This window comes from Amphiura filiformis, chromosome 11, assembly GCF_039555335.1.
Source record: "Amphiura filiformis chromosome 11, Afil_fr2py, whole genome shotgun sequence".
Classification (NCBI taxonomy): domain Eukaryota; kingdom Metazoa; phylum Echinodermata; class Ophiuroidea; order Amphilepidida; family Amphiuridae; genus Amphiura; species Amphiura filiformis.
Genome location: NC_092638.1, coordinates 19,251,157 through 19,323,245, shown reverse-complemented (window position 1 = coordinate 19,323,245; position 72,089 = coordinate 19,251,157). Strand labels below are relative to the sequence as shown.

Below are 72,089 nucleotides of genomic sequence, written 5' to 3'. Positions count from 1 at the left end.
AATGTGTTCCTAACGTTTTCCTATACCTTTTTAGGGCATATTATAGAAACGTTGCCTAAAATCTCTGTGCCAAAAATCGCTTGACCTTTTCGCTTGACCCCCCCTTTGGCCTGCTAAAAATCTTTGCCCACCCCCCTCTATAATTCACCACCCCGGGGTACACTTAATTATTGCACCACGCATTAGAATGGCAAAAAACCGGAACAGCCCTTTGAGAGATTTTGGTGGGCTTTTTGACATGTTCTAAAAGGTAAAATGATTTCATCAATTTGGCTAAGTGCTCCGAGTAAATGGATTTAAATTTGCCTTTGTAGCTTCTAATATATCTCTGTTCATGCATTAACATAACACGGAAGGCATAAAAGTAGCAAAATATGGATTTTCTATAATATTTTCATACATAAATCTCAAGAACTGGATGAACTGTGAGCTGAAAGAGCATTCGTAAGAAATTCATATTGTTAAGGCGAAGGTTGAAACCGTTGATTAGGTTACTAGTAAATCCTATGGAATTTACAGTTAAATCTCCAGAGGTGTATAGTCAAAGAAATGCCAGAAATTTTTATCAAAACTAAACCCCCAGCTAAAAATACCCATAGAATGGAATGTGAGTGATTGATAGTGCAGAATTTCTGTCAAGACAGGAATACAAAAGTTACCAGGCTAATGATTGTCCGTGAATATATAATTACACTACTTACACGGCTTCTCAGTGTAAAAAATCACGACCCAGGCCAACACACAACTCCGGGACACAACTGAACTGAGAGGATGAACCAGTTTAATATTTTAACGAAGTATTGTTGGTCGAGGTAGCCACAAAGATTTTTTCATTGTCTAAATTATTGAAAAATAGCACCTTGATAATTTGCAGAAGTTCAACCTACAAATCATATTAAAAACCTTCTTGATTTATTGTTGTTAATGCGTTATGTACGTTATGCACTTTACAACATGACTACGTACAAGACCTACAAAGAACTACAATACCTACAAAAGTATATCTGTGATATTTGAATCCTTCTATACGCTCGCTATGAAATGGTCAATGCAATTTTTGCCAAAACTCACTACCATTCGCAGAATGCTATGAACGACCAAATCGTAACAGTTGAAAATGGTTGCTAACCTTAACCGTCACCCTACTATGAGGGAGAACCAATCACACAAGGTCGTGTCCGACATGCTAAACCCTTGTTTTTACACCCAACTGACTTAAGGTCAACTAAACTGGCCTCAAAAAGAAACTTATAATTTTTCACAAAGTCATATCTTAAAATCCTCTCCATAAAAATGAACAAAAATTACACACAGGATTACTTCAATACTCTACTCTAAACACTGGTCAGTAACCAAACAGTTGTCCAACTCACACAACAGCAAAATGCACTGACATGGAACACCTTCCTGGACCACATTCACAGCCCAACAGATTTCTTTTCCTGGGTTTCAATTATTCGCCTGTACATGAACAAAATTACACAGGATTACTTCAATACTCTACTCTAAACACATGTCAGTAACCAAGCAGTTGTCCAATTGACACAACAGTAAACATGGTAAAATACACTGACACGGAACAGCTTCCGGGACCACATTCACAGGCGAATAATTGGAACCCAGCAAAAGAAATCTGTTGGGCTGTGAATGTGGTTCAGAAAGGTGTTCCATGTCAGTGCATTTTGCTGTTGTGTCAGTTGGAGACTGCTTGGTTACTGACATGTGTTTAAAGTCGAGTATTGAAGTAATCCTGTGTGTAATTTTTGTTCATTTTTATTGACAGGATTTTAAGATATGACCTTGTGAAAAATTATAAGTTTCTTTTTGAGGCCAGTTTATTTTAAACTGTTTTGATTTGGTAGTTCACGGCATCAAGCGAATGATAGTGCGCTTTGGTAAAAATTGCATTGATCATTTCGTAGCGAGCGTGTAGAAGAATTCGTCACAAGTTCATCACAAAATGTGACCGTTCACGGCGAATGAGCCGTAAATTCCTCCCCCGGTCAATTTTGTTTTATTTCGTGTTTAAAAAATAAACATCATAAACTTTAAAATGGTATATCATTTGACTTCAAACGATATCCAGAAGCGGGGTTATGGTTTGTTAAACTTTGCTCCTTCAACAAAATTATAGCTTTTTTCGTTTCTACATGTGTCTCTTTTTCCACATTACTGGCAATAAATATCAAACAGTCATAATTGGCGGTCATTTCAAATCATCCCCAAATCAACGAGGTTTAAGAAGGTTCTCTCATTGTTAATTGTTGGTTATGCATACCCATACAAAATACAATGCCTTGTAACCTACCACTTGAAAAGGTTTTAGCAAAAGCAAACAAAGACCAGAGCTATTAAAAGTTCTATAGCCATCTAAGGTAGAAGCTTATTATCCACTTCAATAATATGATTATTGATTGGTGTTGTGACTATCAAAATGAGACAGATGTCGCGCCAGCTTAAGTTACCGATGAATACGACCTTCGTACACATTTTACACCGTAACTCAGAATACAATTTAGGGAATTTACGGCTCATTTGTGCTGCCGGGTCACAAATACGATCGTAAACAATGGTTTATCAAGTTTTTAAGCTCGTTTTTCTAATACAAAGGCCTAGTTATCATGGTTATTTGGTAACAATTACAAACAGGCAAAACATTATTCAAATTGTGTGCCAAATAGAGGCATATGTCGAATAGGGCAGGCCTGATCACTAGGGCGTTCAAAGAAGAGGAGTATGAATGGCCAAGTGGTCCAAAAAACGTGTAAGTTTACACGGTCCGTCATGGTCACATCCCGATTTATCTCACTTTTTGGATACTTTTTTCAGTTATCTGGAATCAATTAATACTCATATCAATTTAATTTCAAGATGTGATCTTAAAATAATCACATTTGCGAAAACTACCGCGGTTCAGATCGATATCGAGGCTGAGATTATTCGACACGAGTCGTACCAGACACATCGGAATACCATCCATCCCTAACATCTTACGCGTATAATAAATTCTTTGGTATGAATAGCCAAGTGGTCCAAAAAACGCGTAAGATAAACGTGTAAGGTTACACGTGTAAGATTGCATCTTACACGTGTAAGGTTGCATCTTATACGCGTAAGATTGCATCTTATACGTGTAAGAATGAAGCGGGATTTTTGAATTGACGAATCACAGAGTAAGAAATCACAAACAACCGATCATCTCACGCGTAACAAACTTCAACCAATAATATGTAAAGACGTTTTGTAATTTGTAACACCCACGACTTCTTATACGTGTAAGATTTGGATTTTAGTGATGGACGATACGTGATATTATTGGCGGCGTACCGAGGATAAGGAGAGCTCATCACCAAAATCGTAAACGAGACATTTTCTTAATTTGTATGAGTGCTACAATTTCGTGTATTTTATGACGAATCTCTGTCAGGAATTGTTCTGACTCTTGGTCCGTCATGGTCACATCCTGATTTATCTCACTGTTTGGCTACTTTTTCAGTTATCTGGAGTTAATTAATACTCATATCAATTAAATTTCAAGAGGTGATGGAAAATAATCACGTTTGAGAAAACTACCGCGGTGCAGATCGATATCGAGGCTGAGACTATTCGACACTCGTCGTACCAGTCAAATCGGACGGAATACCGTCCATCCCTAATAGGCAATTCTTACGCGTATAAGAAATGCTATGGTGAGATTTCATTGGTCGAAGATTAATACGCGTAAGATGATAGGTTGTTTGGGGTTTAAATATGGGTTCTTTATATAAGATTCGTCAATTTAAGCATCCCGCTAGATTCTAAGACGTATAAGATGCGATCTTACACGCATAAGATGCAATCTTACACGTGTAAGATGCCATCTTACACGTGTAAGGTTACACGTATAATCTTACACGTTTTTTGGCCCACTTGGCCATTCATACTATGGCGAGATTTCATTGGTCGAAGATGAATACGGGTAAGATGATAGGTTGTTTGGGGTTTACATATGGGTTCTTTATTATATGATTCGTCAATTTAACCATCCCGCTAGATTCTAAGACGTATAAGATGCGATCTTACACGCATAAGATGCAATCTTACACGTGTAATCTTACACGTTTTTTTGATCCACTTGGCTATTCATATTGGAGAGAGGAAATCGGATTATTAAGATTACATAATAATAATATTTATTTCAATTGCCATAAATTACAAACATGAAAAAACATTAAAAGCAATTTAAATGACAATCCAGGAAAGAAGAAGTAGACTAAACAGTCCAAGCACAATGTGTTCTTCTTTCCTGATTATATTAAAGTACATAAAATAACAATAATAATATAAATACAAGATACACATTAATTAAAGCAAAAACATTTGAATGAAAAAAAAAATATATATGAGTGACTCACTCTATTACATAACTTTTGCACACAGGATGCGTCACAGTGTACAAGATAGGCAGACAGCAAAAAAAAATACATGTGAACAAAGTTATTGCCTTAGAGTGGGCCTATGAATATGAAAAACATAATTTACATCATAAAATGTTCTTTACACCTGGCCTTAAACAAGGTAAGGGAGGGCGCAGAGCGGACATCATTGGGAAGTTCATTCCACAAACGTGGAAAGGAAACAAAAACAGAGTTGAAAAAGGCATTGGTATGAGAACTACAGTGGAGATACCTAAACTCCTTAACCTTAGAAGGTTTAAAAAATTGGCAAAAAGAAGAAGAAGGACCAATTCCATTAGCCAATTTAAAGCAGAAGATCAGACTCAACTAATCAAATAAGTCACATGTTTTAAGTAATCTAAATTCATCTAATCTGGACTCGTATGAAAGATCAGAAGGACACCTCTTTCTATACATCAAAACTTTAGACATCTTTCTCTGACTCTTATCTAACCTATCAAGCAGACCAGTCTGACAAGGATTCCAAATAACAGCACAGTATGTAAGATGAGGGAGTACCAATGCTTTAAATAGATGCAGAAGAGCACTGAAGTGCATATGGCGAGAAGTTCTTATGACAAAACCACTTAGGCGAGAAACCTTTTTACAGATGTTATCAACATGTGAAGAGAACGATAGGGAAGAATTGAAAACAACACCAAGCAGTTTATATTCATCAACAACCTTAATTACATAACATTTTTGTTAAGACTCTATTTTATTTAGTACATGTACCTTCATAAATAAACTTTGTCCTTGAAATCTGCCTCGGATAAAGGAAAGTACAAACAGGACACAAAAACTTTCTTGGGTCTGGTGGATGGTACATGGTTTTTATGGTTAGCTACTCAGGGGCCTTGCTTGCGCTTCGTTACCGTTGCAACCAATGGGTAGAAACTAGGGGCCATGTACTACGATATAGTCCCGGGATATAGTATACCGTAAAAACTCGATAGTTAGCATAATGTGCTTACTATCGAGTGCTTTTAAATCATGGAAACATGAAGAGCCTCATCCACAAAAATTACATACGAACAAGTGAACCTGCAAATGTGTGTCTCAGTCCCATTAACTCAGATGGTAAAGCGCCGGACTTTGGTACAATTTCATGTTTTCAAAAGCGCTCGGTAGCACATAATGCTGACTATCGAGTGTTTACGGTATAGGACACATCGGCTTATATTTGGTGGAGTTGTGAAAAATGCTACTCAAAATGATCCAAAACATTTTATTCACCCACTCCCTTTCCCATGTGGTGAGCAATTGGAAACTACTGATTCAATAGCTTAAAGGCCGTTTCTAGAAGTATATGCGCTTACATTCCACTCTATACTGTATGACATAATGGATTGGTCTCCGATGTTTACTATGTTTTACAACTGTATACAACACTTAATTAAGTTCTGTTCATCTCCGAGTTTTCTCCGGATACATGCAAACATGTCTTACAAAGATTATAATATAATATGTATTTACATGGTGGATGGCGAAATAACGAACGAAATTGAATAACATTCATTGAAATGTGAAACTGGGCCATTTTAGTTTACATTCAATTGCCATTTGTCCACTTTTTACGTGTATGAAACAATATATGTGACGTGTCATGTCAAAAGGAGACACTTTTGGGCAGGTTATCAATTTTGAGGTTTTTATGGTTTGTTATGGTATTATAAAATTGGAAATTGAGATATCGGCATATAAAAATATTATTGACAATGTTGAGAGTAGGAATTACCAAGAAAAATGTCTCAAAAAATACACGATGCCAGTTATATTCCGGTCTGAAAATATCAGACAATATTCTAAACATTAATAACATCACAAATTCGAAACAAACTCAAATTGTGAAAAAATCTCCCCCGGGCAGATTTTTGGCTATTTCGCCATTTGCGATCCTGCCCAAAAGTGTCTCCTTTTGACGTGACACGTCACATATGGTATAGATTGTAGTTTGCATTATCGCGTCGCTTATAATTTAATATTTAATTGCCTAAAAACAAACAAACAATACTATATATGCCATGTCAATAGTAAAGCGGTTATTTGTTAGAAGAAATTAATATGAAATTTGACCAGTCTGTTGAACTAGTTTTGTCGCATGATTATGATTATGAAAGCTGATAAAAATGTTTTTAGAATATGAGAAAAATCAATAATATGTTTTCAAAATGTTTAAGGGGTGGGGTATGAGCGTTTGGACAGAATTTATTTTGGGACATTAGAGCACATCAGACATATCGAATTGCATTCTGAATACGAACGAAGAATGTCCTTCTGATATCAAATAATTTTGATTTTTTTGAAATTCGCAATGTAATACACATTTTATGGCAAATGATTAAAATTGAAATTTTTGATATTCAACAGTACTCGAAGTAAACTTTATAAATCGGATGATTTATACTTATAGTGTATGTAGGTGGGATGAAAAGCCGACGATCAATTGAAAATTATTACCTTTCATATTGAAGATATGGATTTTTTTTCCCCACCCCCCCCCCCCCAAAGGGGGGAAAAAGGTCTTTTGGGGAAAAAATCCATATCTTCAATATGAAAGGTCAACATGGTCAACATTTTCAATTGATCGTCGGCTTTTCCTCCCAGCTACATACACTTTAAGAATATATCATTAGATTTATAAAAATTTATTATATCGTGAATTTCAAAAAATGATAATTATTTGACTTCCGTAAACAGATGCATCAGTAGGGTTGTAGATCAAATTATTTCTTATTTTGCATGACAAACCCAGAAATAAGCCGTGAGTATTATTTCTGGGTTTGTCATGCAAAATAAGAAATAATAAAGAAAATTATTTGATATCAGAAAGACATTCTGCGTATTCACAATTCAATTCGATATGTCTGATGTGCTTTCATGTCCCACAAAAAATACTGTCGAAACGCTCAAAACGCTCATTCCAGATCCCTTAAACATATTAATACAATATTTTATTCTAAAATACTAAAATATTAAAACATTAAAATATCAACATATTAAAATATTTAATAATTAATATATTTAAATATTTATATATTTAAACATTTTAATTATATAAATATAAATATTAATAGTAACTATCGTAGTAAAATCGTATTGCAAGCAGCAGAAATAGTCGATAATTTCACTGTTGTAATCCAGGTCCTTTTTTGCATTGAAACCAAGGATTACTCGACCAGCAATTTTGTAGCCCAATCGTAGAAAACTGCTTCATTCATTCATTCATTCATTCATTCATTCATTTATTTTATTTCCACAATTCACAAGAAATACAAAATACGCATTAAAATACCATCAAAGAATCATGGAGGAGATGGCCGAAAGGCCAGTAAGGCCAGAGGTAGCCATCCCCTTTAACAGAAAAGTTACCAAACAGAAAATTCAACAGCAAATAATAAAAATTAAAAACAACAAACAAACAAACAAGAAACAAAAAAAAACTACAAAACTTCAAAAAGAATGACAAAGAGTAGAGAGATCGTAGATATACTGCACAATGATGGTCTAGGCATCAGTTATAACGACGTACTTATTCTGGGTGGTAAATGATCTTAAGCATTCCACTATCTGTCCCTTTAAGTTAGCTGAATAGAAGCCTAGCATATGTATAGTAGACAATGATGACTTCAAAAGTGACACCTTAACTGGTGCCGGTCAATCGCACCGCACAAATGTAATGTTTGTCCAGCCAAAGACATACGAGCATGATCTATCTGACCAGAAAGAAGACCGTCACAGTACAGTACAGTCAGATTCGTCACAAATGTAGCACGCTTACCAGTGATGTAAGTAGTTAAGATTGACGCAATTGATTGGACCTTTGGGTTGTCATCAGCTGAACCTGTGTTAGGTTTTTTCAACCAGGTAATGAGATTTAGTAGGAGCTCACCCAAGTTTTAATCTTGCTTCATCTCATGCGTGTACGGGGGCCAAGGAACAGTGGTTGTTTTGATGACCTGTTCTCTGAGTCGTATTGCAACATTCTTGACCAACTGGTCATCCGTTACTCCCAGTGATAACAGCGCGGCCTCGATGTATGTACCGGCAGCTCTGGTATCATACACAAGCTCACTACAGTCTTCTGAATACGTTCGTGAAATCCCATGTCTTTTCCAAATTCTTTGATCAGAAGTTCCTTGAGGTATATAGCTGTTAGCTGGACATTACTTGGGAAAAGTGCCCGTAGTTTAAAAGTGCCCGTAGTTTGAAGTAATGCGAGTGTAATCTTTGTCCTTGAACCTTGAAGGGTGCGTATTTCATGATCTTTAAATATGACTTGTTGGATATGTTGAAAGAACAAAACTTGAGCCTCCCGAAGGTTAACATGCTGTAGATGCTCTGCATTTTCACTGAGATTATCGCTCGCTTGATTGCTGACGTATTGACGCCAGCAATGACGGTGGTATCTGATTTCCAAGCCAAAGGCTGTTTGGCTGTCTGGGATAACGTATCTAACCGTTCTCTTGTATCCTCATCTGCAATGTAGATAGCGTGTGCCTTGAACCTTTTGCATGCATCTTGTGTCGAAAGCAACAAAAGTGTTTTTTTTGTCCCGGTTACCAGACTTTTGTGGACCTTTCATGCACCACACGCACAATGCATTATCATGCAGAACACCTATACTTGAACAAAATGGTTTTGCATGCCAAAAATAGTTGAAAACGACACATTGTTTGTTATTATAGCCAATCCACTTCAAGATATATCGATTTTCATATTTTTCAATATGGCGCTGGCGGCCATTTTGACAAATGAGCTATAAATAGATTTTCCGGCCATTTTTTTTCAATATATTATTGAAAAATAACACTCTGAATTTTGCAAAAGTTAAATTAATCATATGTACGTTTTACAAAAGTGTTGATGTTTCAGCCCTCTTTGCAACATAATTCAAGAACCACAGGACCTACAAAAGTATATATTGGTGATATTTAAAATTCTTCTACACACTCGCTATGAAATGATCAATGCAATTTTTGCGAAAGCCCACTACCATTAGCAAGATGCTGTGAACTACCAAATCGCAACAGTTTAAAATACACTATGCCAAAAAAGTATCCATACACTTGGAAAATAATCACAATTTCAAAACTGAACCATATGGGGGTAAATTTGTTTTTGTAATAGAGGCACTTTTAAATAGATGTAATAGATTCAATGGGGTGTCATAATGTGCCGGATTAAAAACAACTTTACCCCAGTGTGGTTCAGTTTTGAAATTGTGATTATTTTTCCAAGTGTAAGGATACCTTTTTGGAGCAGTATAGTTGCTAACCTTAAGGATATTCCTTGCTTTCAAAGCTATTTGTCTTTCAATATCGATGCGCAGTTTATGCTTAGCATTCAAATTCTTACATTTTAACCGTCGAATAAAATTCAGAACTGAAATTCTTACCCGTATCCTTTCGTAAGTATTAAAATGAAGTCTTGCAGGCCTGAATAATAATCTTGCAGTCTGTGTAAGATTGACTCCAGGCATTATTTTGCAGTCTGTAAGAATGCTTCCAGGCCTGAAATCTTGCAGTCTGCGTTTTTAGGACTGAAACCTTGTAGTCTGCGTAAGATTGATTTTAGGCCTGAAATCTTGCAGTCTGCGTAAGATTGATTTTAGGCCTGAAACGAGACCTGAATTGACGCATTGTTATTTAATTATAATTTCTAGTTTTAATAGTCACATTAAAACACAATTTAAATAGTGGCTCAAACTGTTATAATGAAATGTAATATAGGGCAAACAAAATAGCCTAAAGAATGAATGTGTTAGGGCAACTATGATACAATCACTTATAGAGTGAAAGAACGTCGCCTAAGGATATTGAATTGGAATATTATTATTAGCAACGTGGGGCTATTCTGAACAGCGTTTTTCGACAATTTCACCAATTTATAGATTATGTGTGTAATAGTCCCAAACATTTTGGAGACCATAACCATTAGTTTTGCAAAACGTGTATTTGCGTATTTGTACCCGTTGGTTGCCATGATGACGGAGCAAGGCCTCTGATTGGCTAAACACGGTAACAAAGGTAACACGAAAACAGAATGACCTAAAGTCCTTTCATAGGGGATACATGGTAATAAAATTCCTTTAAAAAGGAATAGGGCGAGCAAATGAATTGTCAAGATAAAGGTATAGTTCCATATTGATAATGCAGTATTACTTCGATTTTCACTTGTCATCATTAGCAGAGGAGTGAAATTGTGATTGAAAGAACTAAACTAGGAAGGTTGGTGTAGGAAGTTGTCTAAATGACGAAGAGACCAAGGAGAGCAATCAAATTTGCAAACTGATATTGTAATATATTCAAAGGTGTTTTATTTTTTCCGTATGATAAAAACTTACATTTATTGTAGGTCATAAGCAAGATCAGACCTACCAAATGTGTAACAACCAGAAGTAACAAAAAATAGCACACACTGCTTGTGTGTAGGTAAGCACAAAAGAACTGGCCAAATTCTTTTGTATATGCCTATTGTGATTGTGCAAGCGTGACCTTGTGTGCAGATACACTAAGATGTACACTGCAATTTCAGCTTTTCCATCTATATCTATATGAAGAAATCTATGTCTTTGCTAACATTGAACCCTAGAATTTATATTGAAACTTAAATGTCATTTAAAAAAATTCATAATGACAACATTTAACATAATAAATCTGATGAAATATATTGTAGGCCTATAATACTATACATGTTAACCATGTTAACTATAGAAATCAAAGGGCATTACATGCTTTCTCTATGGTCCATTGATAAATATCTATGAACAAGCATCTTGAAAAATGGACTGATCTGGTAAAAATGGTCTCAAAAATTATTGGAAAGAGCTACCCGCTTTGTTTTTTCAGTACTTACTGCCAATCACATGTTCATTAGTATGTAAAAGTGTTAAGAATAACAGTGCAAAAATACTGTTACTACAGGGGCAATTTAAGCAGAAACTTAGCTTGTAATCACTGTTGAAGCCAATCTTGAATAGTGGACTGATCATGGGAATCATCTCACTCTGAACTCCTGGTGCATTTTTTTGTCATCCTAAAGATGTTTATTTTGAACTTTATCATTTGTTCATTTCATATGATAGCGTTTTGGCCGATGTTTTCACACATTTCACATCCAGGTGTGAGTTTAACAAACTTTCACTCACTTTCATAGGGAACCATTACATAACATTACTCAACAACAAAAACTTCATTCACAAAAAATAGATCCTTACACAACTTAATCTTTGCCTCAGCGACATTGCTTAGAGTCTTAGCTTTTCTGTGATACCCTATTTGTTGGGAATTATCTTCAAATTCTCTTAGAAAATTGAAAATAGGTGAGGCTGCATGAGCTCGGTTGTTACGCATTACAGGCCCATATGAGCACTTCGTTAAGAAATTAAGTGCTAATTAAGCAGCTAATTAAGAATTTTGTTTTTGTTTTTTTGGCTGAAATATATATACCGTGTGTCGAAAGTCCGTTCCGCCCATATTCCGACTTCCCATGGAGCGTAGCATCAATATGGAAGTACCCCCTCTGTTTATTTGCCTTTGGGCTAGTAGCTGCAATGAATCCAAAGGCGCAAAAAAAAAAAAAAAATATGTCGGCCGTTGTTCTAGATTTTTAGAGCTAATTTTGTATGTTTTGACAGATTCAAAGGTCTGCAAACCTCGAATTTCAATGGAAAAACAACAATAACCGAGGTTTGCATACCTTCAGAGGTTATCGACCATAAAGAGACAACAACTTCAAATAAATTGCTAAGTGACATTTTAATTAATCTAAAACAATAACCAGTAACAAATTAATATCAAATTAATTGTGTAAGTTTAATTTAAAGCATGTTAAAGTGGTTTTCTTATGGGGGGAGGAACAGACTTATGACACACGGTATACTTTAATATCTTATTAATAAATACAAACAATTATATTGATATTAATAATAGTTTAGACTGAATTCTAACAATTAAAAGATCAGTGGTGGGTACATAATGCAATTGGTAGGTCTAATGTTGCTTATGATCTGTACTGAGTTAGGTTTTGAAGCATGAAATACAGTCTTGCAAAGTATAAAAGGTAAAAAATTGCTGCATAGTAAGACTGAATTGCGTGCTAGAATTCCACTGTAGGACTATACTGACTGTAGAACAACTTTTGACCCACCCCCTCTTAGGATTACACAGTAATAGAATCCCACTGTAGGACTATAATGACTGTATGACTACTTTATGTCACCCCCACCTTTTTAGGACAACAAAATAAAAAATAAAAACCCCACACCATAGGACTGTACAGTAAAACATGTCTACCAGAGAACCCACTTTGTAGGACTACACAACAAAAAAAGCCCTCCACCATAGGACTTTACGGTAAAATATTTAGAGGAGTAGGCCAATTAAACATTGAATCACCACTCATGAATTGAGGTCAAAACCATTATGTAAATAAGATAAAGGCCACTAAAATGGGCTCACAGACATGCGTTCATTATTATGTAAATGAGATGTTCAATGTTTGCATGTGATCTCAAAAAAGGACATGTTGACATAAATTAATTGACTGCGAGGTTGACAAATAAATCCGTGTGTGAATAGTTGATTCAGTGACCGACTATCAGTGGGCACGGTAAATTAATCTGTTTACGCCCTCGTGGTACCTTGCGCCCAACGTTACGTAGAAACTGGCAATCATGCTAAACAAACAAAGAAATGAAAATAATTTGTTGCAACTTTCGGATTTGCATACAAGTAATTCTAGTTCTACAACAATAAGCAGGGCTGTCAACTCTCACGCATTGGGTCACTTTCTCACGGTCCCACGCCAAGGTAGTATAATCTCACGCCTAGGTATAAATCTCACGCAAAAAGCGGGAAAATGAGTAAAATCTCACGCATCGTCATGAATAATTTGTTGTTCCTACCACCCCCCACCCCCGCTTTTCACATTCTCCAGCGCCGGTGCTCAAATAATCATGGTTCCAAATTAACATTGGAGTCGGCAAGCAATTCCAAAAGGTTGACAGCCCTGCAATAAGTCTAATTATTTCTTTTAATACAACCACGTTGCTGCCTAAGTTGACTTTATAGCACTGATTAGATATCAAAATGAAGTAATAATTACAAATTTTTATGAACACTATCGCCTCTGTAGTTTCCCGAGTATATAGACAGCACGAATATTTTCTGCAACACTGTGAGTAATATGTAGGTCAAGACTCATCGCAACAGGGCGAGAAACGCCTTGCGTTTCTCGCCCAAAAAGATGAACAAAACTGTACATCTGTATTGCTTGGCATGGTAAAAGTAGAGTAGCGCTACTTTCGGGCTCTGATGCTTTGCATTGGGTCCAGCCGTTCGGGCTGCCATCGCGCTCAGCGCTCGATATGTCTGTGATAACATTAAAATGCTAGGAATCATTTTAGTGTCAACATAGGCAGATAATCTTATTGATAAGCGTTTTAACCAACGAAAAATGTTTTAACGCTTTGAAAAGTTACTTAATGGTATATTTAAGGAAGGTCTAAATCGTTTGCAGAAGTTGCAAAATAAGTGTACACGTTTAATATGTCACAAACCAAAATTTGAGTATGTTACCCCTCTCTGGAGCCAGCTTCATTGGCTCCCTGTCAGGGAGGGGATTGTGCACAAGGCATTGCTTTATGTGTTTAAATCTCTGAATGGGCTCTCTCCCAGTATATAAATAACTGCATCAATGTGAAAAGATTATCCAAGAGGGCAATGAAGACCCGTTCGGCGGATAGTATTTCTTTCTTTGTGCCTCTTTCCAGAAGGGTGCTGGGTATAGAGCTTTTTCGGTGGCAGCTCCACGTTTGTGGAACACCTTACCAGTTCGTATCAGAGATGCTGCTACTTTTGAATCATTCAAAACTATTCAAAGACATATCTTGCCATTGTTTTCTGTATTTGATAATTTATGCTGTTTTGTTGTTGTTGTTGTTGTTGTTGTTGTTGTTGTTTGTAGCAAGAGGAAAGAGCGCATTTTAAATAAAGTGGGTTACGTTAAGCTAAGTAGGCTGTAAACATATGAATGGAAGTTTCTCTACTAATACGTATTGTATTTTTTAGTAAAAATAGTCAAGACAATACGATACCTGCATAATATATATATTGCAAATGTGCCCTGAGTAATTTAATTTGATTATTTAGCTTTGTTTACAATCTAACACTACATATTTTATGAGAGATATGAAAGATAGAAAAAAAAAACCATAATTGAAGCCTACCTTTCCTCAAGTTGAGTTTCTTGGTGTTACTTTACTGCCATCATAGAAAAAATATAGAAATATGAGATAAATAGAGGGAGACATATTGAATACACAATCTGTAAAAGTGAACGGTGTCAGTCATGATAGCATGGAAAGGTAGTCGTGTTGAAGAACAATACCTGGGAACCAGGAATTGGAATATAGTTGCCATTGTTTTTGTTTTTCTTGATTACCTGACATGATCTGACAATGGATTCAGCTGATGACACTTTGTCATCATTGATCAATTTAAAAATATGGCATAAAATGACACTGTTAAAAATTGAGCAATGGTAATTGATATAAACTCCTCAAAAAAGTTTGGAAACTTTCAAAAACGGCTACATATCAGACATTTTTGAAATCTATCTCCACATTGTTTTATATTCAGTGAAACCATTGTTCTTTCATATCAACAATGACACCTCATTTGTGACGATAATTTATACCTTTCTATGAAAGACAGAGAGGTCTCTAAGAAAATGTGCCAAACTGACCATTGTCTGCCCTCACCTTATTGCTTTGAATGAATGAACAAGTGGTTTAATGCATGAATAAAAGAATGAACGAAGAGTAGTTTTGCCGTACATCATGTTGAATAAAAAGTGCTATGATGGTTCTACATGTGGATTCAAATGGATCAACGCAAGTCAATCTCTCTTGCTGGTCACTTTTTCATAATGGTCATTTGCAAGAAAATTCTAATTAACCATGGTTTGATTATCAGATCTGGATAAGGCTCGAGCTATTGGTCAGCTTGAGGCTGGCATACCTCAGAATCAAAGTGCGGCAACTTTTGGAGTTTCCCGCAGTATGATCTCCAAGCTAAAAGCCAAGTTTCGTCAGACCGGAGATGTCAAAGACAGACCCAGAAAAACAACGACTGCAGAAGACCGGTACATCAGACTGGCAGCACTTTGTTTGAGACCTCCTTGTCTTTCAAAGACAATTACTCAACCATGGAAAGTAAAGGTAACAAATTTGGTGTCATTTTTGACAGGACAGAACAATGTTTGTATTGATATGAAAAAATATGGATATAGATTTCAAATATTTCTTATATAAAGCCGTCTTGGAAAGTGTCCAAACTTTTTTTGAAGAGTTTATATTAAGTGCCTGAATTTTCGGAGTTTAATGCACACATCTACTCCAAGTATAATATCGACCATTAAATAACAATGTTTAGGAACCATTTTAGTGTCAAAATAGGCAGCTAACAGACAGATAATCTTATTGAAGCGTTTTAACCAATCAAGTAGGCTGTCAACATGCCAAGGGAAGCTTGTGGCTCAAAACTTAACAGACGGTAACTTCTTCCTCGATAATACACATTTTAGTTTTTAGCCAAAATAGTCGTCAATACAATACATGCATAATATTGTTATTATATGTGTACATTGTGATGTGCCCTAAGTAATTAAGTTTGATTATTTATCTTTATTTACAATTTAAAGCAAATTCACGAGAGATACGAGTCATGGGAAAACCCCTTGCAAGAGTTGGTGAGTAATGACATTTTGGGATTCCAAAACGTGTGCATTTCATATTTTCCTTTTTCCTTCTGCCATGTCCTGCACATGAAGCCTACCTCTTTTCTCAAGTTGAGTTTCTTGGTGTTATTTTACTGCCATCGTAAAAAATATAAAAATATGAAATAAATAGAGGGAGACATATTGAATACACAATTTGTAAAAGTCAAAGCCTCCTATGACGGTGTCAGTTATGAATGATACCATGGAAAGGTAGGTGGGTTGAGGAGGAATAGAAGCTTTGGTTGGGTGGACCCTGGAATTGGAGTATAGCCATTATTTTTGGTTTTTGGTTACCTTATATGTCCCGACAATGTATTCAGCTGATGACACTTTGTCATCATTGATCAATTTAAAAATATGGCATAAAATGACACTGATAAAAATTGAGAAAATGGTAATTGATATATGTTAAGGTGGTACTACACCCTTTGATAAATTTGGGAAAAATGCATGTGAACAATTCATTTACCATAATTGAACTTTGTGGTAAAGTGAAATGTTGAAGCCAAAAATTGGCACTTTCCTTAATTGCCAGTGCTTTGAAATACAGGGGGATAAAATATGGCCAATTTTGAACATATTAGTTCTTGCACCCCCCAAAAAAAAAAAACCCCACCCACCATACTATTTTCAATTTTTGCTCATTGACGAGGCCCTATGTCACCTGATCGATAACGCAAAATAACAAAACATCCTAAAACCCTAAGAAAACACAAGAATATTATAAAATAACACAAACATTCACAACATTCTCTAAAATAACTGAAAATATCAGTAGATATTCTAGATAACGCTGAATTTTAGGAAATAACTTGTTTATAAGGATACTTTGCGTTATCGACCAAGTGGCATGGGGCTTGGTTTTGTGGGAACCTGGAATTGGGAGTATATAGTTGCCATCTTTAATTAATTTCTTGCTTTTCTTGATTACCTGACATATCATGTCAATGGATTCAGCTGATGATACTTTGTAAGCACTGGTCAATAATAAATATAGTAATATAATACATTAAGGAGCCCTTTTTCTAAGAACCTCCTGAATTTTGCTGAGGCGGGAAGATGGAGGTTCTTCAAATCTCTTCATACTTTTATTATGGACATATAGTGATGAAACATTTCACATGGTGAAATAATTTTGCTGTATCATGTACCAGTGTTTCTAGAACAAAAACCCTTGATTGAGCCCATTTACCCAATTTTGTCAGACTTTTAAAATCGACTATATTTCATGTTTTCAATGTATTTCTAGATCTGAGTGTACTAGAAAGTTAATATTTGGGGTAAACATTTCAAATGGTTGGGTTCACAAATATATTTAAAGATAAAGTCATATTTTCGGTGCCGTGTGTGTTTTTATATTATGTAAATACCTTAAAAAGAAGATGTTTTTAAGCCAAAATAGGTCATTTTTTAAATCTGTATTTCTCTCATGGGCAGTAACTTTTCAACACAAAACGTACATATTTACAAAGCCGAGGAACAGTTCTAAAAAATATAAATTTTCACCGTTGTGTTTGTATTTACTTACTTAGATACACACAATTTAAGTTGCATGGTTTTAGTGAACTACTAATTTGCGCAACACCAAAGGCGCACATACTTTATCCATGCCTGCGCCCATTGTGCCACGACGTACACTTTTTTCATTAACATAATTCATAAGATGCATTTTATCTGTTGTATTATATCAGCTTCATTTCTCACTAAAATTTTAATTTTCTTCATGTCCTATTTTCTTCATGTCCTAGCCCCTCTCTCCATATTAATAGACATGGAAATCTGACCTTAATTGGAAATAATAAAAAAATCATGATAAAATGTATTTATTTAGGTTTTAAATCTTTATTACTTTTATATAATGCAGATTACTTACTCTCTAAATGTAAAAGAGTGAAAAACTCACTCCCCAAAAGAGTGATTCACTTATAAGACCACTCAAAACAAGAGTGAAATGTGTTTTTTTACTTTAAAACCACTCAAAATAGAGTGAAAACCACTCTAAAAGAGTGAATTTCAACTCGTTCAAGGAGTTAAATGAAGGACAACACATTTTTCGAGTTGTCCTTCATTTAACTCCTTGAATTCGTTTTAATGCATAAATTCTCAGCGATTATTGCAATCAATTTGAATTTTAATAAAGAATGAACTTCTTCCTTATATTGTTTCAGAGAATTGAAATAATGATTTCAATGTATTATTCATGACCAATGAGTAGAGTATGCTGCACAATGGTGGTGGCTGGTATTAGTCCGGTATCTACGGGAAGTTAATGCCCCCCCCAGGACACTACCAAACCAACTTTTTTAGCTTCCTTTTATGGTCCTATAACACATTCAAGATGTTAACAAAAAATAACTCCTGGCATTCCAGCCATTTTCAAGGTTAAAGGTTGCTCAAATCTGGTTAACAAGCACACCAAATTATTCCTCTCATTGTAAGGATTTAGATAAAGTACATGTGACATACCGTTCTTAAGTTATAAAGCAAAAAGGTCCATGGGGGGGTGGTCAGTTGTTGTTTTTTGGCCACTCAGGGGGTGAAAATTAAAACTGCTCAGATTTCAACGAAAATGGTCTCAAATTGATCGTCATGTAAAACCAAGTAATCCTTTGCACTGTCTAAAGTGCTTTGTTATTGACCAAATTTGCCAATAAAGGTCAGTCTCCATTACAGCCTATTTGACTTGACCTTTGTTGTGATGTTTCCCAGGTAACGAAACATCCTACATGGTTACAACCATTCCTTATTTGACTCGTTTTTACATGACAAGCAATTTGAGACCAATTTCGTTGAAATTGGAGCATGTTTAATTTTTGGCCCCTGTGTGGCCAAAAAACTGACCACTCCCCAAAGGTTTAAACCACTAAATTATCTTGAATGTGTTATAGGACCATAAAAGGAAGCTAAAAAATTTGGCTCGGTAGTGTCCTGTGGGGGGGTCATCATTAACTTCTGGTAGATACCGGTCAATATTGCCAGCTGCCAGCTCCATTGAAACACTGCAAAGGAGGGGTGACTTACATGTCGCATAAGTACACTAAGGAGTAAAAACACAATGGTGATTTTATTTATTTTTGAAAACAATATTCAAGGTCCCAATTGACATGTAATTTTTTTTTTTTCAAGTGACTGCCTGTAAAAAAAATCTCTGTTTGAAATTAAGCTTATTTTTAACAAAAATTGTTGCAAAACTATGGTCTATATTAAGGTATCCTGCAAATAGTAAATAACACAGGGACAAAATGGTGCATGATGGGTATGCCCTATAATGCTGTTGAAACTATGTAGGAGTATCAGTATCAAAGTCAATATCGTTTGAAAGTTATGGGATACAATATAGAAATCCATGTTTTCGTTATTTGTCAATATTTTGCATTTAGGGCAAAATTAGTGATTTTTTGTCTAGAAACACTGATACGAGATAGGCAAAAAAATTCATTGCCATGAGCAAGGAATCATCAACCAAGATGCATATACCAAATATGAAAGGATTTGTCCAACCTTCATATTCCCATGACCTGGTGGTTTTTACACGGAGGCCTCCTTAAGGGGTACTACACCCTGGCCAATTTTGTGCCTATTTTTGCATTTTCTCAAAAATTATAGCGCATTGGTGACAAGTAAGATATGTATATTATAGGGCAAGGACTACAACTACTGCACTGAAATTTCAGGAAAACTCAGGGCAAGTAGTTATTGATTTATTTATCAAATATTGGTTTTCCCTCATTTTTGACTAATTCCACAACTTTTGTCTGTGCTGAAATAAAATTTCCAGAGCAGTAGTTGTAGTCCTTGCCCCTATAATATACATATCTTACTTGTCACGTATTTTTGAGAAAAATGCAAAAATAGACACAAAATTGGGCAGGGGTGTAGTACCCCTTAAATGACACTGTTAAAAATTGAGAAATTGTATTGATTTCATTTTCGGAGTTTGTTTTCGTAGTCACAAGTCTACTCCAAGTATAATAATATCGATAGGCAAAAAAGACTCAAAATGTGTAATTATTAAACTGCTAATCAAAATAATCTCGCAGCTTACTATTGTAGTTCAATTGTTTCGGACTGCCGAGTCTAATGAAGAGTTCGGATATGGCTAGTTTGACATCTTCAATCTTCAATGGTGACTCCTTATGCAGCTATAAAAGCTATACTAGGATGGTGCATATTTGACGTCAACAAGCAGTAAGATTGATTTTAGGCCTGAAATCTTGTAGTCTGTGTAAGATTGATTCCAGGTCTTATTTTGCAGTCTTTAAGATTGCTTCCAGGCCTGAAATCTTGCAGTCTGTAAGTTTGATTTCAGGCCTGAAATATTGCTGTCGGTGTAAGATTGATACCAGGTCTGAAATCATGTAGTCTGTGTAAAATTGGCAATAGGACTGAAATCTTGATTTCAGACCTCAAATTTTGCAGTCTGCGTAAGATTGATATTAGGTCTGAAACCTTGTAGTCTGTGTAAGATTGATTTCAGACCTGAAATCTTCCAGTCCGTGTAAGATTGATTTCAGGCCTGAAATCTTGCTGTCTGCGTAAGATTGATTTCAGGCCTGAAATCTTGCAGTCTGCTTAAGAATGATATTAGGCCTGAAACCTTGTAGTCTGCGCATGATTGATTTTAGGCCTGAAATCTTGCAGTCTGCTTAAGATTGATTTTAGGTCTGAAATCTTGCAGTCTGTGTGAGATTGATTTTAGGCCTGAAATCTTGCAGTCTGCGTAAGATTGATTTTAGGCCTGAAATCTTGCAGTCTGCGTGATATTGATTTTAGGCCTGCAGTCTTGCAGTCTGCGTAAGATTGATTCCAGGCCTGAAACGAGACTCAGCTTGACACATTGTTATTTAATTTTAAATTCAAGTTTTAATAGTCACATTAAAACACACTTTAAATAGTGGTTCAAACTGTTATAATAAAATATAATATAGGGCAAACAAAATAGCCTAAAGAATGGATGTATTACGGCAACTACGATGCAATCGCTTATACAGTGAAAGAACCTCGCCTAAGGATATTGAATTGGAATATTATTAGCAACGTTTATCATGTTTATCCAACTAAAGTGTTTCTTCGAAAAAATAGTCCCAAACATTTTGAAGACCATAACCATTAGTTTTGCAAAACGTGTATTTGCGTATCTGTACCCGCTGGTTGCCATGATGATGGAGCAAGGCCTCTGATTGGCTAAACATGGTAACAAACGTAACACAAAAAGAGAATGACATGTGGGCCTTACATTAGGGTACATGGTAAAAGATGAACAAACCTTTACATCTGGATTATTTTGCACGGTAACAGTAGAGTAGCGCTACTGTCGCTACTGTTGGTTTGCGTTGCTTTGCGTTTGGTTTAGTCCTTCGAGCTGCTCGAAACTTGATCGAGCAGGCAATCAAGTTTAGTCACTGAGTAATTTTTAAATGGTAACATTTCTCAAAGAAAAGCTCTTCATGGTTTTGTAGGTATCATATAGGTGCCTAGTTGCATCTGGACCTCATGTTGTTGAGTTATGTTTGTTCCCACGTTGAGCCGTTTTTTAACCAGGCGGCATATTGGCTGATATTTGGTGAAGTTGTAAAAATACTTTCCATAAAATTGTTGCCTTTGTTTTCTGTATTTGATCATTTATGCTGTTTTGTTGTTGTTGTTGTTGTTGTTGTTGTTGTTGTTGTCGCGCTTTGTAGCCAGAAAGAAAGGGCGCATTATAAATAAAGTAGGTTAAGTTAAGTTAAGTTAAGTTAAAGGAGTATTTCGTGATCCTAACATCCTCTATTTATGTCATTTTTCATTAGATATCCACGAAAAAACCTATTCCCAAAATTTCAGTTGATTCCGATTTTGCGTTCGCGAGTTATGCATGATTATGTGTATTACACTGCTCCACAGACAATGCATTGTAATTTCGTTCTGATGCACCAGAACGAAATTCAAATTTCATTGCTAAACCAATTAATCTGCAAGAAATATTTTGTACATAAACATTATGTAGCCAGAGGTTTCCAGTGATATAAAAATCTCAAGAGAAAAGTGGGGGGATGAGGCTGTGGATCACGAAATGCCTTTTTAAGTAGGCTGTAAACATATGAAGGGAAGTTTCTCTACTAATACATATCATATTTTTTAGCAAAAATAGTCAATACAATACGATACATGCATAATATATATTGCAAATGTGCCCTGTGTAATTAAATTGTTTTAGCTTTGTTTACAATTTAAAACTATATATTTTATGAGAGATATGAAAGATAGAAAAAAAACCTAATTGAAGCCTACCTTTCCTCAAGCTGGGTTTCTTGGTGTTAGTTTACTGCCATCATAAAAAATATAGAAATATGTGATAAATAGAGGGAGACATATTGAATACACAATCTGTCAAAGTGAAAGCCTTCTATGACGGTGTCAGTCATGATAGCATGGAAAGATATATACTTGGGTTGAGGAACAGTAGCTTCTTTGACATTTGTCATCATTGATCAATTTAAACATATGGCATAACTGACACTGATAAAAATTGAGAAAATGGTAATCATTGATATATATGTTAAGGTGGTACTACACCTCTTGATAAATTTGGGAAAAATGTATTTGAACTATTCATTATCCATTGAACTTTGTGAAATGTTGAAGCCAAAAATTGGTACTTTCCTTAATTGCCAGTTCTTTGAAATACAGAGGGAATAAAAATATGGCCAATTTCGAACATATTAATCTTTACGCCTCCCCCTCCCGGAAAAACCCCACCCACCATGCTATTTTCAATTTTTGCTCATTGACGAGGCCCTATGTTACCTGATCGATAACGCAAATAACAAAACATCCTAAAAAACCTAAGAAAATTAACAAGAATATTGTAAAATAACACAAACATTCACAACATTCTCTAAAATAACTGAAAATACAGGGTGAGTCAAAAAAAGTGCAATAGAGAAAAGAATCAATTTTTATTTAAGAACCGAGTTGAACCTTTTACGTTTTTAAACATTTTATAAATAACATATCCATTTGGGATCTTGTGTGAAAAATGAAGGAATTAGCATTTACCGTTTTGTTTTTATGACGCATTTTATAGCGATACCCAATTGTAATGTTTGTCCAAGATCGAGACACCTAAAATTTGAATGTCAGCCCACTCTGTGTAAGGTAGATTTGGAACAACCGCCAGTTTCTTAACCTCATTGGCATTGAATAAAATGGAGCACCCAAAGTGTTATTGCCCTTGGTCTTGTTTAAGGAGAAGAAACATTATTTGTTGTTATTTTAATTTTCCATTTATTTTAAAGATGATTATTCTCTATCAAAACCATATAAATTTGTAGGCGGGGTTTTCAAATGCCGAAAGAAAATGCGCGCAAATTGGAGTGGAGTGAATTACAAAACATCCAGTAAGTTGGACATATTGGGATTTAAAAAAAACTGGAGTTGGATTCGAGTGAGGTATGAAGGACTTAAAGTAATGTTAGAAAGAAAGTTTGTTTGAACAGAAAAAAAAAATAATAAAAATAACGCAAAAATCAACCTTATTTAAGTTAAAGTCAGTTTCAGAGCTGGTGCATTTATCGTGCATTGTGTGCTCCCATTCAAAATACATGGTACCTCGTGGACAAATAATGAAATTGGGTATCGCAGCAAAAGGACTAATAAAAATGAAACGGTAGAAGCGAGTCACTTCATTTTCGCACAGAAGGTGACTATTGAGTGTGGCATTTATAGAAACTTTCAATAATGGGAAAGTTGAACTTGGTTCTTACATAAATGTCGATTCTTTGCTCTATTGCACTTTTTTTGACTCACCCTGTATCAGTAGATATTCTAAGATAATGCTGAATGTTAGGAAATATTCTAAAATAACTTGTTTTTAAGAATACTTTGCGTTATCGATCAGGTGGCATGGGGTTCTGTTCTGTGGGAACCTGGAATTGGAGTATACAGTTGCCATTTTTTGTTGCTTTTCTTGATTACCTGACATATCCTGTCAATGGATTCAGCTGATGAAACTTTGTAAGGATTTATCAATTACAAATATAGTGACATAAAATGACACTGTTAAAAATGGAGAAATTGGGAGTTTGTTTTCGTAGTCACACGTCTACTCCAAGTATAATAATATCGATTAGGCCTATGAAATAACATTCAATGCTCAGGATTCATTTTAGTGTTAAAATAGGCAAAAAAGCCTCAAAATGTGTAATTATTAAACTGCTAATCAAATAATGTCGCAGCTGACTAATGTAGTTCAATGGTTTCGGACTGCCTAGTCTGAAGAAGAGTTCGGATATGGCTAGTTTGTCATCATCAATCTTCAATAGTGAATCCTTATGCAGCTAGAAAAGCTATACTAGGATGGTGCAGATTTGACGTCAACAAGCAAAGTGCAGAAAGGTGAAGAGTAACGACCATACTAAACGATGAACTTATGGTGCGGGATAAAAACATACTTGCAATGGTGAGTTAGAGGAGCCTCAAGCCAACAGGTAGCTTCATCCCCTTCACACCTGGTAGGGCGGCTTCCTTCAAAGTGGCTAGAGATGGTGCTGATATTGTTGCTCGTGGTAGTTGGTTCCACAATCTGACAGATCTTGGATAGTATGCGTATTATGGTGGCTTCTGGTATAGTGTATTTCAACTGGTGATCGCGTCTATATGATGCTGGTTAGATCATTTGTGGCAGCTGTAAGTTGACCAGGCCATGTTGCATGATATAAAACATGGTCAGCTGTGATGCCAGGCGCGTAGTATGGAGTTGGTTCCAGCCCAAGGAGTTTACACTTTTTGATTGATTTTGAATGAATACACAGATTACCAAGTTTGAGTTGAACATCCAGAAGCGCAGGTAAAACTCGGTTATTTGATTAAGTTGGAGCACACTTTCCACCATCCATTCCCCTCCTCCAGCAACACAAGATGTTAATTTAGCAAGAAGCGGTATTCAGAGCTTGTTTCCATTGGTACACAGCCCAGGGTGTAGGATTGTTGAAAAAGAAAAGTGAGTGCAGGTGCTAATTCATGTGTTCAGGAGCTTGGCGGGCAACTCATCTTGTCAGCAAGCCTTGGTTGGATTCTGTGATTTCAGTCATAATTGATAAGCAACATATAATATAAGAAAAAGATGCTAAAATTGACCCAAACTTGAGAAAAATGATAATAGAATAATTATAAATCCCTGCAATTAGTTTCTCGTTTTGGAGTCATGTATTTACTCTTTAGAATGTTACCAAATTCTCTTTCTATAGACCTAAAATTACTAAATATGTCAATAACTGTTGGATTCTGTGATTTTAGTCATAATTGATAAGCAATAAGAAAAAGATGCTAAAATTGACCCAAACTTGAGAAAAATGATAACTGGATAATTATAAATCCCTGCAATTAGTTTCTCGTTTTGGAGTCATGTATTTATCTGCATGGCCTGTATGAATCTGGTCGAAGCTACTATGCCATCATTGAGCAACTTGAAATATGACCAGAAATGACAGAAAACAACTAAACTCAAGTCACTAAACTCGAGTCTCGAGTCGAGTCAAGTCATTATAGTCTCGGGGGAAAATATCTGCCTATACTGTTTAGCAGGCGAGGGCGGCAACCACTAAGCCAGCTGTCCGATGCTACAAGTACGTGAGTTTTCTATATCATAAAATATCCACTCATGGCTCAATATCAAGATCAGTACTGGGCCAATGTCTAACCAATATTGTTTTCTGTTGGTAATTCATTGGCATCAATTTGTATGCCAATATTGTACCAAGATTATTTGCTCATGGGCCCTGGATTGGCCCAATATCTTCGCGGTAAGAGAGGAACACTACGACTCATCACCGTGTGGTTGATTAGCCATCAAGAGTATTTGATAGCATGGTGACACGTACTTAAGAAATTATCTTTAAAAGTATGGTCTTAGAAGTTAAAGTGCCGAAAATTCGTGTGTATTTTCTTTACAATATATAATCCGTGGTGTTAAATAGCGTTTAACCTATATTGGCTGCCAACATGATGCCAATATAAAAATTGCCAATAGAAAACCAATATTAACCCAATATTTCTCGCCAAGATTACACCAATGCCAAGTTGCCAATGGAAAACCAATATTGATCCAATATATTTTGCCAATGCAAGGCCAATGCTAATAATGCCAATGGAAAACCAATATTAGTCCAATATTTCTTGCCAAGATTTTACCAATGCCAAGTTCCCAATGGAAAACCAATATTGATCCAATATATTTTCCCAATGCAAGGCCAATGCTAATAATGCCAATGGAAAACCAATATTAGTCCAATATTTCTTGACAAGATTTTACCAATGCCAAGTTCCCAATGGAAAACCAACATTGATCCAATATATTTTGCCAATGCAAGGCCAATGCTAATAATGCCAATGGAAAACCAATATTAGTCCAATATTTCTTGACAAGATTTTACCAATGCCAAGTTCCCAATGGAAAACCAATATTGATCCAATATATTTTGCCAATGCAAGGCCAATGCTAATAATGCCAATGGAAAACCAATATTAGTCCAATATTTCTTGCCAAGATTTTACCAATGCCAAGTTGCCAATGGAAAACCAATATTGATCCAATATATTTTGCCAATGCAAGGCCAATGCTAATAATGCCAATGGAAAACCAATATTAGTACAATATTTCTTGCCAAGATTTTACCAATGCCAAGTTGCCAATGGAAAACCAATATTGATCCAATATATTTTGCCAATGCAAGGCCAATGCTAATAATGCCAATGGAAAACCAATATTAGTACAATATTTCTTGCCAAGATTTTACCAATGCCAAGTTGTCAATGGAAAACCAATATTGATCCAATATCGTTGCCAATGTAACGCCAATGCCAATAATTGCCAATGAGAAACCAATATTGACCCAATATTGCTTCCTAAGAAAATACCAATGCCAAGATTGCCAATGGCTTTCCAATATTGGGCCAATGTGTGTATGTTGTCTGGGTAAGATCTCGCATGAGTTTAGATCCAACACCATTATTGTGGTATTTGGCTGTCATTTTGAAATTATAAAAAGGACCCAAAATAATTCCCGGTAGTAAAAGGTGCGCCTGTCCGCCGTGTTAATCATGCACTACGATGTAAATGGTTTCGTTAGTCTGAAAGTAATAATCTTAAGTTATGAGGTTTGTTAGTCAATAAAATTATCATAATGTGTTTTTTATGTAAAAAACTTGGCCACAAAAAAGAAAACGGCAGTTTTTATAAGTATGTTATGGACATACGAGGTATTGTTATTGTTGGTCGAAGCCGCCAAAACAAAAATCGATTTTCATTATCTGAATCAATATATTGTTGAAAAATAACACTTTGGTGTGTTGCAAAAGTTCATTCTACAAATCATATACTTTGAAAACTTGCTTAATTTATTGTTGTTAATGAGATATATACGTTTTACAAAAGTGTTGTTGTTTCAGCCCTCTTTACAACATAACTCAAGAACCACAGGACCCACACAAGTATATGATATTTGAATTCTTCTACACGCTCGCTATGAATTAAGCAATGCAATTTTCGCTAAAGCTCACTACCATTCGCAAGATGCTGTGAACTACTTTTTTCTGCTGCTTCGACCAACAATACATCGTATAACCTTAAATCTAAGCTCTTTAACCCTTTTCCCGCTTGTTGGAATCTTTTTACAAAGTTATTGAGTATTTTGTAGATATAGATGTAGATTGCAAAGCAGTTACAAGGAGGTGTCACAATGTGCATAATGAGCTAGTGAAAACACGCATTTAGACAATTAATAAAAATTGCATTTTAATTACAGAATGTCGTTCAATATTATTTTCGCGTTGAATTCATATCAACACAAATAAGTGCAACTTTTATAGTCTGGTATATTTCTGTAAAATACAGTATTGTATCTTTAATATAAAAATATATTAAACATCCTTCTTTCTATTGTAAAATATTGTGAATACGTTCAATATTTCTGAATTTATACTAAGGCGTATTCATAAACGAATGCGTTACTCTTTGAGAAGTCTTTATTTGCAAAACCTTTTTAATGATGCCATGCCAGACCCCGTACCTATAAACCTTACTCTTTCGGATTCTGCATTTAGTATGTCTCCCTCTATTTATTCTATATTTCTATGATAGCAGCATACTGCAGTTACTGTCCGTTTTCCTATACACAATACACAGTGCTCTTTCCCATTGACGCGTGACCTTTACAAATAGCCCTACGTTAACAGTATGGGGATATGACTAGTTAACGTCGCTGTGTGAAAAATAACCGGCCAATATTAAAAGTACTCTTCTAAAGTTCTAGAAAATATAGTTTTTAACATGTCCTAAATTTTTAGCTAATTTAGATGTTTGGAAATATTCGTACTTTGGTGTTTTAGTTAATGTTATAGGTAATAGTACATTGCCTAGTTAACGTCGCTGTGTGAAAAATAACCGGCCAATATTAAAAGTACTCTTCTAAAATTCTAGACAATATAGTTTTGTAACATGTCCTAAATTTTTAGCTAATTTAGGTGTTTGGAGAGGGTCGTACTTTTGTGTTTTAGGAAGGACATGTAAACGACAGATAACACCAAAAATATGAAGAAATTATTTCCAAACCGTGTTAAGTCAAAAATCATTATGTTGCTCATTTTCAAGAATGCTGGTTTACAAAAAGCACGACATTGTCTGATTTCGTGAACAAAGCCACACATAACATTGTTTCCTTTCGTTTCCTTTATAATCGGTTACCCAACTGAAGCTATGAATACCAGCTTTATTGCGATATCGCACATGAAAACAGTCACTTGTGCACAACCAGAGAAGATCCGATTTAATCAGTTGAGCTGTTTCAATGAGTGTTATCTTGGTTTAATAGCTTTTAATGGGGTTAAGTCCTGCAAAGGTCGAGATGAATTCTACTGTAGACATGACTGCATCATGGTTAACTGACTGAGAAACTGAGTGAGGAAAGATCTCGTCTTTGAGGCAAAAATAACACATCCATTTCCACGATAATAACGTCTATTTCCACAAAAATAAGGTGTATATTTGCCCCGGGGGGTCACTCTCACACAAAAGTCCGAACACCTCTGAAATGCACCCTTAATGGCGAATTTTCACATAACCAAATTGCACCCCTTAATGGCGAAACACATGCAAAATCCTACCCTAAATGGCGTAGCACATGCAAAAAACCCCAACCATACCCTAAATGGCGTCAACTTGGAAATATCTATATTGATACCCTAAGTGGCGTAAACATGGAAATGAGCTAATTTGATACCCAAGGTGTCTTTTTGATGTTGCAGACATAGATACTAAAGAAAACATACACAAAAGTAACAAGAATCAATTAAAAGTGGTGATTTTTACCAAATTAGTGCAAACTCACTCAAACAATAATATTACTAACCCTAAACGTCTAAGGATTTGGATGAAAAAGGACCCTAAATGGCGATGCCTTCTGAAAAGTACCACTTTTTCAAAAGACGTCGACGCCGCTGCATGTGCGGTGTCTTGGACACGGGTGTGTAGCAAGTCAAGTAGTGAGTGACCCCTCCCCCCGGGTTATTTGCATGATAATAACGTTCATTTGCACAATCCATTTAATTGGACTCAACAGATCCAAGGTCAATTTAGATGTTGTACGTACAGGAATTCAGGAAAAGAATTAGGGGTCGTTCATAATTTTCGCCATTTGCACTAACGTACAAAGCGCACGTAAGAGGGGGAGGGGGTAAAAGTTCTGGGCATGTGTACGAAAGAAAAATTTATCTGAGTAATAAAAAAATGAAAGTGAAAAATCAAGGTATATTTTCTAATATTTTATTCTGAACTATTTTGACCAATTGAGCTGAGAAAAGAATTATGATTCATTATCATACCCTTTGTTTAATTTAATTCACACCAAAATACATAAACAAAACATTTTTGTGCAGCAAATTGCAGCAAAGGCGTCTGTACTGAAACTGTAGTGTTGCGACTTGACAACAGACATGAAACCCATAGTTTAATTACAACATATTATACGAGGTTCATTCAGAAAGTTCTCAGTCTACCTGTTGGATCATAACTCTTGTTTTGTCAAAGGTAGCTGCTTCTAAATTTTCATATCAAAGTATATCAAAGTGAAGTCCCCTGGTCCCCTTTTTATATGATTGTGATCCCAGGGGTTCTTAGTGGATATGAGAGTACTGGGATGTGCAGCAAATTTGGGGTGCATTTTAGTCATTTATTTTAGTTTCGGGCTGCATTTTTAGCCATTTTATTTTATTGATGGCTCTCGTTTTCATGAAACATGGTTTAAAAAGGAAGTTTATCTGAGTAATAAAAAAAATGAAAGTGAAATTTAATCCAGAATAAAATGGGAGTATATAAAACGGGGACCCCGAAAACGGGGACCCCAAAAACGGGGACCCCCTAAAATCACCCCATAAAGCTACTGACAAATTTCTAGGGGGTCCCCGTTTTTCAACTTTGGGGTCCCCGTTTTACAGATTGACCCAGGGTAATCTGTAAAACGGGGACCCCAAAAACGGGGACCCCTATTTTTTCACTCTATTTTAGGACTGATGAGTCTCCAAATCTCGACAAAATATTCACCATGGATATACTAATATTACAAATGTAATTTATGAAAGTAGTAAGCACTTCTTATATAATTGTCCAATATACACAATTTTGGGGTCCCCGTTTTTAGGGTCCCCGTTTTACAGATTGACCTAGGGTAATCTGTAAAACGGGGACCCCAAAACGGGGACCCTTAAAATCACCCCATAAAGCTTCTGACAAATTTCTAGTCCCCGTTTTTGGGGTCCCCGTTTTACAGATTGACTCAGGGTAATCTGTAAAACGGGGACCCCAAAAACGGGGACCCCTATTTTTTTCACTCTATTTTAGGACTGATGAGTCTCCAAATCTCGACAAAATATTCACCATGGATATACTAATATTACAAATGTAATTTATGAAAGTAGTAAGCACTTCTTATATAATTGTCCAATATACACAATTTTGGGGTCCCCGTTTTTAGGGTCCCCGTTTTACAGATTGACCTAGGGTAATCTGTAAAACGGGGACCCCAAAAACGGGGACCCCTTAAATCACCCCATAAAGCTTCTGACAAATTTTAGTCCCCGTTTTTGGGGTCCCTGTTTTACAGATTGACCCAGGGTAATCTGTAAAACGGGGACCCCAAAACGGGGACCCCTATTTTTTCACTCTATTTTAGGACTGATGAGTCTCCAAATCTCGACAAAATATTCACCATGGATATACTAATATTACAAATGTAATTTATGAAAGTAGTAAGCACTTCTTATATAATTGTCCAATATACACAATTTTGGGGTCCCCGTTTTAGGGTCCCCGTTTTACAGATTGACCTAGGGTAATCTGTAAAACGGGGACCCAAAACGGGGACCCCTTAAAATCACCCCATAAAGCTTCTGACAAATTTTAGGGGTCCCCGTTTTGGGGTCCCCGTTTTACAGATTGACCCAGGGTAATCTGTAAAACGGGGACCCCAAAACGGGGACCCCTATTTTTTCACTCTATTTTAGGACTGATGAGTCTCCAAATCTCGACAAAATATTCACCATGGATATACTAATATTACAAATGTAATTTATGAAAGTAGTAAGCACTTCTTATATAATTGTCCAATATACACAATTTTGGGGTCCCCGTTTTTAGGGTCCCCGTTTTACAGATTGACCTAGGGTAATCTGTAAAACGGGGACCCCAAAAACGGGGACCCCTTAAAATCACCCCATAAAGCTTCTGACAAATTTCTAGGGGGTCCCCGTTTTTGGGGTCCCTGTTTTACAGATTGACCCAGGGTAATCTGTAAAACGGGGACCCCAAAAACGGGGACCCTATTTTTTCACTCTATTTTAGGACTGATGAGTCTCCAAATCTCGACAAAATATTAACTATGGATATTCTAATATTACAAATGTAATTTATGAAAGTAGTAAGCACTTCTTATATAATTTGCCAATATACACAATTTTTGGGTCCCCAGTTTTTAGGGTCCCCGTTTTACATATTGACCTAGGGTAATCTGTAAAACGGGGACCCCAAAAACGGGGACCCCTTAAAATCACCCCATAAAGCTTCTGACAAATTTCTAGGGGTCCCCGTTTTTGGGGTCCCCGTTTTACAGATTGACTCAGGGTAATCTGTAAAACGGGGACCCCAAAAACGGGGACCCCTATTTTTTCACTCTATTTTAGGACTGATGAGTCTCCAAATCTCGACAAAATATTCACCATGGATATACTAATATTACAAATGTAATTTATGAAAGTAGTAAGCACTTCTTATATAATTGTCCAACATACAAAACTTTGGGGTCCCCGTTTTTGGGGTCCCCGTTTTACAGATCGACCTAGGGTATTCTGTAAAACGGGGACCCCAAAAACGGGGACCCCTTAAAATCACCCCATAAAGCTTCGGACACATTTCTAGGGGGTCTCCGTTTTTGGGGTCCCCGTTTTACAGATTGACCCAGGGTAATCTGTAAAACGGGGACCCCAAAAACGGGGACCCTATTTTTTCACTCTATTTTAGGACTGATGAGTCTCCAAATCTCGACAAAATATTCACCATGGATATACTAATATTACAAATGTAATTTATGAAAGTAGTAAGCACTTCTTATATGGTCGAATCCAACCAAAAGTGTCCACGGGCCAAAAATAAAAGTCCGAAATAAAAATGTCTCCACAATTTTTTCCTTTTGCCCATTGATTGATGACATATTGGCCTTATAGGAACCAAAAGTGCCATTACTAATCTTGAAAAATAAATCCAGGACGTGTGATAGTAAATGTGCTATCAAAACCCAATGTTACCTACGAATACCACTAGGATGCTTTCACTATCGCAATACTAATCAACGTAAAACAAATGGAATATTCCCATTAACGCTTTTTTCGTATAATGTAGACCACAGGGTGTCAGGAAAATGCTAGCTCAACCAGAAAATATTTGTTTTTATTTTTATAACGCGATCAATATGATCTTAGTCAATTTATGCTAGTTTATTTTGAAAATGAAGTTTAGGTCAGTTTCTGTATTTTATTTATCAAATGAGTATGAATCAATTTACACATTGTATAAGAACGAGTAAGATACATGTTTTCAAGAATATTAGGAATTATACGCATACACCTAACGCTTTATACAATGAAAAGGTGAAGAAACCCGGGTATTCGTAGGTAACATGAGCGATTTAACAATATCTATATTGAATTTAGAGGTTTAAATTTTGCTATTATGGTAATGAATTAATAAAATGGTAGTTTTTAGATCTCTTTCAGATGGTACGTCCAAATGAATAAATGCTATTACCTTGGACCAAATTTTTTGATGCTTTTAGCAAGATTTTGACCACTTCATTTTGATATACAAGTAGTTAATCAGCAATTTTACATAATAAATAATTGTTGAATGAATCCGTATATGGGTAATAATAGTGTCCTGGGGTACCGCTTAAAGTTTTTGACAATTAATTTTCATTGGTAGGGACACTTCATTACACATGTCATGTATTATGCTGTATTCGTAAGTAACATTTCAGTATTTGTAGGTAAGAATTAGACTTTTGGTGGATATCGCAATCAAAACTTCATTTTATAAAGCACTTTGAATGTATTATTTTCTTTATGAGCGTTTATTGATACTTTAGACCCTACCGTGTATTAATAATGTCGGTTCACAGCGGTTGAAAGAGGATTGAAGTAAGAAACAAAGGCACTAAAGTGACTTTAATTTGCTTAATTGCACAGAAATCGCTTAAAACCGTTATTGCAGACTTGTGAAGTCCATCTTGGAGTCAGTTACGTCTTGTGGCCTTTCATTTGAGGGCAACTACAATTAGCTTTATACCAGGGTCCATCACTATGTTGTCTAGATCATGAGACAATGAGAACAGTCGTTTTTCCAAGGTATTCGTAGGTAACCTTAGCGAAAACGTCAAAAGTTACCTTCGAATAAATCAATTTGGACACAAATTACTCAGAAACCAGAAGGTCGGTAAACATTTAAAATGAAGCACATATGACAGTTGACAAATCCAAGTATTTATCCCCTACTAATCTTCTTTGAATCTGATTTTTCTTTCAAGTGAGCAGACCGTCGTCTATTTCAGTACATATTTTTCAACAATTAAGCCGTATTCACTTTTGCATGGTGGGCATGTATGTGAATTCGCAACTTTCATTGACATATGATTTGATAGCAAACATACAGGCCTTCGTTATGTACCAATATGGGCATTGGCATGAATGGCGGTGTTTCACAATACTGTCATGATGTCAAATTGTATTCGTAGGTAACATTCGGTTACCGAAATTTACCTACGAATACTTGCTTTTATTGTTGACATCTCAGAAATATTTAAACGCAGGCTATTGAAACTTGGTAGAAATAAAGAGTGTATTACCCTGCACCTATTGCTTAACTATTGTTTACTATTCTCTCACTTTGTGGAAATGACACAGCTTTTAACATGTATTCGGAGGTAATGCATATTTTTTACCAAACCTACCTTTGTGCCATTTAGAATTTCTGGCAGCTAAACACAATAATAAAGATGTCCGAATGCAATGCATTTCAGTATTGGACATATCAAAGCTTGTATCAATTGCGCATTTATTAGTGATTTCCATTTTTAAAGATATATCTAGTGCTATGAAAAATTGTATTCGTAGGTAATGTAAAAAATACCACTCAAAAAATAGTCACAAAAAATTCATAATTATGTACAAATATGTGAAAAATTGAACAGGCAATCTTTGAATACACACCTTTCAGGAAATCAATTTAGATTCAATCCAATGACTTCTTTTCATAACTGATTTAGATGTTTTTAAAAATACATTAAGAAATATTTTGAAAAAATGGGTAAAAATAGCATGTTTTGGGGTCTCTGTGTCTAAGTTTTTCACAGAAGGGGGTCTTATTATATATGGCGCGAAGCGTATGATCAAGGCGAATAAACACAATACAAAAACGAATGCCAATTGATTAATACTTTTAAGTTATGGCCCTGAACATGCCGTGTACACTTTTCGACCATATAATTGTCCAATATACAAAATTTTGGGGTCCCCGTTTTTAGGGTCCCCGTTTTACAGATTGACCTAGGGTAATCTGTAAACAGGGACCCCAAAAAGGGGACCCCTAAAATCACCCCATAAAGCTTCTGACAAATTTCTAGGGGTCCCCGTTTTGGGGTCCCCGTTTTACAGATTGACCCAGGGTAATCTGTAAAACGGGGACCCCTGTTTTTCTCTCTATTTTAGGACTGATGAGTCTCCAAATGTCTCCAATATATTCACCATGGATATACTAATACTACAAATGTGAGTTGGGGTTCGGAAGACCCTGGTGCTCCACACATCCACGTGGCCACACTCACAATTAATTCACACAAGGCCCGTGACCTCACCACGTACATATTGCACCACTTTGAATTAGATCTACGTCATGATTAGATCCAATTTTGATTTATGAAAGTAGTAAGGACTTCATATATTTTTGTCCAACATACAAAACTTTGGGGTCCCCGTTTTTAGGGTCCCCGTTTTACAGATCGACCTAGGGTAATCTGTAAAACGGGACCCCAAAAACGGGGACCCCCTAAAATCACCCCATAAAGCTTTTGACAAATTTCTAGGGGTCCCCGTTTTTGGGGGTCCCCGTTTTACAGATTACCCTGGGTCAATCTGTAAAACGGGGACCCCAAAAACGGGGACCCCTGTTTTTTCTCTCTATTTTAGGACTGATGAGTCTCCAAATGTCGCCAATATATTTCACCATGGATATACTAATATTACAAATGTGAGTTGGGGATCGGAAGACCTTGGCGCACCACACATCTATGTGGCCACACCCATAATTATTTCACACAAGGCCCGTGACCTCACCACATATTACACCACTTTGAATTAGATCTACGTTATGATTAGATCAATTTTGATTTTAGAAAGTAGTAAGGACTTCATATATTTTTGTCCAACATACACAACTTTGGGGTCCCCGTTTTTGGGGTCCCCGTTTTACAGATCGACCTAGGGTAATCTGTAAAACGGGGACCCCGAAAACGGGGACCCCCTAAAATCACCCCATAAAGCTTCTGACAAATTTCTAGGGGTCCCCGTTTTTGGGGTCCCCGTTTTACAGATTGACCCAGGGTAATCTGTAAAACGGGGACCCCAAAAACGGGGACCCCTATTTTTCTCTCTATTTTAGGACTGATGAGTCTCCAAATGTCGCCAATATATTCACCATAGATATACTAATATTACAAATGTGAGTTGGGGATCGGAAGACCCTGACGCACCACACACACATCTACGTGGCCACACCCACAATTAATTCACACAAGGCCCGTGACCTCAACACATATTACACCACTTTGAATTAGATCTATATACGTCATGATTAGATCAATTTTGATTTATGAAAGTAGTAAGGACTTCATATATTTTTGTCCAACGTACAAAACTTTGGGGTCCCCGTTTTTAGGCGCACCCTCCCCAAACCGTTACGGTCTTTTAGTATGCTCTATTTAAGAAATATTTATTCCATGGTGTCATTTCAGCACTTTATAGGAGTCAAAGGACCATGCATGTAGGGCATACCTTCGACAAGGGTGTGTACAGTGACGGGGTCTTCTAATGAGTATGTTGTACTCCTCAGAAAAAGGTGATGAAGAGGTGATCTAGCGAGTATCAAAGCCGTGAGAACACATCATCACTTTAAAATTAATTAATGAATTCCCGAATGAATTACATTCACAATACGCGGACATTGCTTACAGTCTAGGTTAGTAGAAGGAATGCCCGCCTTACGAAAGGTGCACCACTGAAGAACATGGCCAGTATACGAAAGAGTTTAAAACAAACAAAGTTAGTTCACAGTTCTAGGAGCTTGTAAGAAATGATTCCACAAATCAACAACACAATCAATTCTTATGCATTGTACATTCTCGATGTAGGCCTAAATGTATCTAATTGTAGACTAGAAATTTTCGATAAAACCAGCAACGCCAACCGGGCAACGCCTATACGCCTATGAATGTTTCTTTCTTAGGGAGTGTTCATAAATACTTTTGTAGGGGGGCTGGAAAATATGTAGTGGGTCATAAAATTTTAGGAGTTCTGAATAGGGGGAGGGGGGTAAACAAGTTTTGGGTGTATGAACAGGTGTGGGGGGGGGGTAGTTTTTGGGCACGTAGAGGGCCAGGGGGGGTGTAAAATTTTAAGCAACATTAGTCCTGAAGCAAAAAAAATATCAAATAGCCTGAAATTTTTTCGAACGCTACGCGCGCAAATGTTCCGATAAAACCATAACAAAAGTACATTCCAGATAAGGGTATTTGATCAGGCATGTCAGGTGCTTTATTTTGATAAGTCATATAAAGTATGAAGTGTTAAAAATTGTCTTGTTGTCTATAACTTAATTTTGAGGTTTGTGTCAGTTCCTTCTGGTCTGCTCTTTAAATCTCTAAAAAGCTGCAATATCTTTGCTCTAATACTTTAGTGTTGACAATTTTTACAATAATGTTTCATGCAGTACCGATTATTAATTTATTATCACTATTCTATTTCTCTTTCTTAAATTTTATATTCATAGATGTAAATTTCAACAGGTGGATCCTTCTCTTCAGAATTCCCGCAATTTTGTTAAACTTAACAACATTGAGTACAAAATTGCTGAGAAAAATGGCAATCTTGGCAAGCACTTTTCTTTTCTTTCGACAGTAATTTGATTGCCTCTTATATTATGTATAGCCTATATCATGGCTAGATTGTGTAAGTGTGTGAGTATAATATGAATCGTTTTTCTTGTTTGTCTTCTGTCTTTTTGTATGTTTTGTATGAGTGAGAGTGATCGTTGTCTTCGTCAATAGTCTTTGTCTCGTCTCTCTTTGTACCTGTTGCTCAAAAAGATTTTTTGATTATATGTAATTGTTCATGATTGTTGGGAACTGATGCCTCATTATGTATGTCTTTTCTCCTTCCATCAGTTCCAAGCACAGGGAATTAAAAAAAAAATTATCACTAATATATACATGTACAACTAAATCATGTTGCATTACAATTATAGACTGAGGAAGCTTGGAGAACAGGGGTAGGCCTACACGTTTCCACCCCCTACTTTTTCCAATGGGGACATCCCCCTAAAAATCCTATTAGGATTTAAAAAAAAGCGATAATTGCCCTATGCAACTTTTTAGCACATCGAAAAGCATTGTGTTCTGGGCCCAAATAGGTCAAAATTGCACAAATTTGCGCTTCGCGATCATGCGAACTTGAAATAAAAAATAAAAAAACACCATTTCGGCAGTAGTATAGCCACTGGGCATGGGGGAAAGCACGGTGGCGTAACTAGGGTCGGTAGCGCCCGGGGCAAAAACAAAATTGGCGCCCCTACCCCCCTTGAGAATTTCAGTTAATTCTTGAAAGAATTGCGCGCGGAGCGCGCAAAATTTTGGACAAATAAGGCCTACCACTAATTAATTTGGGTTACTAGAAGTTGAATATCGGTCTTAAAGTGTTCTTTCAATTGGTTTTGTGTTGAAAATTTTGACTTTCATCACTTGGAGGGGCGCAGAATCGATGCTGGCCCTGGCTGAATTGGTCAATTTGGCGCCCCTAGCGGTAGCGCCTGGGCATGTTGCTCCAGCCCTCCCCCACCAAAGTATTTATGTACACTCCTTATTAAGCACCAGCTAGCATTCACTACAACAGCATACGCCATAGGCCAAGTGTTTTTAAAATGCGTAAAAAACAACTTGATTTTAATGCTAATTTATTGCCCATGATGAGAATTGGAAATAACCCAATGGGCGGGTTTTCAATGAAATATTTTTGGTGTAAAATCTGAAGCTTCCTATGTATAAAAGAATATATGAATATTAACTGCACATCATATATAACGATTCGTGATACCCAATTGTGGTACAGTTGATGTCGTTCAGATTCAGATTATTTTTTATTATTTTATATACGCCAAAATTTTTTGTTGAATTTTAGTGAAAATAAAGATTGAAAAGATGACGAAAATTCTATTAAAAATTACATTAGACCCCGCCAAAGATTACTGTTTCATATCTAATCTAATCTAATCTAATCTTTTCCTGAAATAAACTTTGGGGTTTTATAGTGTGGATTTTTAATATAAATTATGGTCATAAGCAAGATCAGACCTACCAAATGTGTAACAACCAGAAGTAATTAAGAAATAATTAAGAAATAGCACACACTGCTGTGTGTAGGTAAGCACAAAAGTGGTCAAATTCTTATGTATATGCCTATTGTGATTGTGCAAGCGTGACCTTGTGTGCAGATACACTAAGGGCGAATTTCTCGACGGGTGGCTTAGCAATTGGCTTGTCTAGCCTCAAGGCTTAAGAGGTCGTAAGACCAGGCTTAACTGAAAACCTATTTCCCGAAGCACGGCTACCATAGCCTCGAGGCTTCGTTAGCAATGGTTAGCCCGTGGGCCAGGCTTGTAGGATTAGCCCCAGGCTTCAGTAAAATTTGCATTTCTCGAAATCAGTCTTCTGTAGCCGTAGTCTACGCAAGCCTGTTAGACCAGGCTTACAGCGGCTTTTCTTGGCCCTGCCCCAGAGCAGGTCTTAGGCCTTGGTCTATTTCAATTTACAAATTATTTAAATTGTAACGAAAAGTTTATCTTTCATATTTTTGACGGTCTTTCAATTACCATGAGTAAGCAGTCGCGTAACTGGGGGGAAGGGAGGAGCTCTTGCACCCCCAATGAAAAGGTAAATTAGGCCTACTTCTGAGAGTTATTAATTAAGCTCATATTTGGTCATTTTAACCTTAAAAACTCAATTTATAAGTTTAAATAAATTGCATTTATCCCACTTTTGTACCATTGGTCCATATGTCACCAGCTTTAATAGCTAAAATATGGCATTTGTACCATTTATTTTTCATTATTATTTCCCCCCCCCTCCATGTCAAAAAGAAATCTACGCCAATGTTCCGGGGACACATTCCAAGCAGATCCCATAACTCCTCAGACCCACTCCACCCCTTACAAACCCAAACAGCATGAACGATGCCTGCCCCTCATTTATTATGTTTGCCCCCGCTTCCCCCCCCCCACTCCAAATGAAAATGTCTAGTTACGCCACTGTGGGTAAGTAAGGGAGCGATCGTTATTTATGGCAGGGGGAATGGGTAAATTTGTGGTCTTGAGGGGGGGGAACCTGAAATTTTAGTTGAACCAGGAGGGGGATTGTTAAATTTTAAATGGAGAAAATTGGGAAAACAAGGGGAACGCGAAAAATTTTTAACAACGAATATAATTAAAAAAATTCTTTCATCATCATCATGATCATCATGATCATCATGATAATCATCATCATCATCATCATCATCATCATCATCATCATCATCATCATCATCATCATCATTATCATCATCATCATCATCATCATCATCATCATCATCATCATCATCATCATCATCATCATCATCATCATCATCATCATCATGAAGACCTATATGATACCACCTGTCCCTATCCAAGCCTTAATAGTTTGATACTCGTACTTTTCATAAGTAGGCCTATTACAATATTATTTTGGAGTGCCTATATTATACCAGGTTGGACATCAATTTAATACAATAGAAGATGAAGGACAAAATTGGTAAAGATATAGTAAATATTTGACACGAAACAATAATGCATGCAGTATTAAAACTGAATTTACGGATAAGATGCATATAATATTGCTATATCTTCTACTTAAATAATTATAAATATTGTACCAACAGATAACTTCATGTGAGATCTGAGAAGACTACTGATATCAGCAGTAGATATCACGTTGGTTGCTTTCCTTTTTAGGGGAATCACAGATTCCTTTCCATAGGCTTACAGTTTTACCCTTTTTGGGATGCAAAGAAAAAAATCACGAGTATAAAGCATAGACGTATCATTCATACAAGTTGGACTCATAAAAAGTCAAGTGGAAATAAAATAATACATAAAAGACACAAAACAGACACAATATTCTTGCATCAAGTTGTGTATACGGTATAAGCCCAAGCACAAGACCGCGGGTCCAGGCTAGTCTTTGCGCCGGGAACATTGCGATAATGAGACGGCAACCTTGTTAGTACGGTAAACCGTGAGGACCACAAGCTTATGTACATCTACCTCCAACAGCCTATACAATTAAGTCGCTGGTTGAAAGGGACGAGGTTATCAAGCGTTAAGCCTAAGACAAGGTTGAATTTGCGTTGAAGAAATCCGGCTAGAGTTAAGACACTGCAATTTCAGCTTTTCCATCTATATCTATTATGAAGAAATCTATATTTTTGCTATCATGAAACCCTAGAATCGACATTGAAACTTAAATGTCATTTAAAAGATTCATAATGACAACATTTAACATAATAAATCCCCGGAATAAATCTGATGAAATATAATGTAGGCCTATAATACTATACATGTTAACTATAGAATTCAAAGTGTATTACATGCTTTGTCTATTGGTCCATTGTTAAATATCTCTGAACAAGCATCTTGGAAAATGGACTGATCTGGTAAAAATGGTCTCAAAAATGTTTGGAAAGAGCTATCCACTTTGTTTTTTCAGCACTTACTGCCAATCCCATGTTCATTAATATGTAAAAGTGTTTAAAAAACAACAGTGCCAAAATACTGTTACTACAGGGGCAATTTAAGCAGAAACTTGGCTTGTAATCACTGTTGAAGTCAACCTTGAGTAGTGGACTGATCATGGAAATCATCTCACTCTGAACTCCTGGTGCATTTTTGTCATCCTAGAGATGTTTATTTTGAACTTTATCATTTGTTCATTTCATATGATAGCGTTTTGGCCGATTTTTTCACACTTTTCACATCCAGGCGTGCGTTTAACAAACTTTCACTCACTCTCATAGGAAACCATTATACATAACATTACTCAACAACAAAACTTGATTCACAAAAATAGATCCTTACACAACTTAATCGATGCCTCAGCGACATTGCTTAGAGTCTTGGCTTTTCTGTGATACCCTATTTGTTGGAATTATCTTCAAATTCTCTTAGAAAATTTAAAATAGGTGAGGCTGCATGAGCTCCCGGAGGGGCCACTTACATTATGTGATGGACACCATGCTCATGACAGTATGGACTCTCGAAACGCACCCTAAACGAGTATTACTCAGCGCGTGCAAAACATACCCTAAACAAGTATTTTGCCATTTTTTTTAACACTATAAAGTAAAATTCATGTTCATACTTTTGTTTAATATAAGTAGTTTGATGTTCCTTAATGTTTTACCCTACGATTTGTTCTGATAGAAGCCAAACATAGCCTATTTCACCCTTTTTTATTTTGCCATTAAACTTTGGTACCCTAAAAAAGCCAAGTATTTTGCATGGAAAAGTATACCCTTTTTCCCGATTTTGGCAATTCTGGCACCCTTTGCACTGTACGCGCGTACATCGCCCGTTCGTGAAAAACTACCCTTTTACGCGTTTTTGTACACGAGCATGGTGTCCACCTTGTAATGGCAGTGCCCCCCCCCCCCGGGCATGAGCTCGGTTGTTACGCATTACAGGCCCATATGAGCGCTTCGTTAAGAAATTAAGTGCTAATTAAACAGCTAATTAAGAATTTTGTTTTTGTTTTTTTTGTTGAAATATATACCTTAATATCTTATTAATAAATAGAAACAATTACATCGATGTTAATAATAGTTTAGACTGAATTCTACCAATTAAAAGATCAGTGGTGGGTACATAATGCAATTGGTAGGTCTAATGTTGCTTATGACCTTATAAAAACATCGAACCTGAGACCATAATACCTAAATATGACCTAGTGATGATAATGAGGAGGAGGAGTGACAGACAGGCCTACAGGAAAAGGAGGGGGATGATGATCATCATCATGATGATGGCGACGATGATGACATGGATATATTGGCCTATAAATATAAATGTTAGTTCTTCCGCTTGTTTTTGAGATTTTTTTATTTAGCCCAGCCAATCATGGTTACAAGGGGGGGTGATGATGATGATGATGATGATGATGATGATGATGATGATGATGATGATGATGATGATGATGATGATGATGAAGATGATGATAGGGCGATTTCACGAAAGGTCATTAGTTCAATCTGCAAACATTTTGCTCAAAATTAATTTGATTACGCGATTGCCTGTTGCAACATGGTTTGATTACACCACACAGTGATTACACCATAAGATTACACACGTCTTGGTGAATATTTCTACATATCTCTCCCTTTCAAGTTTGCCGCGTGTGTCATGTCTGCATGTTTGTTTACATTTTTGAGCAACTTTATGAATGAAACAAATTTCCAGCCGCAGACCGCGACCGTGCAGCTCAACATGAGCAAGATTGCATGTTACTGTGGTGAGGTCACGGGCCTTGTGTGAATTAAAAATAGGGGTCCCCGTTTTCCAGGGTCCCCGTTTTACAGATTACCCTGGGTCAATCTGTAAAACGGGGACCCCAAAACGGGACCCCTAAAATTTGTCAGAAGCTTTATGGTGTGATTTTAGGGGTCCCCGTTTTGGGGTCCCCGTTTTACAGATTACCCTAGGTCGATCTGTAAAACGGGGACCCTAAAAACGGGACCCCAAAGTTTTATATGTTGGACAAAAATATATGAAGTCCTTACTACTTTCATAAATCAAAATTGATCTGTCATGACGTAGATCTAATTCAAAGTGGTGTAATATGTGGTGAGGTCACGGGCCTTGTGTGAATTAATTGTGGGTGTGGCCACATAGATGTGTGGTGCGCCAATGTCTTCCGATCCCCAACTCACATTTGTAATATTAGTATATCCATGGTGAATATATTGGCGACATTTGGAGACTCATCAGTCCTAAAATAGAGAGAAAAAACAGGGGTCCCCGTTTTCGGGGTCCCCGTTTTACAGATTACCCTAGGTCAATCTATAAAACGGGGCCCCAAAAACGGGGACCCCTAAAATTTGTCAAAAGCTTTATGGGGTGATTTTAAGGGGTCCCCGTTTTGGGGTCCCCGTTTTACAGATTACCCTAGGTCGATCTGTAAAACGGGGACCCTAAAAAAGGGGACCCCAAAGTTTTGTATGTTGGACAAAAATATATGAAGTCCTTACTACTTTAATAAATCAAAATTGATCTAATCATGACGTAGATCTAATTCAAAGTGGTGCAATATGTACGTGGTGAGGTCACGGGCCTTGTGTGAATTAATTGTGGGTGTGGCCACGTGGATGTGTGGGGCGCCAGGGTCTTCCGATCCCCAACTCACATTTGTAGTATTAGTATATCCATGGTGAATATATTGGCGACATTTGGAGACTCATCAGTCCTAAAATAGAGAGAAAAACAGGGGTCCCCGTTTTCCAGGGGTCCCCGTTTACAGATTACCCTGGGTCAATCTGTAAAACAGGGACCCCAAAAACAAGACCCCTAAAAATTTGTCAAAAGCTTTATGGCGTGATTTTAAGGGGTCCCCGTTTTTGGGGTCCCCGTTTTACAGATTACCCTAGGTCGATCTGTAAAACGGGGACCCTAAAAACAAGGACCCCAAAGTTTTGTATGTTGGACAAAAATATATGAAGTCCTTACTACTTTAATAAATCAAAATTGATCTAATCATGACGTAGATCTAATTCAAAGTGGTGCAATATGTACGTGGTGAGGTCACGGGCATTGTGTGAATTAATTGTGGGTGTGGCCACGTGGATGTGTGGGGCGCCAGGGTCTTCCGATCCCCAACTCACATTTGTAATATTAGTATATCCATGGTGAATATAATGGCGACATTTGGAGACTCATCAGTCCTAAAATAGAGAGAAAAAATAGGGGTCCCCGTTTTCCAGGGTCCCCGTTTTACAGATTACCCTGGGTCAATCTGTAAAACGGGGACCCCAAAAACAAGGACCCCTAGAAATTTGTCAGAAGCTTTATAGGGTGATTTTAAGGGGTCCCCGTTTTCGAGGTCACATTTTTACAGATTACTCTAGGTCGATATGTAAAACGGGGACCCTAGAAGCGGGGACCCCAAAGTTTTGTATGTTGGACAAAAATATATGAAGTCCTTACTACTTTCATAAATCAAAATTGATTTAATCATGACGTAGATCTAATTCAAAGTGGTGAAATATGTGGTGAGGTCACGGGCCTTGTGTGAATTAATTGTGGGTGTGGCCACGGGGATGTGTGGGGCGCCGGGGTCTTCCGATCCCCAACTCACATTTGTAATATTAGAATATCCATGGTGAATATATTGGCGACATTTGGAGACTCATCAGTCCTAAAATAGAGAGAAAAAGGGGTCCCCGTTTTCGGGGTCCCTGTTTGACAGATTACCCTGGGTCAATCTGTAAAACAGGGACCCCAAAACAGGGACCCCTAAAATTTGTCAGAAGCTTTATGGGGTGATTTTAAGGGGTCCCCGTTTTTGGGGTCCCCGTTTTACAGATTATCCTAGGTCGATCTGTAAAACGGGGACCCTAAAAACGGGGACCCCAAAGTTTTGTATGTTGGACAGAAATATAATTATGAAGACCTTACTACTTTAATAAATCAAAATTGATCTAATCATGACGTAGATCTAATTCAAAGTGGTGCAATATGTACGTGGTGAGGTCACGGGCCTTGTGTGAATTAATTGTGGGTGTGGCCACGTGGATGTGTGGGGCGCCAGGGTCTTCCGATCCCCAACTCACATTTGTAGTATTAGTATATCCATGGTGAATATATTGGCGACATTTGGAGACTCATCAGTCCTAAAATAGAGAGAAAAACAGGGTCCCCGTTTTCCAGGGTCCCCGTTTTACAGATTACCCTGGGTCAATCTGTAAAACGGGGACCCTAAAACAAGGGACCCCTAGAAATTTGTCAGAAGCTTTATGGGGTGATTTTAAGGGGTCCCCGTTTTTGGGGTCCCCGTTTTACAGATTACCCTAGGTCAATCTGTAAAACGGGGCCCCTAAAAACGGGGACCCCAAAATTGTGTATATTGGACAATTATATAAGAAGTGCTTACTACTTTCATAAATTACATTTGTAATATTAGTATATCCATGGTGAATATTTTGTCGAGATTTGGAGACTCATCAGTCCTAAAATAGAGTGAAAAAAGTAGGGGTCCCCGTTTTTGGGGTCCCCGTTTTACAGATTACCCTGGGTCAATCTGTAAAACGGGGACCCCAAAAACGGGGACCCCTAAAATTTGTCAGAAGCTTTATGGGGTGATTTTAAGGGTCCCCGTTTTGGGGTCCCCGTTTTACAGATTACCCTAGGTCAATCTGTAAAACAGGGGACCCTAAAACGGGACCCCAAAATAATATATTGGACAATTATATAAGAAGTGCTTACTACTTTCATAAATTACATTTGTAATATTAGTATATCCATGGTGAATATTTTGTCGAGATTTGGAGACTCATCAGTCCTAAAATAGAGTGAAAAATAGGGGTCCCCGTTTTGGGGTCCCCGTTTTACAGATTACCCTGGGTCAATCTGTAAAACGGGGACCCAAAAAACGGGGACCCCCCAGAAATCTGTCGGCAGCTTTATGGGGTGATTTTAAGGGGTCCCCGTTTTACAGATTACCCTAGGTCAATCTGTAAAACGGGGACCCTAAAAACGGGGACCCCAAAATTGTGTATATTGGACAATTATATAAGAAGTGCTTACTACTTTCATAAATTACATTTGTAATATTAGTATATCCATGGTGAATATTTTGTCGAGATTTGGAGACTCATCAGTCCTAAAATAGAGTGAAAAATAGGGGTCCCCGTTTTGGGGTCCCCGTTTTACAGATTACCCTGGGTCAATCTGTAAAACGGGGACCCAAAAACGGGACCCCTAAAATTTGTCAGAAGCTTTATGGGGTGATTTTAAGGGGTCCCCGTTTTACAGATTACCCTAGGTCAATCTGTAAAACGGGGACCCTAAAACGGGGACCCCAAAATTGTGTATATTGGACAATTATATAAGAAGTGCTTACTACTTTCATAAATTACATTTGTAATATTAGTATATCCATGGTGAATATTTTGTCGAGATTTGGAGACTCATCAGTCCTAAAATAGAGTGAAAAAATAGGGGTCCCCGTTTTTGGGGTCCCCGTTTTACAGATTACCCTGGGTCAATCTGTAAAACGGGGACCCCAAAGTTGAAAAACGGGGACCCCCTAGAAATTTGTCAGTAGCTTTATGGGGTGATTTTAGGGGGTCCCCGTTTTCGGGGTCCCCGTTTTATATACTCCCGAATAAAATCTACCATATTAGTTATCATTATTGCTAGTTCGGGTCGGATTGCCGTTATCTGAGTAAATTTGAGTGGTTAGTAAAAAGGAGACCGTGTTAGTAAAGGGGGGAAATGGTAGGGCCTTACCACCGTCGGCAATTGCTATCGCCTTTACCAGCTTAATTACTCAGGTTAAGTGATGCGGTACCATTAAATTGTTAATTGATTTCCTAGCAACGAAGCATGAATACCAAAACAAAATTTTCATACATCTTTTTTTTCTTTGCCTTTTCATTCGTTTCTTTAATTTTTTTATGAGGAAAGGACGGACAATGTATAGGCAAAGGCAAATATTATCGTCAACCAACTCCTCTCCTGGAACACAACCAACTGTCCTCCTGGAGCACTAACCCTAACCTCGGGCCAAGAACATAACCCAAACCCTTAACCCTACCCCTAACCCGAAACCACAGCCCAATTTTGCTATGTAAATACTTCGCCATTTTATTTGTACGTAGCTCGAGGGGGGAGGGGTAAAAAGCTATGTACGCTTTGTACGTATTAGTGAAAATGGCGAAAATTATGGACGGCCCATTAACATTGAAGTGAAAGTTTGGGGTAAAATGTGTCAATAAATGTCATAGTATCGCAACGATAATTATTTACATTTGTCAATGTTAATTATTAATGTTTTGTCGAACCAAAATAGAAGCAATTTATGTTTTACTCATCGTTTATGATTATTTCATTAACCTTATACACCTTTTTCATAATTGCACACCTATCTGCGGTAGATGGGTTAAACATCGATGTCACGTGACAAAAAATATCGAAAGCGAGGACCAGAATGTAGAGAAAGTAAACAATTTGTTTCGTTACAAGCTGGTCTATCTAGAAAGAACGAAAATTACTTTCATTTTTGAATACGACTGGCGTAGTAAAAAACTTAAAACGATTTGTTTACATTCTTGCCCTCGCTTCCAATATTCTTTGTCATGTGACATCGATGCTTACCCCATCTACGGCAGATAGGTGTGCAATGACAAAAAAGTGTTTTGTAAACTGAATACGCTACATACGTTTTGTATTACTTTATAAGGCCATCACGATTGTCAGGTCATATTTTTCCCTTACTTCAAGGCTCTTCACCAGTCTGGCCATCAAACTTCTCTTTTCCACACCGTCCTTGATGAATTAAGGCTATTTCTTTGAAACTAAATGGAGTAGAAAGCTCATAATGGTGTGGAGACTACATGAGACATGGATATTCAAAATACTTAGGGATCCGTTCACAAACACTTGTAAGGGGGGCCTGATGCAAAACAAAATTATCGCGAAATTTCAGCCCCCCCCCCCCCCTTTTGACATGAAAATTATCGGTCAACCCCATAGAAAAGCAAATAAATTCAATTTTCCCAGAAAAATTGTGGTCACTTTTTCAGGGCCCGCTTTAGGAGGGTCCAACATTTTCAGCCCCCCTTTTGCATCAGGCCCCCTACAAGTGTTTGTGAACGGTCCCTTATGCACAAAATCGTCACATCATAAAATAAAATGATATTGTCGGGTGACAATATCGTTTTCTAAAGTAATATTTTTCCTATTTTGATGGAAATTTGTTTGATCAAATTATTTATACGATATGAAAAGTAGATCAAATTATTATGACGGAAGTCAATCACAACAGTTTTCTGTGACCTGTGATTTTTGACCTTTGACTTGTTGAAATTCACAAGTGGGCATTAACCTTTGTTAAATGTTTCATCTTGTGCTCGAAGTTTCATATTTGTAGGTGCAAAAAAGAAACCAAACCAAATTTTGTTATTAAGTTTTACATTGCTGAAAAGAATTATGAATTAGAAAAACATTTGAACAGTTTTAAGAGTGAAGAACTATTTTAAGTCTATCTGGCATTGTCAACATTGGGTGTGTGTTGTTCATATTTACATTGTCTTTACATATTTACGTTGCCTTGAATTGAAGTGTATTAAAATGTGTATTGATCATTGTGTACGCCTCTTAACATTACAGTCACGCGTGATGAGCAAGTTTTAAAAATAAACGACTGATTAATTTTTTTTGTTTAATTATTTACTGTCCTGAATCAAGAATAGCAACTTCAAACATCTATTTTTCGTTTTATTCCTTTTATGGAGCACTTCGTAACCTGATGACTTTCGAAGCTTGGAGCTGCTTGGCTACATTCATAAAAAGACAAGAAATCTACCAAAAAAACGTTGACAACGTAAAGAAATCAGCAAGTTTAAAAAACCCACCTCGGCTCACTTTTTGAAACTTGGTCCCATTTTGAACACCAACAGCAAAACAGTGTTTTTATTTTATTTCAACAGAATACAGCGTTTCCAACAAGATTACAAGCCTACTTGTTATTCGTTTAATTCAATCATTTATCATGATTATTATAAAACAAAACACAATAGGATATTGGCTTACCATGCAAGAACAAGATAACCTTTCAGGTCGTTCCAGAAAGCTTACAATATCGCATCTGCACATTAAAGATACATAATACTTCTGGAAATATTTTAGATTTATATAATTTATATGATAAAGTTTAAATCAGTACCTTTTACAAATGGGACCAAGTTTCAAAAAGTGAGCCGAGGTGGGTTTTTTAAACTTGCTGATTTCTTTACGTTGTCAACGTTTTTTGGTAGATACAAATCTTTTCATTTAAACCATTGCCGTGACGTCACTCTATTCAAATTACTGTTGATTATTATCTACGAATCAACACTTTTCTGAACGAATCAACGGTTAAGTGTGGATTCGTAAGTACGAATCCACCGAATCTACCGGGGATTGAACCCCGGTCGCACGCGTGAGAGGTGTCAATGCTGACCACTACACTATTGCTACCTTGTCAATGATTCACGTAAAAATGCTTAGTTAAGTCTGCCATTGACGTATCGTAGTAAAATCATGGAATATTTTGTTTTTTGAACACAAATTATTAAATTTATTTCAAAATGTGTTCAACATGATATTTTTATTAGAAGCCGATATGACCTGAATTCGGCAATATATGTCCAAAATTAATTAACGGGAATATTTTTTTTTGAAAAAAAAAACCCACACGGAATCGAACCCGCAACATGATAAAATATACATTAACATATGCCTAACACAGAAAAGCTAACATCCAGCGCCTTAGCCCGTTAGACCACGGAGGAATTCGATGCTTCAACAAGTGGTTTTAAAGGTGTTAAAATAACAAGTGAAATAATAAATATCGATTCAATGATGCATGAGAGCATGTGATAAAATCAAATATAATGCTGCAGGTGAATAAAAATATTTTAATCGAAGACTAAATTAGAAGAAAGTGCTTTTAAAAAGTAAATTATAAACATATACAATGAATACAATAAATATATAAATACAATGAATAGGCCTAAAGAAAAAAACATGCAATAAATGAAATAATAATGATAATTTCAAATAAATAAATAATAGATCAATAAATAAATAAATGAATAAAAAAATATAAAACGATGAATAAATAAATAGTTAAATAAATAAAGAAAGAAAGAAAGAAAGAAAGAAAGAAAAAAAAAAAGAAAGAAAAAAAAAAAGAAAAAAAAAAAAAAAAAAAAAAAGAAAGAAAGAAAGAAAGAAAGAAAGAAAAAAAGAAAAAAAAAAAAAGGAAAAAAAAAAGAAAAAAAAAAAAAAAGAAAGAAAGAAAAAAGAAAGAAGGAAAAAAAAAAGAAAGAAAGAAAAAAAGAAAAAAAAAAAGAAAAAAGGAAGAGAAAGAATAAAGAAAAAAGAAAGAATGAAGGAAATAAAGTGAAAAAGAAAGAAAGAAAGAAAGAATGAAAGAAAGAAAGAAAGAAAGGCAGAAAGAAAGAAAGAATAAAAAATGTATCCACTCTCTGGGCCTATTCATTTAAAAAGTGCAATAAATATTCATGCAATAAATGAGAAAATAATAATAATTTTAAATAAATTTTAAATAAATAAGCAATAAATAAATAAATGAATACAAAATATATGAAAAGATGTATAAATAAATAGTTAAATAAATATATAGATAAATGAATAAAGAAAGAATAAAAGAAAGAAAGAAAGAAAGAAAGAAAGAAAGAAAGAAAAAAAAAGAAAGAAAGAAAGAAAGAAAGAAAGAAGAAAGAGAGAGAGAAAGAAAGAAAAGAAAGAAAGAAAGAAAGAAAGAAAGAAAGAAAGAAAGAAAGAAAGAAAGAAAGAAAGAAAGAAAGAAAGAAAGAAAGAAAGAAAGAAAGAAAGAAAGAAAGAAAGAAAAAGAAAGAAAGAAAAAGAAAGAAAGAATAAATAATTTAAAAAAATGTATCCACTCTCTGGGCCTATTCATGTTTGGGGCAATGGTTTAAGTCAGAGAATACACGCGAAAGTATTGATTCGTAGATCCCAATCCACTCGTTATCGCTCGTGGATTCGGATCTACGAATCAATACTTTCTCGTGTATTCTCCTTAACTTAATATTTAGATCTACATAATTGCAGATGTCATCATTTAGTAAAAATCTACCACAAATTTGCGTGTTGTACTGAGCCTGGTCTGAACTGATATCCGCATACAAAATAAAACAAAGAGAATGCTTGAAAACATACTTTGTGCATTATAGTAGTGTTCAGATAATTACCACTGACCCCCCCTCAACTCAACACAAAAGTTGACAACCATGAGAGTTACCAAATCTTTCAAAAGCCCTCTTTTGCAATGATTTTTCATCAAATTTACCCCCCTTTTCATTCAAAATCGAGGACAAAATATGGCCAAAAACAACCCCTTTTTTGCGGTTTTCAATGACTAGAATTTCAAACACCCGCTTTCAATGATTAGAATTTCAAACACCCCTTATCAATGACACTAAATATTGACATAAAATTTCTGGATTTTCTCAATTACCCCTTTTATCAAAATTTCGCAGAGAGTGCAAATTAAATACCCCTATTATGCTTATTTCACTGTCAAATTTTACGGACAGTGCAAATTAAATACCCCCTATTTTGCCAATTTCAAGGTCATTGCTACTGGTAAAAAAAAAACCTTTTCCGCGCAATTTGGTAACTCTCATGGTTGTCAACTTTTGTACCTTTTGAGTTGGGGGCCGGGCCACTGATCAAGTCACATCATGACATGTGTGTGTTTGTTTGTTTGTTCGTTGTTTGGTTGTTTCATCGTTCACAGACTTTCAAACATTTGCTATGAATTTGCCCAGCATAACTGTAGTAACTGAAGTGAGACATTTACAAAACATGTCATGTTTAATCCAGTGGCGTAGCTGCCGGGGGGCAAGGGGCATTGCCTATTTGGGCCCCCGCCCCCTAGTGCAAGAAAAAAAGAGGAGGGAGAGAGAGGAAAAAAAGAGGGAGAGAGAGGGAGAGGAGGGGCAGAGAGATGGGGAATCCATACGATATGCGTCTATCACCCCGCCCCCCCCCCCCCGGGAAATTTGGTGGATTTGGGCTCCGCCCCATACAGTCTTGCCCCTCCTGGAAAAATCCCAGCTACGCCGCTGGTTTCACCAGTTTAAACATTCTGAACATGGTTTCATCTGCCCTATCAAAATCGGAGTAAAACCCTCTATACATATGCATAAATGTTGACGGATCCCTAACCCATTGAATGTAGAGGTCGCTTGCACTACAGGCTATAAATCTGCCTACGTTGGTATCCAAATTTATGTCGAACGCCTTTCCAATAAATGGATATAGTGGAATGAGCTCTAGTGAGTGCACGGTACTATCCAGGGTCCATGCTTACTGGTAAAGCCTACGCACGGAAAACGGGGAGTACCCAAACAAAAAGAGAGTATTATTAAACAAAAAGGGAGTATTACCGTATTTAATAAGGGAGTAACTATTAAAAATGGGTATCTATTTGTGAAAAGCGGGAGGAAAGTAAAAAGGGTTAAAATTAAATAGCGGGAACTATTTGCAAAAAGGGGAAACTATTTGCAAAAAGGGGATATTAAAAAGGGGGAACTATTTGTAAAAAAGGGGAACTATTTACAAAAAGGGGGAAATTAAAAAGGGAGCTATTTGTAAAAAGGGGAACTATTTTCAAAAGGTGGAAATTAAAAAGGGAATTAGGCTAGTTGTAAAAGGGGAACTATTTACAAAAGGAGGAACTAGGGGGAAAGTAAAAAAGGGAACAACTATTTACAAAAGGGGGAACTGTTTACAAAAAGGGGAAAGTAAAAGGAAACTATTTGTAAAAAGAGGAATTTTTGCAAAAGGGGAAATTAAAAGGTGAATCTATTTACAAAAGGAGGAAAGTATTTTGCAAAAGGGGTGGGGTAATTAAAATCGGGGAATAAGTAATAAAAGGGGAATTTGGCGGAGATCAGTATACGTTCTGTCCATTGAGAGCGTTTATAGTCCATTTTCTCAAAGCGGGCACATCTCATTTCATGACGTCAGAACTACGAGTATACTGCTCTGTTTTTAAAAACTAAGTCACAAATTTTGGTAGCAATTATGTCAGAAACAGAAAATAATTCATGAACACCTTTTTGGGACCCCAGAAGCACTTGGTGTACTTAAGTACAAATTATGTCAGGAAGTTTGTGCAGTATTGACAATAATTTTTTTTTGTATTATTTTGATTTCTTGTGTGGATGTGTCTTTCATTCATTTTTTATATGCTATGTGCGTGTGTCTACACACTTTTCTATACCGTACAATCAACAACGAAAATAATTATCAATCGTGAAAGAGCGGTAACTTTTCCCAAGAATCTCATTTAATAGAGTGATATCATGATATCAAGGTGGATAGAACAACCAAAGCCAGCAGGTTTATATAATAATATATACTCCTTTTTATATCTCGCCTTAACTTTTGTCAATTATGAACTGATTTACCAAGACTTCCCAATATGATCAAGTGTTGTTTTGTATACTTAGATATAATGTCACAATTGATATGATCCCACTCGCTTGTCGATGAGTCAAGTTTTGAGTTAGTAAAAACAGTGGAAACACTTCTGCTTTAAAACCTGTGAAAGTTTCAGAAACCATGTGTTTATAGAATAATTGAAGTGAGAGTTAAATGTTCACGAATCATTTTAGTATATCTCAGAACAATATTATGGGGCCGCTTATTAAAAATAACCAGAGGAGGCTGATGTGTTTACTAATGCAGCAGACGAGAGACAGCTTTCTAGCTTTCTGCAAAATATGAATGTTTTTTTAAATAACATTAATACGCCAAAACAATTACCCAAACTTATACATTGTAAATGGCAAAATAAAAGATCCACCTAGCATTGCCTAGTCGGTTAAGTTGTACTTGTAAATAAAACATAAATAAAGTAATGGTTGAAATGTTCATTGCTGATGTTCAAATATCAAATTACAAGTTCTTAGTTTCCATTCCAAGTTTGTGTTATAACGTTAATATTCTGACAAATACGTCGCAATAGTTGAAAGCTTTAAGTAAGAAGGTCTCAGAAGATGTGTGGCGATTCCATTTGGATTGCGTTAGTCATGGTAGAAAAAAATTCGACAGCTAGGTTATAAGAGCGAAGGTCTCAGAAGAACGTGCATACGATGAGTGGCGATTCCATTTGGATTGCGTAGTCATGGTAGAGTAAAATCGACAGGTTATAGAGCAAAATTCTCTTTTGAAAATGTTCGTAGTCATGTGGCCATCCGTTTATATTAGAAGTCATGGTTATCACCCATAATCTGAAAAAATGTGAAAGTTGAAAAGGTAAATGTAAACTGCTCCAAAAAAGAAACTTACCAGGTAAGAAATTTGTCTGTCAAATTCAAACGACAAATTGTGTTACACTAAATGGGATATGAGTGGAAGCAGTGTTAATTGACGCGAATTTTTACACCTCATTTGTTGCAAACGGATGAGTATTTTTGAAGTTATGCTTATTTAACCGAACCTATCCACTGGAATGAAAGTTGCACTCATACCACTTGAGATGGTTGGCAGTATACAGGTGTAATCAGTGCTCTCCTCTTCTTCTTTGCATGACTAACTTTCCTATTGCTTCTTGTGAGGATGAAGAATGATCAAAGTTCAATGACAATTGTGTGAATTCATTGGGGCGGACCTGCAACTTTCAAATTTGATAGTAGGCTTGTTCAAATGAGCATAACTTCAAAAGTTTTGATCTGTTTGCGACAAATGAGGTGTCAAACTCCGCGTAAATGTACACCGCTTCCACTCATATGCTATTCAGTATAATACGATTTGTCGTTTGAACTTGACAGACGAATTTCTTACCTGGTAAGTTACTTTTTGGGACCAGTTTAGTACTAGACATTATAATCATGATAATAGGCATTATATAAGATCATGGAAATAGTAGATGAGAAGGAATCACAACGAAATCGATCGCCTGTGACTAATCATGCTAATCTCTCTTATCTATTCTTCATTACAAAGGAAGAGGACTCAACAAATTCCCTTTTGAGGACACTCATATTGCCGCCATCAGCGTGATTTGGTAGCATAATCTTTGCGAACAAACCAATTTTGAACCGGTTGTTGTGACCTTGGTTGATGAAGCGCACTTTTTACGTTCATTTAGACTGGATTCTATAAACATTTGCAACAAGTTTCTGCATTTTCAAATGCAGAGAAGTCAAAACAATACAAATATTGGGAAATTTAATCAATATTCGTTGTATTTTCGACTAAAGGCACTTTTAATCGTATTTTCGCTGACCCCAAATTCAATTAAAATTTTAAGGTATAAAACAAGTTGTTCCGGTTGTTTCCGAAATATGGGAACAGACATAAAGGAATTGAAAAATAAAATAAAAGTTGTACAGAGAAAAAAACCGAAATGTTACTGCTTTAAATAAAGCTTCACAGAAGAAACTGTGTTGCGCTTATTGAAAACGTTTCACCTTGAACAACAAAATAGAAGTATGTCGACATATTTATATTAAACAACACATATACGTTACATCTTTGCACGTCTGTTAATACATTTGGCTGAAATAATCAACATTTTTAATACGTGGCAAGTGGCATCATTTTTTGTAACCGGTACCAACTAAACAAAAACACCAGAAAAGGACTAATGGTTACCTTTTTTTTTTTGATTGGGAATTTTACAGGGCTAATTATACCTACATGTATTTTAGCTATCTAATCAAGAAGTATCCAAGTAGATGTGATTGAGTGAATACTAACATTTAAATAGGAATCTATTCTTTATACAAATCCTTATTATTGCTTTAAGGGGTATTACACCTTGGCCAATTTTGTGCCTATTTTTGCATTTTTCAAAGAGTTATAGCGCATTGGTGACAAATAAGATATGTATATTATAGGGCAAGGACTACAACTACTGCACTGAAAATTCATTTTTGACTGTAACTCCACAACTGTTGTCTGTGCTGAAATAAAATTTCCAGTGCAGTAGTTGTAGTCCTTGCCCCTATAATATACATATCTTACTTGTCACCAATGCGCTATAATTTTTGAGATAAATGCAAAAATAGGCACAAAATTGGGCAGGGGTGTACTACCCCTTAATGTACCCTAAAATCATTTTCGTAGCATATTTGTGCACAAGCTAAATGTTCGATGACGTCCTATAAACGAAAGTCCATTCGTTAAGAAGCTGAACCCGAGTCCCTGAAATGTAAGTGTGAAATGATGAAACTTCTAACTCGAAATGTCAAATTTGATCGATTTTTTATATAAACGAAATCGAACCTTTTGACACCCTCCCCATAACGAAAGGACGTTATCAAACTTATGGCTTGTTCCCTTAGATACTATATTTTTCTGGAAAATCCCACTTCCAGATTTGTTTTTCCAAAAAACCACCATGCCTCAGGTTAATGCGTTTTATTCGGGGAGGGATGAGGTGTGAGGGATGAGTTTTACTCGAGGAGGGGTGGGGTGTGAGGGGATACGCCACGGGTTTAAATAGTATTATTTTAATAACACAATAACGCAAATACACATCCGAGGTTATTGAAGAAGGCTAAAACCCATGAGCTTTAATATTAATATGACCTCATGAATATTCTCAACTCATCAATTCCGAGCACGAAAATGCAGGTTGTTGATGTCTTATCATTAGAGAATGAATTTGGAGAAAACCTTCTGATAATTACAAACACTCGCTGAGCAGCAAGACCTTCCCTCTAAGCTTTTAATCCGATAAGCTGATTATCTATTTGTTTTCATGAATTGGAAGACATTCTTTGATGTATTACTGAGCTCAATCATCTGAAATTACTGGAGCGTGAGCCACCCAGGCTGGTGGCTCAGCATAGTATTTGATTAACAGAAGGTTTTCTCCAAATTCATTTCCTAATGTAATGATTCCTGCGCGTAATAATAAAATGACCAGAATGACGTTGTATGAAACTATGAATGATATTGATGGACTAAAATGTAAAGGGCGGTTATAATTGAGGTTAATGGCTATGTGTCAGTTACTTTAGACGTCACTATCCGACTGCCTTGCACATGAACATCAACACATGTTTTTACATAAAATCGGTTGAATTGTTCGGAATTAGGCCTATACTACTTTTTTATAATAGTCTTTTAATATGTGACCGTACAGCACGAATGAGCCGTAAATGTCCTCAATTGTATTCTGAGTTACAGTGTAAAATGGGCATGAAGGTCATATTCATAGGTATTTCAATTTGGTGCTACGTGTATCTCATTAAATGAGGTACACGTAGCACCAAATTGAGGTACCTATGAATACGACTTTCATGCCCATTTTACACTGTAACTCAGAATACCATTGAGGACATTTACGGCTCATTCGTGCTGTACGGTCACATATTGGAACTGCATACAGCAATATCTACATACTTCTTCAGTGTTACGCTTTGTGTTCTAATGGAAATATAAAATTGACAAAGCTAACGTTTACTGGAATAATTGAGCTTTTATTATAATAATCCGGGATAATATAGACCTATCACAATAATATTTAATTGAAACATGTTTAGAAGTATAATATTAGCGTATAGCTCATAACATAGGTCTCATTCCCATTGCATTGGTCATCGCCTAGAGATGTAATCCATGTTTATTCAAATTAAGCGCCTAGGTAATAGGGTGTTACCAACAAACCACTTCAGCAAACAAAAGGGAGAAATTTGTTGCAGTCGCTTTTACATACCCTTCTTTTGCTCACCCATTGATACACTTCCCCTAGTTTAAACAACAAGACGCTGTTGGTACAGAAACCAATCTGACGTCCGCTTTGAAGTGAATTTGAGCAAGAAATCGAATCGATATTTTTGAAGTTGCCGTTAAAGTTCCAGTAACTTCATTTCGCAAAGTCTCTATTACCTTCTAACTATGCTTACCTAATCAAGGTCCTATTCTATGCAACCTTGTTGTTTGCAGTCCAAGTCGTCATGACGACGTACTCTAACTTCTGCCACATCAGCTTGCAACTCTTTCAGTTCGGCAAGTGGATCACGACGTACTCGAGCATCATCTTCCACCTCTTTTTAGGTCTTGTAAAGGCGCCGCATGATCTAGGTTCACACAGTGTGCAGTAAATGCTACTGCAGCAATTACAAGGAAGAGTAATAGAGCCTTTGCCATTGTCATCGCAGGTATTATGTGCAACCGGAATATTGTACTGAACGGGTTATATATTATGAGCAACCTGAATATACTAAACGGCTTATATATTATGAGCAACCGATATATGCTGAAAGCCTTATATAGGTAAATTGCGATAAAGAAATCGTGCATGACCTGTTGATCATGCGTGTTATGGCTGCTATATGATCACCGTGTATTTATCATTAACTATATCATATGAACAGTTTGTTTCCAAAAGGGACTAAAATTCTATTTGTTCTATAGTTCTGATAAAATCATAAAATCAACATTATTTTTGAAATAAGGATGTTGCCTTCTTAACATAATATGTCTGTTTTCTGCCCTAAACATGCTTAAGGTTAGCCGAGAGTTTTTCATGCGCTTGATTTCAGAGGGGCGTAAGTTCATAACAGAAACAGCCATGCAGAAAATGAACAAGCGTACCGGGACGTAGGCCTACTTACAATAGAATATCGATCCACGGTCAAGACATGAAAAGGCTATGAAACTTGGCTTAGCTCGTGCCCGGAGCTCGGATGCCGGGGGGGGTGGCACAAGCCGTTTTCGGCAATTTTCACAAGGATTTTATAAATTTTAAAATTGATTGGCACTTCGTCAAGCTACGCCCTGGAAAATGTGTTGATTTTGAATTTATAGCCTTGATATCTTTGATGAAATCAATGCTGCTATTCCCCTGATTACAATGTAGGCCTAAGGGTAGGCAACAACAACAATAGGCCTATCAAAAAGCAATTATTTGTAAATCGAATTTGGGATGAAAATCAACAAGACAGACTTAGCAGGCCTACAAATTTCTGAATTATATAAAGTGAAAAACAATCAATCACGATTCACTGCACTCAGCGAATCAATCAAATAAAACTAAAAAGAAAGGAGCAAGAAAGAATAAAGACATAGGGCCTAGTGAAAAAGAGGAAGAAAGAGAGAGAAACAAAATAAACGAAAATGAAAGAAAGAAAGAAAGAAATGAAAAAAGAAATGAAAAAAGGGAGAAAGAAAAGAGGAAAGAAAGGAAGTAAAAATGAGAAAAGAGAAAAAAAAAGAAAATTCAGCCACACGGAGACTCGAACCTACAAAAATAGTTCACATTAGATTATCAGTCCAATGCTCTATCCACTCGGCCATCGATCAACTTACGCAATAGACTGTTCTCAAAGCGGGTGATATAACTATAATTGGATGCAATTCAAGATGATTACAATCGCGTCCGCATTATGGCTCTTAGAATAAACACGCATGTCGGCGCTGAAATTTTGAACGAACTGATGGAGGAAAACCTCGTTTTTTGCAAAACTAGCTTCAATTTGGAGTGAAAATCAAATGGAATAGCAATTGGCAGAATGTTGAGAAATAATGTAGGTATTCAGATGTCTAAATTAACGTCTCGTAATCAAGATATCGATAATTTCACAAACCAGCTTTTTTCTCAAGCAAATTCTCCAAAATTTTCCCCCCAAAAGGGCTTTTAAAATTTAATCGGTACTGTATTTGGTTCTTCCCCATGGCAACATTATTTCTTTGATCGATTTATAATACAATACGAAAAAGAAGAAAACAATCGCTCGGTGTGGATTTATACGGAGCGCACATTTGAAAAAACCTCATGGAACGTGTTTTTGATGTTGTGAACATGGTGGGTAAAAATGCTTTAAACGAAGGATTTTCAAATTTATTCTAATAATTTGTATATAACACACACAAAAATGTTAAGCTACATCCAATGCACCAACATTTCACTCGCTGCGATATTTGATTACTGAGAAAACTCTGTTTTAGAGAACAACTTTATACGTCTTTTATACGTTTTTTATACGTCTCTTTGTGTAACCTTAAGTGACATGTAATTATGTTGATGCTGGTTTTCATTTTTTATTGCCCCTGTATTGTCTTTGTTTTTGTTTCTGGACATAAGTAGATTTAATTTTTACTTCTGGGAAAAAACGCAGTTTTTACCAATTTTTAGAAAACCACTCTTCCAGAAAGTCACGACCTCTTCAAGAGTGTCCGAAAACTAGCTGGTGAAAGAGCACAACTGCAAGCAGAACAGTAAAATGGCTCTGTCAAACCATTGTGGTCAAAACTGCTCCAAGCGTTGCCAGACTTTCAGTGCACGGGAACAAAGTCATGTCAGATTTTCAGCCCATTTTTAGTCATTAGTCTTAAAGGGCATGTCTATATAGCAAAAAACAACATCATATCATTGGCAAGCTAATATTATGAGGACAATGAAAATGACTCCTTTTTGAGAAAATAAGACGTTTAAAATTGATATTCCGCAAAAACCAACTTAAGCGGTGAGTTCCTTCGAACGAGACAGATTTGGCCTAGAAAAACGGTGACGTCATAAAATGAGATGTGCCCGATGTGAGAAAATGGACTATACACGCTCTCAATGGCAGAACGTATACTGTTGTTGTTCACGGAAAAAAATTCCAAATTAAGTATTACAAATTTCATGGTTTTTAAACATATGGAAAAAATCAACCGCTTCGTTTTTTTTTATATATTTGACAATTGTGATATTACAATTCATATGTATATCAATATCATGAGAAATATTAGGCCTAAAAAATAAATACATAATTTGAGTTTAGAATTTCATCTGAGACTAGCATATAAACCGTGTTAAGTCCACAAACTCATGTACTCGGGGAGCTAGGACCACTTTCTGTGCACCCCCACAGGACCAAACCAAACCAATTTTTTTAGGTTCCTGAGATGACCCTAAAACATAATCAGGATGTTCCCAAAACGAACAATTTGACACCTCTTTTGGCAAAATCGGAGCATTGGTTTCGACCCCTATAGAGGCAAAGACGTGACCTTTGACCTTTTTTGTTATAACTCAAATGGTTATCCAGGTTTTTAACGTTTCCTGTTGGGGATTGGGGGAAAATTTCGGAGGCAAAGACGGACAAAATTTTCCGGTTGCACCATTTTGACCTATATAGTATTATCGGGGTATCATATATACCCGGTTTTTTAGAGAGACTGTACATTATTAGTTAAGTCTTAAAGCTAATTAGCTTACAAAAGGGGCTTTATTTGGACAATGTGCGCGCGTGGAGCGCAAACATTTGATATTTGTGGCCCAAGATTGGGCTGAATTTTGGCCGAAAACGAACTCCTTGCCCCTCTTCTTTTCGTTTGACTTCCTGATCTGATTTTTGTTTTGTTTTTTTGTCATGGTGCACGATCCTCTTTCATTTTCTGTCAGCCCCCTACTTCGCTGGTGGCTACGTTACTGTGAGGAAGAGCATAATAACCCCCATTATTCAAGAACGGTGACAAACAGACCATTAACCCTAGTTTTCATCTCTAACCACGCGGGTGTCGACTGCAGACGACAAGTTTAAACAAAAATCTTTTTTAATTTCAGAATTGTAAATTTTCATGACCATATTTGGCACCAGCATGAAAAATGCATTAAAATGGGTACAAACAAGCCCAGTATTGGTTCAGTGGTTCTTAAGATAGCTCTTGATATTTTGAGAACAAATCTCAAAACTTGGGACTTCTTCTGTTGAAGCCTATGTCTAGCACGCAGAGCATTAAGGGCTGGGTAAAGGGCAAACTAAATGTACTGGAAACTGGAGAGAGACAGCGACGAAGAATCCCAAATCACAGCGCCAGGTAATGACCGGGTCACCGAGTGCGACATGCCAAAGACAAATCTTTTGGCACATAACTTGTTATTTCTAATACAACTCTTTTCTGCATACCTACGTTGCAATTTGTTTTGGTGATTTAGTAATATTATAAATATTTGTGACTGCATTTTGGCGTTTTCGATGCGTTTTTAGGCTTACCGGGAATTAACGTTGATTTCTAATTTTACTTTGATCGTCGGCTTTTGCAAATAACAAAATGTAGATTGACTCTGAATAAGTATCATAGTCCTCTCAGTGGGGTTTTTCATGATATAATTACTTTGAATTCCATGTAACAACCCAAAATTTACCTCTGAATTCTGGGTTCAAGGCTGCTTTCGGAACAGCCGTAGACTTAAAAATATGGTTTTATACTTCCCGCATTGATGATTGTGTCAACGCCTAATAATATACTTCTTTGTATTATGTTGATTGTATCAAGGTATACAAAGAATTGGATACATGTCAATGACCTCTATATATTATGACTTCAAGGGATAGACCCTTTACGCACCTTTCGTGCTTTTCTATTACATAGGGTAATTAAAGTAGAAAGGGTTCTTTTTCAGATCCAATTATTCTGGTACTTACTCAGAAATATTTCAATTCCTATCAGGAATCTTGATCACTCTGTTGTGGTGTTTCTAGATGTTTGATGAAACGGCAACACTGTTTGGTCTTGATGACGTTTCCAAACTTCCTGGTTGCCGTTTATTGATGAGTTGATCGTAGATCTTGTCTAGTTTGTAAGCCCCCTCGTCTTTGTTCATGGTGTTATGCCCCCTACTTCTTATCCAGATTGCCTCCTTCAGCCAGCGTGTAGTTTTGTCTGCTTCTTGGTCAATGATCTGTGCCTCCTCCCACCCAATTACGTGATTTTTTGCTGCTACATGTTCTGCTATTGCTGATTTATGAATTTCTGATGTTGAGACTTTTCTTTGTGCCCTAGTAAAGCTTTTTGCACTCACTTTCTCAGTTTCTGTTTTATGTTCTGAAAGTCTTGTACCGAACAAGCGACCAGTTTCACCAATATATGTTTTGGGACAGTTTTGACACGGTATTTCGTAAATAGCCTCTGCTGTCTGCAATGGGTCGCGTTTGTCCTTAGGGTGCACAAGTAGGTTTCGCAGTGTGCGGTGGGGTTTGAAACAAGTGGAAAACCCGTGTTTCTTGAAAACCCTGGAAACACGCTCTGACAGTCCCTCAACATAGGGAATGACCACAAAACCTTTGTTCTTTTCTTTACTGTCATTGGAAGGCTTTCTCTTTGGTTTTGGATTCTCTTTTTCTTCTTTCACCTTGTTGATAGTCCATGCTGGGTATCCGCACGTTGCGAGTGCTTGTTTAATGTACGACTCCTCTTTTTGCCGGTCTTCTGGCTCGGTGACTATACTGTCCTTCCTGTCGAGCAGGGTTCGCACTACTCCTAACTTCTGATGAAGTGGGTGGTGGGATTGGAACTGTAAGTATTGGTCAGTGTGAGTTGGTTTCCTGTATATGCAGAGCTTGGTCGTGCCGTCGGGTTTCTTGATGATGAGAGTATCTAGGAATGGTATGCTGCCTTCCGATTCCTCCTCGTACGTGAACTTGATACTTCCTGTTGGATCCACTTGGTTGAGATGTTCAGTTAGATTGTCCACTTCCCCACGCTTGATGATCTCTAGTACGTCGTCTACATACCTCTTCCATAGCGTCGGCTTACAATTGAGCGGTGCTGTTGCAATGGCTTCCTCTTCCAACCATTCCATAAAGAGATCTACGGCGATCGGACTCAGAGGACTGCCCATAGCCATGCCTTTCTTCTGTTGGTATATGCTGCCCTTCGAAGTGAAGTATGTTGTGGTTAAAATGAACTTGACTAGTTCCATGAGATCATCAACATTGAGAAGTGTCCCTTTTTTGAGATCAGGATCTTGCTCCAACTTCCGACGAATAATGTCTAAAGTGATCTCAATCGGAGTGTTGGTGAAAAGGGACACCACGTCATGAGAAATGAGGCATTCGTCTTCCTTGATGGTTACTTCTGAGTAATATTTCTGAGTAAGTACCAGAATAATTGGATCTGAAAAAGAACCCTTTCTACTTTAATTGAACTATGAACGATCCTGATGAATCTGTTTCAAGTATTACATAGGGTCTTTACCTACAAGCATGTGTCCGGGGCATGTGCCAATATTGCGTATCGCTAGAGGTAAATATATTTCTTTGTTATGGAGTAGGATGTATGATTCGGTGCCCGAGCGGTCTAAGACGTGATTTCTTAGTTGCTGTGCTGATCGTCGCTTGTTCGAAACCTTGCTATGCCATATTTTTTTCTTATACTGCTTTATTTATTTATTCATTTATTTATTTATGTATTTATGTATTTATGTATTTATGTATTTATGTATTTATGTATTTATGTATTTATGTGTATTTATTTATTTATTTGTTTGTTTATTTATTAATTTATTTATTTATGTATTTATTTATTTATTTATTTATTTATTTTATTTATTTACTTATTTATTTAGTTATTTAGTTATTTAGTTATATTTTTTTTATTTTTTTATTTTTTATTTATTTATTTATTTTTTTATTTTTTTATTTCCATATGTATTTACTTAATGACGTATTGAGGCTCGAGAAAACTGACATATTTATTTATTTATTTTTTATTTGTTTATTTATTTATTTTATTTTTTTCATTTTTTTTTATTTTTCGATTGATTGAGTATTTGAACGACGTGATGATTGAGTGAGTGATGATTGAGTGAGTGAGCAGATTGATCGATTGCTACTTTAGTAGGACATCATACATTAGTATTGATTTATCAAGGATTAATATCACAGGTTGTAGAGCAGGTAGGAAAATGGTTTAGTGGTATTTTCCGGGCTTCAGAACCAGGAGGTACCGGGTTCGATTCCCATCTATGCCTAATTTTTTTAAAGACCAGAAAAATTACTGCAGTAAGTTTATTTGGCGCGCGATCTCAGTTATTTTCTGATGGTTGTGCCTCTTACAGACACCCTCCTCTGGAATCCAAACCACGGTTCGCTCTTCTCACATCCCTTAAGGAATGTATAATGTAGGTTGAGTCCTGAACTGTATTCAGGACACGATAGATGACCAACTTGGATAGGAACAATGTGGATTCAGAAGCTCCAAAAGCACCACTGATATCATATTCATTGTTCGCCAAGTAATAGAGAAGACCAATCATACTGCAGTTACTGTCCGTTTTCCTATACACAATACACAGTGCTCTCACCATTGACGCGTGACCTCCACAAATGATGTATGGTGGAAGAATGGACACTTGCCTAGTTAACATCACTGTGTGAAAAATAACCAGCCAATATTTAATATATTCTCCAAACTTCCAGCAAATATATTTCTCTAACATGACCTAAAATTACAGCTAGGTTAGATGTTCAGAAATGATCGCACTTTTGTAAAATATGAGTGAGGGCGATGGCATAGCTAGCCAACTCCCCGTGTTAATTGAATGGAGATTTGACCGAAAATATTGGTATCGGACCGCTCACTTGTGAAGGATGCCACAAAAAAACGGTAAAAGCTACATTTTAACTATTCTCTGGCAATCATCATGATGAGTTTCTTATATAGTATGCCGAAATTGGGTACTGTAGGTGATTGACAAAGGGTCGTACTTTTCTGATAAATAAGTGACAGTGAACATGAAATATCAGCGCCCATAAACCCAAGTTAGTAGCTAGTTAGTGGAGGCCGTCACGGGACTGATTATTGATTATTGAAGTGCCTTATTATTTTGGTCAGAGCAGCCCATGATGCCCATCACCCAGGCGGAGCGTAATTAAAACAGGGGAGATAATAATTTCTCGCTTTTAAACATTTTAAATAAAAATCCCTTTATGGACCGCTCATTATTCATGCGGGAGGGGGGCCGGGAGAATGTTGAACTTTATGGGTGAAACATACCTAACCCCCCTATTGCGATATATCAATTTCACGTAACCCCCCCTATTGAATCAAACAAAATCACATACCCCCCCCCCCTTGAAAATGCCCTTCAAGCAAACTTAAATATTAATTCAGTTACAGAGATTGGGATTTCAACATTGGGGGCGATGGGTGGATAACAATATCTTGAAGTCATAGGGAATCCAGCTCTTTTTGGCGACAAAATAAGTGTATCAAAAAACATCAAAGTATTCCAATATCTCTTTAAGTTATGACAAATTGTGTAAAATGTCTATCCTTTGTCGAAAATAATTTCTGTGTAGCATCGAGAATCATTTACATAGGATTTTGGAGACAAAATGTGATAATTTTTTGGAGATACAGAATGCTAGAACAAACAAAAATTTTTTTTTTTCTGGAAAGTGTACAGCGTACGCTTGGTATTCCTACTGATTTCGATACTGAAATAATTCTTAAGATGATGTTCTTTGAAGATTTATGTTGGCATTTCTAGAGTCTGTCATTATACTAGCAAACATGTAGGTTCATTTCGCAATGTACAAGACAAGCCAAGCGCAGTGTTGTAACTGTGCTTGGATTCGTACTAGGGTCTATTGATCAACGTATTATTCATGCTTGCTCAACTGAGGATAATTTGTAAACCAGCAACTCGCATGGTACAATAGAACAATAGACCCTTCAGTGCGTTGGGACTGCCCGTATCTCTGCCTAACATTGGTTACTAAAGGTGGGCTTAAGGTGGGCTTACACGATGAAATTTCCATTGCAAGGCCCATTACTTAGTGGGTGAGATTATGTGCTCACTGACCATGAAGCTGTGCAATTGATCAAAATAGACGAAGCAATGTTCGGCCTTGCAATTCCTTGAGCGTGGCCATAGGTTTGGGATATACTCAAAACATAAGTAGTGGTTAATGATTTTCGTAATAATATCCAAATGGCCCATGTGTTGTCCTGAAAGCAAAAGATTGCCATCCTCTCCTGTATATCTATACAATTTTCCATAGAGAAAAGGCTAAGGAAAACTAAGATCAAACGGGCTAAACACCACCACCAACAACAACATAGGCCTAAAGTGTATAATGTAGCATGCGCACACATTATCATGTTGTGGATGGTGAATCAAGCTGGTCCCTACACATTCCCAAATGAATGCAGTGACCAGTCGGTGTTCACTCAGCTGATTGGCTGGATGAGGTTAGATTGCATGCAACAACCTTGAAAGTAGAGCATGTCTCTACTGTTTTGCCTGTTGCTCGGGGATTAATTTGCCTGATGCTTGGGGGATTAATTCCTTGCAAATTCAAAATACACGGAGCAATCTTTTTCCAAGGTCTGTGCAACAGGCAATTGCATGGAAAATTGCATCGTGTAAGCCGGCCTTTACACGATGAAATTTCCATTGCAAGGCCCATTACTTAGTGGGTGAGATTATGTGCTCACTGACCATGAAGCTGTGCAATTGATCAAAATAGACGAAGCAATGTTCGGCCTTGCAATTCCTTGAGCGTGGCCATAGGTTTGGGATATACTCAAAACATAAGTAGATCATTCGAAAACCTCTGGGCTGGGGTGCTCCTTGTAATGCAGGGATTACATTACATAATACTTACAGCCACATTACTCAGTTCAATACTCAACTCAAACCAATTTCTTTCCCTTTTGATGTTTCAACTCATAGGCGTAGATCCCGGGGGATGGGGGATAACCCCCCCAATATTTTAAAAGGGATGGTCCATACAAGCCCCCATAATGACACCTGTAGGCCTATATGAGTTTCTGACCAAATCAATCTCATATTTGGCCATTTTTTCGCGCTTCGCTTCGTGCAAGTGAGTGGCATTGGATTAAGAATATTTCAAGTCTGTACAAATGGAATTTGGCTTCAGAACTCGTTGTAAAATCCGGGTTTCCTGACCTCCTAGAATAGCTAAACCCTTAGTTGTCCGGGGCTTCGCCCTGGATTTACACCAGGGCCCTTACGCGGGCCCCTGGACCCCATAAAAGCTAGTCGCTACGCTCGCTTCGCTCGCTGCGCTCTATTTGAGTAATAGGGCCGGTCTTAATAAATTTGCCACGGCCGCCTAAAACCACCAGTCCGCCCCTGGACGTCACCGTTTTTCTAGGCCAAATCTGTCTCGTTCGAAGGAACTCACCGCTTAAGTTGTTTTTTGCGGAATATCAATTTATATTTATAGAGTTATTTTCATTGTCCTCATAATATTAGCTGGCCAATGATATGATGTTGTTTTCGCAGTAGACCTGCCCTTTAACACTGTTTAAAATGGTCCCTTTTTTGCATAATGAACCATTGTGACTGAACGCAATGACGCGTGCCGCTATAATTTAGTCCATATGTCATGTATGTGTAAAACCAAAACGGCTATCCATACCTTTTTACACGTTTGCATATATTTTTCGAATTATTTAAAAAAGTATTTAGGGGGGAACTTATAAGTTGTGGACCCTATAGAAGGTTATTTCGAGACTTACTCTCTGCAAGCTGTTACGGCAGCGCGGAGGTGGTCGCGTGCGTATTTATAAAAAATATTTATTAATATAGTCGAAGCATACTGCTTGTCGCCCACACATTTTGTTCAATGCGTGCACACGCCAATAAACCCCAATAATATTCTGGCAGGGCGGTGTATCGTTCTGTGGCGAGTCTTCGACGAAATCTCGGCACACTACCCCCTGTTTTCAGTGGTTATGGCTAAGGGGATGCATGTGTAATAATTATGTGTACCCCCGGGGTGGTGAATTCTCAAAGTGGTCTGCCAAAAATCGCTTGTACCCCCTGGCCTTGCTCCCCCCTCCTTTTACACAATAAGAATTTGGGGAAGTCAAATTTCTAATCTTAAATTGTCTTATCATATTATGTGAGCGCAGCGAGCAGGAAATTGTGAATATTTTTAATGGTTTCGTACACCTTTTTAGGGTATAATATAGAAACAGTTCCCAAAATATCTGTACCGAAAATTGCTTGCCCTTTCTTCCTGCCAAAATCACTTACACCATCCCCACCCCCCTTTCGACCTGCCAAAATACTCCCCCCCACTTTTTTTTTCTTCTGCCAGAAAATCTTTGCCCCTCCCCCCAATAATTCACCACCCCGGGGTACGCATAATTATTGCACCATCCCTAACATCTCCTCATCTTTAAAAGAAGCATAGAAACTGGTTTATTGAGTTGAAAATCACTTAATGGTGTTTAAGTGTCTTAAACATATTCAACGAGTGGGTAACGTTAAGCGCGCTTCAGACTCCGTATTGTACGTACAATATTGTATGTACAATACTTTTCGTGACGTCAAAAAGTGTTACACGTGCAATAAATAGTATGTACCGGGAAAATATATATTTTGCTACAATCATAGGTTGCTTAATTGATACGGAGTTGCCAAATTTCTAAGAGTTCTAAATTTAGTGAGTGCACGGAATGATGAACATCTTTTAATGTCTTCTTGATTCAACCATGGTAGGTATCATAATACCTACCATGATTCAACTGTACTTGAATTATTATATAATCAATGGGCACCTTTTTAAAGTTAATAATACGTCGTATTAATACTAATATTAATAATATTAAAATTGTAATAATAATATAAATGGCACATTCAGATCTTATTTATTTATTTATTTTTTTATTTTTTTATTTATTTATTTATTTATTTATTTATTGATTTATTGATTTATTGATTGATTGATTGATAACTGATATTTAGTCATATATTGATTTAGAAAGTTTAAAAGTGTTATTTGTAGGCCTTTGTATTTTATTCTGGTTCTGATTTTATTGATACTGATATTTTTGTTAATTTTTAAAGTTTTGGCATAGCATTCGTTACATTATAACACGGTGTGTTATGAATTTGCAACACCTTTTTACATATTGATATCGTTGAGGCATGTTATGATAGGCCTACTTATGATCATCACAATACATCCATAAACGTGTTAATGCAGTAACCGTAGCGTTAGGGGCACGGAAGCCCCCCCCATTGATCTGAAATATTAGAAAATCCCACAGGAAAACTGCCGAAAACGGCTTGTGCCCCTCCACCCTCATCAGAACCGGATGCAACGCCTTCTATACTTTTTCATTCATTAATTATAGGCGTATTAATAGTAATGCGTTGAGTTTTTAAAAAGTAATATCCGCCTTTTCTTTCTTTTGAAATGACATACGGTACTTGTTACAAAAACAAATCAGCATGGAAAACATTTTTTTTCGTCAGAGGCAGATATTTGGCCTATTCAGTGTCATAAAGCTACAAAATAGACGATCTTTTAAAATCATTTTTAAATATTTATTTTTTATTTTTCAACCTTATTGTTTGTATTTGTAATGTCCACACAATCTGAACATGTGCTTGTAGGACAACGATTTTGAATTAAACATGTTAATTGTGATATTTTAATTCCCCTAGAACACCACAGTTAAGCGTCCAAAATTGTAAGTGGGTTTTCTTTTATTTAACCTCATTATTTCGCTAAAATTACTCGAAAACCCTCCTAAGAGTTGTTGTTACTAATAAACATTTCATAATTTTGGGCAAAGGATAGCCAAATAGTTGACCGAAATCGTATATTTGCACCAATATTTGCACCAATATTTGACTGAAATCGTATATTAACATTACCGCCCCTTCGTGGCTTTATTGCAAGCCAAAGTGTGAAACGAGATTACTTGAAATATATATTTCAGAGTTGAAAGAGTTGCAACCCTACGAATATATTTCTGAAATATGTCTCTCTGATTGGTTGATGGTCAAGAGGATTACGGCATCCTCAAAGCCTGTTGCTGTAATTCTCTAATCGATATCTATTATAGGACCGATCTTCTGAAATCCATACAACCGTGTCTCGAATCATAATTTGTGCACGATACAACGTTGATACGTCAGATTTCGGAATTTTATTTAAAATAGGCATAAATCACATTGAACAGGTTGAATGCTGGCAAAAGTAGATAAAATAACTATGGGTCGAATTTACATTAATCAGTGTTCTGGGGCCAGGATAACATTTAGGACTCCTTCGAATTCTAAAACAATACTTCGCCAAATGTCCTTGCTTTCATTTTCTCATTTAATTTGTTTTAATTTTAATTAATTTCTTTATCCACTGGCTCTCTGGTAAATCCGGTATTGCCAAATATTTCTTGTCCATTACCCGTGTTAATCTATTTATTTATTAAAATGAACCATCTATTAAATTCCTATAATACAATGTATAGGCCTAGTGTATTTGATAACAAATTTGTTTTTATTTTTGATTGGAATTTGGGTTCCATTACACGATTTCATAATAAGATATGTTTGGGCATGGCGGAATTAGTATATGATTAAAAATAGACATACTCTTAGGCCCCCTTTTTTTAATGTTTGTAGGCCTACATTATTGATATTGTTTTGTAAACAT

General features: G+C 36.6%; 1 protein-coding gene, 1 long non-coding RNA gene and 1 pseudogene across 2 annotated transcripts; all 3 read right to left on the bottom strand.

The window, feature by feature from the left end:
• Nucleotides 1-26,012: 26,012 nt before the first annotated feature.
• LOC140165204 (small nucleolar RNA U3) lies at nucleotides 26,013-26,110 on the bottom strand (annotated as a pseudogene).
• Nucleotides 26,111-54,204: 28,094 nt separating this feature from the next.
• On the bottom strand, nucleotides 54,205-59,209 carry LOC140164495 (uncharacterized). The gene is made up of 2 exons (XR_011860535.1): nucleotides 58,800-59,209; nucleotides 54,205-55,172 (listed from the first exon to the last, which is right to left on the bottom strand). It is a non-coding gene; the product is annotated as an uncharacterized lncRNA (long non-coding RNA).
• Nucleotides 59,210-62,338: 3,129 nt separating this feature from the next.
• Nucleotides 62,339-65,920, bottom strand: LOC140163530 (uncharacterized). The gene is made up of 3 exons (XM_072186844.1): nucleotides 65,765-65,920; nucleotides 63,686-64,753; nucleotides 62,339-62,404 (listed from the first exon to the last, which is right to left on the bottom strand). Exons 1-3 carry the CDS (start codon nucleotides 65,918-65,920, stop codon nucleotides 62,339-62,341), a joined length of 1,290 nt encoding a protein of 429 aa, XP_072042945.1.
• Between the last annotated feature and the right edge of the window lie 6,169 nt (nucleotides 65,921-72,089).

What these genes read in the sequence shown, in the direction of transcription:
- LOC140163530 (XM_072186844.1), bottom strand. Translation starts at nt 65,920, where the DNA reads ATGATTGGTCTTCTCTATTACTTGGCGAACAATGAATATGATATCAGT. An exon ending in TTATACATTCCTTAAGGGAT is followed by an intron (nt 64,754 to 65,764) that starts GTGAGAAGAGCG and finishes GTACTTACTCAG; the next exon opens with AAATATTACTCAGAAGTAAC. An exon ending in ATAAAACAGAAACTGAGAAA is followed by an intron (nt 62,405 to 63,685) that starts GTGAGTGCAAAA and finishes TGTCGTCTGCAG; the next exon opens with TCGACACCCGCGTGGTTAGA.